The sequence below is a fragment of the Coregonus lavaretus genome, assembly GCF_964263955.1.
Source record: "Coregonus lavaretus genome assembly, contig: HAP1_SCAFFOLD_48, whole genome shotgun sequence".
NCBI lineage: Eukaryota > Metazoa > Chordata > Actinopteri > Salmoniformes > Salmonidae > Coregonus > Coregonus lavaretus.
The window spans coordinates 3,593,517-3,665,605 of record NW_028163311.1 but is presented as its reverse complement, the minus strand read 5'-3'; the positions used below and the strand labels follow the sequence as shown (position 1 = coordinate 3,665,605).

The 72,089-nt window shown below is 44.6% G+C and overlaps 1 long non-coding RNA gene across 1 annotated transcript; it reads right to left on the bottom strand.

Moving 5' to 3' along the window:
• Window positions 1-37,011: 37,011 nt before the first annotated feature.
• Window positions 37,012-37,728, bottom strand: LOC311118303. Its single transcript, XR_014611792.1, has 3 exons — window positions 37,678-37,728; window positions 37,294-37,385; window positions 37,012-37,088 (listed from the first exon to the last, which is right to left on the bottom strand). It is a non-coding gene; the product is annotated as an uncharacterized lncRNA (long non-coding RNA).
• Window positions 37,729-72,089: the final 34,361 nt, after the last annotated feature.

Below are 72,089 nucleotides of genomic sequence, written 5' to 3'. Positions count from 1 at the left end.
ATTATTATTATTATTATTATTATTATTATTATTATTATTATTATTATTATTAACTTATTAACATCCCCTCTTGACCTGGCCTAGTTGAACTGTCCTTGTGTGCAACTTGGTGCATAATCTAGGGAAACAACATCACACTACTACATTCACCCCTACTGTTTTACACTAGATTATAAACACAAAACAAAACACATTACCTCGAAGGTAATAAAGCAAAGAAAGAAAAAAAACATTTCACACCCACAGGGCGACAGAGTAACCCAGTGTAGTCCCTTAATTCTAGACCCACAAATGGTCGATCAGCTGGAAAGCTATCCCGTGAAGGATTAGGAAAAATAAGAGGTAGCTAATCCCTTATTCAACCCTATTCAAAAAATGCCAAATACATTTTATGCTGATGAACTACACACAAAGTTACATGAATTGTCAAAAATATTAGACAAACCCACAAATCACTCTAAGACCCACTTAGATTACCACATACACACAACAAAGAAAAGGTAGGCAATATCCTACCGTCACTGAGAAACCAAGAATTGTTTCATTTCCTGTGTAGACATAGTTTGGATTAGCCTATTCACTGGATTAATGAATCTACCTAGTCTTGTCCGAACACCCTCACCCAAAAACCTAGCAGGAATGTCACGGACAGCACCAACCGTGCTCAAAGGTCTAACCTCAGGTTGGGGAGTACTACAGATCAGCATATCCGGAGCCAGCACACTTTCAATTTCCGACTCAACACTAGTAGTGTCAGACGACTGATCAGAATCCTGGTAGATTGTCACAGACCAGACTGACAAAGCATCTTCAACCAAGTTAACAACATCAGGCACAACACCATCCCAGCTGAGTGGAGTTTCACTATCAGAATTCTTGTAGGCTTTGGGGATCTCAGCCCCGAAACCTGAAGGATCTGGAGAAGGTCTGTATGGAGGAGCGGGCCAAAATCCCTGCTGCAGTGTGTGCAAACCTGGTCAAGGCCTACAGGAAACGTATGATCTCTGTAATTGTAAACAAAGGTTTCTGTACCAAATAATAAGTTCTGCTTTTCTGATGTATCAAATACTTATGTCATGCAATAAAATGCAAATTAATTACTTAAAAATCATACAATGTGATTTTCTGGATTTTTGTTTTACATTCCGTCTCTCACAGTTGAAGTGTACGTATGATAAAAATTACAGACCTCTACATGCTTTGTAAGTAGGAAAACCTACAAAATCGGCAGTGTATCAAATACTTGTTCTCCCCACTGTATGTACTGGATATAATTTTTATTTTACATTTTTAGTCATTTAGCAGACGCTCTTATCCAGAGCGACTTACAGTTAGTGAGTGCATACATCATTTTTATTTTTCATACTGGCCCCCCGTGGGAATCGAACCCACAACCCTGGCGTTGCAAACGCCATGCTCTACCAACTGAGCAACATCCCTGCCGGCCATTCCCTCCCCTACCCGGGACAACGCTGGGCCAATTGTGCGGCGCCCCATGGGTCTCCCGGTCGCGGCCGGCTACGACAGAGCCTGGATTTGAACCAGAATCTCTAGTGGCACAGCTAGCACTGCGATGCAGTGCCTTAGACCACTGCGCCACTCAAAGGGTGCCAGCTTTGCAACCCATCTCTGCTCGCATGCATCGTCTCGGCTTTGTAAGAATATATTTGAGTGGATTGTTGTCGGTCCACACAGTAAACTTATGCCCTCGCAGCCAATGGCTGAATTTATCATGAATGGCCCATTTCATGGCTAGAAATTCCAGCCGGTGAGCAGGATACTTGGATTGTGCATGATTAAGAGATTTACTAGCAAAAGCTATCGGCCTGGCTATGTCCTTCCCATCTTGCACTTGTGATAGTACAGCTCCCAAACCACTAGTAGATGCATCCACGGACAGTAGAAATGGCTGAGAAAAATCTGGATGAACCAGCAGTGCCTGGTCAACTAGTGCTGATTTCAATGCTTCAAAAGCGAGTCGACATTCGGCAGTCCAGTCTGCAGCAGTGAGCCTGCGAGGGGGACCAGGCCTCTTCCTACCCTTGCCTCTCCTAGGCTTCTTCTGACCTGTAGTTAGCTGAAACAATGGCCTAGCAACCATGGAACAATTCTCAATGTAGTGCTGATAGTATACTACCATACCAAGGAAAGAACCTATTTTGATAGGAGACGGTGTGACACCATCAGCTTCCATTATCTCACTCTCAGTCACATTCAAAATGGTTTGAACTTTAGCAGGGTCAGTGGCTACACCCTCCTGAGAAATGATGTGGCCCAAAAACTTTACAGACCTCCTCAGAAACTTGCACTTAGACGGAGACAATTTAAGGTTGTGCTCCTGCAACCGCTGAAAAACCATCTCAAGTCTCTGCAGACTCTCTTCCTCCGTCTTAGCAAAAACCATCAGATCATCCAAGTAACAAAGGAGACTTAGAACGTTTTGGTCACCAAAGATGGTCAGCATCATTCTCATAAAAGTAGCCGGGCTGTTGCAGAGGCCCTGAGGTAACCGATTGTACTCATGCAGACCTAAAGGGGAGGAAAAGGCAGTGTATTTCTTGTCCTCTTCATGCAGTGGCACGTTATAATACCCTGACGTCAAATTCATTGTGCTGAAGAAGGCATTACCTCCCAGCGCGGCCAGTACATCAGCCTGATGAGGCAGGGGATGAGCATCCTTTACTGTGCGGGCATTTAACCACCTGAAGTCAGTACATAGGCGCAAGTCCCCATTCTTTTTCCATACCAGCACCAATGGTGAGGCATACTCGCTGCTGGATTTTCTGACGATTTCCTTTTCCTCCATATCATCCAGTGTTTCCCTGAGTTTTTGGTAATGAGCTGGAGACAGCCTACGATAAGGTCATCGAAATGGGCGGTCATCAGTCAGCCGTATGCGAAGGCAGAACTCCTTTGCCTCGCCACAATCTAGGCTATGTCTAGAGAACACTGTGTCATACTTCCCAATTAAGTTGACAAGTTTATCTTTCCAGAACTGTGAAACTGGACACTCCTCAACAGACAGGCCTTGAAGTCCAAGATTCCTCAGTGTACTGTTGCCATTATCTACACTGCCACCAACTGAACTCTTAGCTGTCAGACTGCCATGTTATCTGTCACATTGAGCCTTTGCCACATTCTGATGAGCTGCTTGCTGCTTGACATTATTAAAATACTCCAATGCAATGCAAGGGTACACATCCACCACTTTAACATTTCGTCTCAGGGTAACTGCCGATGTTGTTAGATTCACAATCTTCACAGGGAGCCATCCATCCCCCCACAGAGGCGTAACTACTCTCCCCACTAGTATGTGTCGATTCACACAACGAGACGTGCTGGGCTCGACAACAACAGTACTGCCCACAGAGAGTTTTGTCTTTGGGGTTAGGCGGCCCCACACCAGATGCTCACTCATGGGTTGGAGCGTTACTGCTCTCTTCAACTTAATGGTGCCCACTTTATCTGGGATGGAGTCTCCTCTCCATCTCTCCAGATTTGACATCACACTGGCTAGAGGAACCTGGTGTACCCGCCACCCGCCAGTACCTGTCATTTGATTTGAACTGTCTAATCAGAGACTTCAACACATTAGTGCCCACAATGAGTTCATCAACCTGCCCATCAACAATAAGCACTGGGACTACATAACAGAAGCCATAAAGTTGAATTTTTAAGTCACACATGCCCACTGGGCTAGTTTGTTCCCACCACAACCCACCAGGATGATGTCTGAAGGAGCTAAAAAGTTCCCCTCTACCACTCCTGCCTCCCTCAACCGAGGTACAATATCTGCGCGCAGAGTAGTAGCCATGGACCCACTATCTAACATCCCCTTCAGCTCAACTTTATCCTGTACTAGCACAGTGGTGTAAAACAAACTGTCATTCTGAGTAATTCTCATTGTGTTCTGAAAAATGACTGTGTTGTTCTTGGGTACTGACTCACAAAAGTAAGAATAAACAGATTGGATATCATCATCAGTGGTGGAAAAACAAGAATGCCCCACATTGCCCTCCTCAGAACGGAGGCTTTCTAGTTTTCCTGAGACCTGCCAGTCTGTCCACATCCAGGGTTCTGTCGCTGCCCAGCCTCACTACAGTCAAAGCTCATGTGGCCCGGAGAAAAGCACTTGACGCACAGCTGGTGCATCTGACAGTGAGCTTTGGTCCAGTGATTAGTGCTTCCACAGTCAGCGCACTCATGCTGACGTTTGTGGAACTGTTTACGGGGCCCTCTACATTTAACATGTTTAAGTCATTTAGCAGACGCTCTTATCCAGAGCGACTTACAGTTAGTGCATACGTTACTTTTTTTTTTTCATACCCCCTGTGGGAATCGAACCCACAACCCTGGTGTTGCAAACACCATGCTCTACGAACTGAGCCGGCCATTCCCTCCACTACCCTAGGCGACGCTGGTCCAATTGTGCGCCGCCCCATGGGTCTCCCGGTCGCGGCCGGCTACGACAGAGCCTGGATTCAAACCAGGATCTCCAGTCCCCCAGGACTGTGTTGTGTTACCTGCTTGACAACAGTATTGATGTCCCCCAGGAGAGCAGCAGCAGGTTGCACGTTGTTCCCCATCTCCTCAGCACACAGATCAACCTTGACATTGACCTTGACATAAATAACGTATGTGGAACGTTACTACAACATACCAGCAACGACACGACAGGAAGAGCGCCGTGCGTGACACATGTAACAGCAGCTGGAGGAGTGGCCAAACCTCAAGCTAAACACAACAGAAATAACCAGGCACCACCACATAATGCTAAGGCTGACACACACACGTTCCCTTTTATAAACCGGGTGACTCGAGCCCTGAATGCTGATTGGCTGAAAGCTGTGGTATATCTGACCGTATAACATGGGTCACGTTGAGGGAGGAGGTCAGAGACCTGGCCGTGTGGTGCCAGGATAACAACCTCTCCCTCAACGTGACCAAGACAAAGGAGATGATTGTGGACTACAGGAAAAAAAAGAGGACTGAGCACGCCCCCATTCTCATCGACGGGGCTGTAGTGGAACAGGTTGAGAGCTTCAAGTTCCTTGGTGTCCACATCACCAACGAACTATCATGGTCCAAACACACCAAGACAGTCGTGAAGAGGGCACGACAAAGCCTATTCCCCCTCAGGAGATTGAAAAGATTTGGCATGGGTCCTCAGATCCTCAAATAATTATACAGCTGCACCATCGAGAGCATCCTGACTGGTTGCATCACCGCCTGGTATGGCAACTGCTTGGCCTCCGACCGCAAGGCACTACAGAGGGTAGTGCATACGGCCCAGTACATCACTGGGGCCAAGTTTCCTGCCATCCAGGACCTCTATACCAGGCGGTGTCAGAGGAAGGCCCTCAAAATTGTCAAAGACTCCAGCCTCCCTAGTCATAGACTGTTCTCTCTGCTACCGCACGGCAAGCGGTACCGGAGTGCCAAGTCTAGGTCCAAAAGACTTCTCAACAGCTTCTACCCCCAAGCCTTAAGACTCCTGAACAGCTAATCATGGCTACCCGGACTATTTGCACTGCCCCCCCACCCCATCCTTTTACGCTGCTGCTACTCTGTTAATTATTTATGCATAGTCACTTTAACTCTACCCACATGTAGATATTACTTCAACTACCTCAACTAGCCGGTGCCCCCGCACATTGACTCTGCACCGGTACCCCCCTGTATATATAGCCTCCCTACTGTTATTTTATTTTACTTCTGCTCTTTTTTTCTCAACACTTTTTTTGTTGTTGTTTTATTTTTACTTTTTTGTTAAAAATAAATGCACTGTTGGTTAAGGGCTGTAAGTAAGCATTTCACTGTAATGTCTGCACCTGTTGTATTTCGGCGCATGTGGCCAATCAAATGTATTTTGACTGTTCGAATTACGTTGGTAACCAGTTTATAATAGCAATAAGGCACCTCTGGGGTTTGTGGTATAGGGCCAATATACCACAGCTAAGGGCTGTATCGAGGCACTCCGCGTTGCATCGTGCTTAAGAACAGCCCCTAGACGTGGTATATTGGCCATATACCACACCCCCTCGGGCCTTATTGCTTAAATATAGATGTACTGTACAGCACTAAGACAGCCATGACATTATTTGGAGAGACCACAAAGACTTATAGAGAAGCTATATAATTGATAGACTAAATCCAATAGACTGAGTCAAATACCTTTATACCTGGTTACAATGAACTGTAGTTCACTATGAAATGACCTGTGACTAGGGTTGCAAAATTACAGTTACTTTCCCAAAATTCCCAGAAATCCCTGTTGGAAGATTCCAGAAATCAGAACGGAATAAGCAGAAAATCTGGAATCAGAAAAAAAAAGAAACCCTACTGGTGACCTTTGACCTAGCTGGATGACCTTTACTTGGGTGTCAAACCTGGGGGGAAGGCCAAAGTTCAGGATCCAGTTGAGTCTGGCACCAAGTAGGACCACAACATCAGACTGGAGCAGAGCTCTGCAGTCCCCACCAAGACCATAGAACCAGTAGGATAGGAAGAGGAGGAGGAGGAGGAGGAAGAGAGGAGGAGGAGGATAGGAAGAGAGGAGGAGGAGGATAGGAAGAGAGGAGGAGGAGAGCAGGGACAAAACAAAATGTAATGAAAAGAGGCTAGTTATAGGAGTAGTGTAGTTGTTTGATTGACACCAGTTTACATTGACATGACCTGGCCAGGAGAGACTAGTTATAGATAGGGATTTCAGGAGTTTCCTGGTCCGTTCAAATGGTCAGGGAAATTCTTGGTCCTACTTATACAGTCAATGGTCTGTACATGAATATGATGCCAGCTGAGAGAAGGAGAGGCTGACCTGGAGCGGGCAGCAGCAACACAGTTGGGGTGATTGTCAGGCAGCACCCCTTTACCCATGGGGGTGGGCAGGAAGGTCAGGTCACACCCCTCCACCAGCTCCTTCAGAGCCCCCTCTGCTCTTCAATGGGCTGCACCTGCAGAGGGACACAGACAGAGGGCACTGCCACACGGATTTCAACAGACTGGCCTTCACAACTGGGATACATTCAGCTGAGCAAAACGTTGTGCAACGTTCAGATAGAAATACAGCATGTAGAACGAACGTGCCTCTCGGACAGGTAGAATGAGAAATCATGTCAACAACATTTGTCGACTGAACGTGGCCCAGTTTTCAACTGAACCGTGGTACAGTGCTATATGTGTTACAGTGCGTCTCAGCTGGCTATTGATCTCTCTTGGACAGACGCACGTAACATAACTGGAAGTAGCGTCTGTCAACAGACTGGGATGTGACAACTTTGTTCCGGTACGCTGATTTTTCACCACTAATCATTTGGACAAATCCCGATTTCGCAGGTGCTCGCATCTTTTCAATTTCAGAACGGGAGGGGACATTTGGCCCATAAACTTGCCTGAAACTTGCAGAGAGTTTCCGTTTAGGGGGGTGGAGAGTTCGCAAGTGGCGTTAGTATCTTTCTCTTAACATCTCCCCAGACCTTATCCAAGTATCTGACGCAATTATGCAAGATTTTAGTTCTGTTTCCCCCAGATTATCTGGCTATTAAAAAAGCAATCCCTACCTTTGCCAATGATGAGTAAAGGCCGTTTGGCTCCTTTCAGGACCGCCAGTGCTTCTGTGATCGCCATATGGTCAGCCATACTCACAGGAGGAGGTGGACTACAGGGCACCTCTCTGACAAAGGAAATAATAAATAATAGGTCAAACATTAAACATGTTACCTAGCAACTTTATTGCATATGTAAATAAACCATGAAGGTCTATCGAGGCTTATTGCTATTCCCGGATGATAATATTTTGATATAGTGCTATATTTTCTAAGTAATTTAATTTCTGGTTCACTTCAGACGTTAAAAGGTATAACAAGATAAAATAAAAATGACTACGGTGATGTGAATTCAGAGGTATACATATTCAACAGTAACACATTAGTATACATTTTAAATGGATGAAAGACAGTGATGGCCACTAACCTGGCTCTGCTCCTGTCCAATTTAGCATTGACCATGTCCCCAGATATGTCTACGTATACAGCACCTGGACGTCCATACATGCTAGTGCGTGCTGCCTTAGACAGACCAAACACCCTTCCATTCAGATCAATTAAGGCTGTGCTGTGCTCTTATGAAGCAGTTAAGGTACCTTGCTAAGCTGGAAAATTAGAGGTCAGAAAACAGACAATTGCAGGTGATACCAAATGATATGAAGAGGACTACACAGAGGGAGTCAGAGTAGACTGTATACCTTCTCTACCACTGAGGAGATCATATCCAGACTGCTAGACCTAGCAGAGAACTTACTGTACAATCTGCATGCCTCCACCTGACAGAGAAAGAGGACCACAAATAACAAATGATTTCCTCTTTCAGCAATTAAACTGCTAGGGCCAGTTTCGCAGACAGAGATTCTCTATTGAGTTTGCTTTTTAGTCCATGACTAGGCTTAATCTGTGTCCCGGGATACCATCCCCTAATGTTCAATAGTCAGAAATGTCATGGTTGAATCAGTACCTGTGGAAACTCTTGAAACGCCCCAGTGGTCTCTTGGTTTTGATCAGAGGAGCCTCCAATAACAATCACAGGCCTACAGAGAGAGAGGTATCACACAATGACATCAACTGACAAGCTGAGATAATTTGCATCAACAAGGGTGTTAACACAGAGCTGCCAACTCTCACGCTTTCGCCGTGTGACACACGTTTTTGCCTGTTTTCACACGCACTCACGCCACACATCCAATTTCTCACGCAAAAAAAATTGGCCGAGACTCGTTCGTTCCTTTTTTCAATCTCCCCGACGGTAGATGGCGCTGGTGAGCGCCACTGAACCATATGTGCTGCACCCCGAAGTTAGCGACAGAAGAGATACCACTGCCGCGAAAGTCAACATGAGATGAAACGGTCACTACCTCAAGAAGTCTGATAAGAAGCTGAGCTGAGACTAGGTATGTAACAATGAAATGTCGTCCAATTGAATACTCACTCTCTTAAACTTTAAATCTTGAAATAAATTATTTGTTTGTGCGTGTGAACATGATTTAGTGTGGTGAATGTAAACTCAGCTGATTTCGAACAGGTAAGATGTATTCCAAAGAATTTAACATAAAAACAGGAAATGTGTGCAAAAGAAGTAGGTATGTTTTTGTAACTGAGAGTAGAGTTATTAAACCAACATGACCATTTGAATTGTTTAAGGTTTCAAAGATGTCCCGTAAGAGACCTTTGCCAGGACAAAAGCGAAAACCTTTTATTTTAGTTAAAGAACCAGCCAAGTGAGAAAAGACAGACAAACACACTGACAGAACAGCCAGAACGATTGATAGAAACGACAGGACAACAGACAGAGGAGCAACACAAAGGACAGAGAGAGCAGGAGACAGGACAGACTGACAAACAAGCAGAGGAGCAACAGACAGGACAGATTGACGCCCATGCAGAGGAGCAACAGACAGGACAAATAGAACAACCAACAGGGCAGATGGAAGGAGACACAGAGGGACAGAAAGAAGAGACCCCCCCCAATCCAACAGCAGGGCCAGAAGAGTCGTGCTCTGGCTGGAGCAGCAACATATAGATCCATTTTCAAAAATGAGTGGACCTCTTCATGGCCATGTATTACCAGAGGGAGCCTCAACACGCACTACTGGTGTGCAGTCTGCCGTATTGAAAACTCATGTTGCCACCAGGGTGTGACAGATGTAGTGCGCCATATAAAAAGCAAAGGTCACCAAGATAAGCAACGAGCTCTCCAGTCCACAGCCACAATATCCCAATATGCAATGGCCGTTCCATCTGTAGGGGGTATGTCTGCACAAGAGGTTAAGGTATGATATGTGTAATGATTCTGTCAAGGTTCAGTCAAGAGTTTTGTGTTCTAGTTGATCACGGTAAAGTCATGGTTGATAGTTTTGACTAATTTGTGGTTTGTATTTCAGTGTAGTACAGTCCAGTTTTCTTAATTTGAGATCTTAGTTGCTGAATGTGTTTTTTACCTGTGCCCTATTATCGCAGGCGTCTATTTTAAATAAACTATGGTCTTTTGGGAGGATTAATAATTTTTAATTTCTTACAGACGAGAAGGGCTGAGGTCAAAATGACAGCTGGGTTGGTAGTTCACAACGTCCCCCTAGCCTTTGCGGACCACCTGGGGCCTCTCCTACAATAATGTTTCGGAGATTCGAAGACAGCGCAGGAGTACAGGTGTGCCAGGACTAAGTCATCCTGCATTACCAATGAAGCACTCGCACCATATTTCACACAGGAGCTTGTGAAGGAGATGAAAAAAGCCCCGTATACCCTTGTTACGGATGGGTCGAATGACACTGGTATTTCACAAACTATTTGAGATTTTTCTCCTCTGCAAAACATGTGCTTTGTGTATTTTTAAACATCTAATAACATGAACATCTGTATGATTCTAACTTGTCATTATAGGAGTGGAAAAGATGAACCCGCTTACTGTCCGGGTCTTCATGGGCAGCAAAGTTGTCCACCAGTTCTTAAATATGTGCACAACAAGTGGGACAAGCTGTGGGCCAGCAAGTGAGATCTTCACCAAAATTAACTCCACCATAGAGGAGCATGGCATCCCTTGGGAGAACTGCATTGGTCTCTCAGTTTACAATGCAGCTGTGAACATTGGACCACGTAATTCCATTGCCTCTAGGGTGCTCCAGAAGCATCCCAACACCTATATTCATGGTTGTCCTTGTCATGTGGCACATAACACCGCCAAAGCTGCAGGAGTGGGATTTTTTAAAGATTTTTTAAAGTGAGTTAAGGCCTGATTTATCTTTACATGTACCTTTTTATTTGTATCCTAATTACGTGCATTGACTGAATGTGTTATGATTGATTTATGCATTGCAGGTGTCCGGTTTTGATTTGGAGGATATGGTAGTGGACATCGGTTACTGGTTCAAGGGTAGCACAAATCGGAAAGGATACCTGTCAGGTATGCATGTTTGATACTATTAAGTGTAATACTGAAATGCTGAGCTGTAGAAAATATATGATATGGATTTAATGTCTAAAACAGAGTTTTGTGAGCTCCATGAAGCGGAGTACATGGAGGTCCTCCTGCGTATCTCGGTCCGTTGGCTAAGCCTTGAATGTTGTGTGACCAGGATCCTGAGGCTGTATGAACCTCTGGCCAGCTACTACAAATCTGCTAGTATGGTCATCAATTTTCAATTTCATTATGCAGCAACTACATGGATTGTTAGTCACATACTTGTATTAATGACAACCTCTTGTTTTGTGTTATTTATTGATTGATTCAAGATGAAAATCAGGCCAGGTTCAAGAGACTTGTGCAGACATTCACTGACCCCATGACAGAAGTGTACCTGCTGTTCTTCCAAGCCACCGTACCAACTTTCACTTCTTTCAACTTGCTGCTTCAGAGAGAGCAGTCATCAATATTTTTGTTACATGATGAGGTGGGATTGGATTTTGCTGTTTTTTTTCCATTCTGTGTTTCTTGCTGATATCTGCAGGGGTCCTCTAAAACAGGTTTCACCTACTATTTTTGTAAATGTCTGTTATAGATGGTGAAATTCGTACGCAAGCTATGTTCCAAGTTTATGGTTCCAGCAGCTCTGCAGTGCCATGAGGAGCCTTGTGAAATTGCCTTTGAAGAAAAGGCAAACCATTTACCAGGTTAGTATTTGACTATTATTATGATCAAACACTGTGATATGAGATATTTAGCCTTGCACCTTATACCGATATGCTGTATTGGGTTCACAACCAGGGCTAAACTTAACAGATTACTCCACGAGGGTGACATCACACCACAGCAGGTGGATTCATTCCATGAAGCTGTGTTGTGTTTCCTGACAAGTGCTGTGGACTATGCACTTAAGAAGCTGCCACTGGAAGAGCCACTGATCAAGCACGCACAATTTGTAGATGTACGGCAGAGGGCTGAAAGTGACATCGAAGATGTCCTGTACTTTGTTGAAAGGTTAGTTTTTTTTCTCTAATTATTGTCTATCATCTTAGCTAAAATACCCTGTGTTTTATGATGAGGTGTGTTCACTCCTAAACTGCACATGATATATTCTTATGTGGCTTCTCCTCAAAGATGTGTATGAACTGCTGCTGGTTGATGACTATATACCTAAAACGTAACAACTTGTAACTCTACTTTCATAAATAGGTTTCCCCATCTCCTCCCATACCATTGGCCAGAGGAGCATGACCTTCTGGGTGATGAGTTTCTAAATTATCAGACCATGCCAATGATATCCCTGCAGGACTAAACTGAAATGGAAAGCTTCTGGGCTGAAATGGCAACCCGGAAGCATATGTCAGGTTTTGGCCATGACTGTTCGGGTTTTGGTCACTAGATGTCCCCATTGCACCTTTTTTGTACCTTTAGTTTTTTCTTGATCTAATTATTGTTTGCACCTGTAGGTCATTCCCTTGTTAGTATTTAAACCCTGTGTGTTCCTCAGTTCCTTGCTCAGTGTTTGTAAGTTAGCACCCAGCCCCAGCCCAAGCCTTGTGTTATATGGATATTTCTCTGGTGGGATTTTTACCACTTTGTGGAGTTTCTTTGTTTTTTGGAGGTTTTCCTCTTTGTGCCTCTTGGCTTTATTTTTGGACATTGTGGATTTAGTTTCTTTGCCTGAGGATTTTTGTTCTTTATTAAACCACCATCTCTAGTACTGCTGTGTCTGCCTCATCTTCTGGGTTCTGACAATTATTAGTGACTGTTTCTCGCACCGGGTCCTGACAGAAACACTGAGCCATTATTATGAACCCAGAGGCAGCCAGTACCCAGGATTTTTTTTCCATGCTGTCCCACCATGAGGGGACTGTCCAACGCCACGAAGCTGCTCTGGTTCAGCAAGAGGCCTTAATGGCTAGACATTCTCAACTTCTGTCAGAGATGCTGACTTCCATAAAGCAGATTTCGGATCGACTTTCCCCGGCAACCGCTTCTGCTCCAGTTCATCCGATTCAAGGGCTCCTGGCAGTTAATCCCCTGGCGGAACCTCGTCTGCCGCCTCCTCAACGGTTCTCAGGGGACCCAAGTGTTTGTAAGGGGTTTTTCACCCAATGTTCTCTCTCCTTTGAGCTGCAACCATCGTCGTTTCCCACCGACCGGTCCAAGATAGCATATATCATCACCCTGCTGTCGGAAAAGGCTCTAGCCTGGGCTACTGCTGTGTGGGATGCCCAAAGTCCCTGCTGTGCCAGCTACTCTACCTTTGCTGAAGAATTCAAGCGAGTGTTTCAAGGTCCTACCAATGGCCCTGACTCAGCCAAACAGCTCCTGACTCTCCGCCAAGGTCGGCGCAGCGTGACGGACTATGCCATCCAGTTCCGCACTGTGGCAGCAGCAAGTGGCTGGAACGACGAGGCGCTCACAGTGTGTTTTTTGAAGGGTCTTTCTGACACCATCCAAGATGAACTGGCCACTCGGGAACCACCGGACAACCTCGAGTCCCTTATCAAGTTGGCTTCACGCATAGACCAGCGTCTGAGAGAGAGAGAACAAAACCATGGACCGCTCACCCTAGTTCCTATCGGTTCCAACTCCGAGTCTCCACCTTTATCCTCGCTGGCTCCACCAGAACCCATGCAGGTTGGACGCATCTCCCAGGCTGAGAGAGACCGCCGAATGAGGGAGCGATGCTGTCTATATTGCGGCAAACCGGGCCATTTCCGCTCCACGTGTCCCGGGCTCCAGGGAAACGCACTCTCCCGTGCAGGCCTGGGAGGACTGTAACGGGAAACATAACCTCCTCCCATCTATCCAACTCCCGCCTGCTCATTCCTGTTACCCTTTCCTGGGACGACCACGAGGTTTCTCTTCAAGCCTTGGTAGACTCTGGAGCCGCAGGTAACTTCATGGATGGGATCTGGGCGAAGGAGAATGGCGTTCCTTCTGAACCTCTAAGTGACCCCATAAGGGTTGCTACGTTGGATGGAAGTCCTTTGGGATCTGGACTTGTCACTCGTGCCACTACCCCCTTACGACTTTCAGTTTCCCAACACAAGGAAGTGATGAACTTTCATCTGATCGCCTGTTCCGAGTTTCCTCTCGTCCTTGGCTATCCCTGGCTTCACAGCCATAACCCTCACATCGACTGGTCTGTGGGCACTATCAAGCAGTGGGGTCCCACGTGCCAAGCCACTTGTATCTTCCCGAGTTCCCAGAGTTCTCCTTCCGAGTCTCTAGAATCCATCGACTTGTCCCGAGTTCCCGAGTGTTACCATGACCTCAAACTGGTATTTAGCAAACAGAGGGCCACCAAACTACCACCCCATAGACCTTACGATTGCACCATCGACCTGTTGCCGGGGACCTGCCCTCCCAGGGGTCGGATCTTTTCCCTTTCTCCTCCCGAACGAGCTGCTATGGATACCTACATCAAGGACGCTCTGACAGCAGGCCTCATGCGTTCATCTACCTCGCCGGCAGGAGCAGGGTTTTTCTTTGTGGCCAAGAAAGACGGCGGATTACGACCTTGCATCGACTACCGGGGACTCAATGCCATAACCGTCCGTAACCGCTACCCGCTACCTCTTATGGCCACAGCCTTTGAGCTGCTCCAGGAAGCAGTTGTCTTCACTAAGCTTGACCTGCGGAACGCATACCATCTTGTGCGGATCAAACCCGGGGACGAGTGGAAGACCGCTTTCAACACGCCTACTGGTCACTACGAATACTCGGTGATGCCCTTCGGCCTGACCAACGCTCCGGCTGTGTTCCAAGCGCTCATAAACGATGTGCTTAGGGATATGCTTAACATCTTCGTGTTTGTGTACTTGGATGACATCCTCATCTTTTCGAGCTCCCTTCAAGAACACACTAAGCATGTCAGACAAGTGCTCAAACGCCTCCTAGACAGCCATTTGTACGTTAAGCCGGAGAAGTGTGAATTCCATTCCTCTCGAGTACAATTCCTGGGATTTATAGTGGAACCCGGACGAGTCCAGATGGACCCCAAGAAGGTAGAGGCGGTAGCGGATTGGCCCACCCCCAAGTCCGTTAAGGAGGTTCAACGTTTCCTGGGCTTCACCAACTTTTACCGCAAGTTCATCAAGAACTTCAGCTCGGTGGCAGCCCCTCTCTCGGCGGTAACCAAGGGTGGCAACACAAGGTTTCTGTGGGGAAGAGAAGCTGAGACGGCCTTCCAAGGACTCAAGCAGCGCATCCTCTCTGCTCCCATCCTGACACTACCAACGGCGGAGGAACCTTTTGTGGTGGAGGTAGACGCATCAGAGGTTGGGGTTGGAGCTGTCCTGTCTCAGAGGGGTGAAGACAAGAAGCTTCATCCTTGCGCCTTCTTCTCTCACCGGCTTACCCCGGCCGAGAGGAATTACGATGTGGGGGACCGTGAACTCCTAGCGGTTAAGATAGCATTGAAGGAATGGAGACACTGGCTCGAGGGGGCTTCTCAACCGTTTCAAGTGCTTACGGACCACAAGAATCTGGAGTATATCCAGCAGGCGAAGCGGTTGAACGCCAGACAAGCTCGATGGTCTCTGTTCTTCAGCCGATTTCAGTTTATCCTCACCTATAGACCCGGGTCGAAGAATCTCAAACCGGACGCCTTGTCACGAATCTACTCTCCTGCCATTCGAGAAAATACTGACATGACTGTCCTTCCGGCCGCTAAGATCGTGGCTCCGATCTCGTGGCAAGTGGAGGATACCGTGAAACAAGCTCAAGCCATCGAACCGGGCCCTGGTGGAGGTCCTGCTAATCGGTTGTTTGTTCCCAAGGCAGCAAGGTCCCAAGTCCTTCGGTGGGGGCACTCCTCTCGCCTCACCTGTCACCCGGGCATAGGCCGCACCTTGGAGTTCATCCAGCGTAAGTTCTGGTGGCCCACCATGAAGGAGGACGTTGCCACTTTCATCAAGGCCTGTTCCGTGTGCTGCCAGGGCAAATCTTCTCACCTTCGCCCTCAAGGACTCCTTCACCCTCTATCTATTCCCCACCGACCCTGGTCCCATATCTCATTGGACTTTATTACTGGCCTTCCTCCGTCCCATGGTTTGTTCCTTTGACCAAATTACCTTCTGCCAAGGAAACAGCTGAGTTGGTGATTAACCATGTGTTCCGAGTCTTTGGGATCCCGCAAGATATGGTTTCCGACAGAGGTCCCCAGTTCGCCTCTAGGTTTTGGAAGGCCTTCTGCCAACTCATAGGGGCCACGGCCAGTTTATCTTCCGGGTACCATCCGGAGTCCAATGGCCAAACTGAGAGGATGAATCAGGAGCTGGAAACCACCCTCAGATGCATGGTTTCCAACAACCCGTCCACTTGGTCATCCTTCATTGTTTGGGCCGAGTACGCGCACAACACCTTGTGCTCCTCCTCCACTGGTATGTCCCCGCATGAGTGCCAGTTTGGCTATGCACCTCTATTGTTCCCGGACCAGGAGGCAGAAGTCAGAGTGCCTTCAGCCTCGAGGTTCATCAGACGCTGTCGGCTTACGTGGAAGAAGGCACGTCTTAATCTTCTGCGTTCCTCTCAGCAGTACCAACGACAAGCCAACAGAGGTCGCCGTCCCGGTCCTACCCTGTACCCCGGCCAGAGAGTATGGCTCTCAACTAAGAACCTACCGCTACGGGTGGAGTCTCGCAAGCTGTCCCAGAGGTTCATCGGTCCCTTTAAGATTGCCAGGAGAGTCAATCCCGTTACTTTTCGCCTGCACTTACCCAGATCCCTTAAGATCAATCCAACATTTCACATTTCTTTATTAAAACCTGTTGTTTTTTCTCCCCTTATTCCGGCAGGCAGACCTCCCCCTCCGCCCCGTGTCATCGGTGGCCAGTCGGCTTATACCGTCCACCGGATACTGGATTCCCGCCGGGTGCAGCGGTCCTGGCAGTATCTGGTGGACTGGGAAGGCTACGGTCCCGAGGAGCGCTCCTGGGTTCCTGCCAAGGACATACTGGACCCTGACCTCATTCGTCAGTTCAGGGCCCTCCACCCTGAGAAGGCTGGTAGGAACGTCAGGAGCCGTTCCTAGGAGGGGGATTCTGTCAGGTTTTGGCCATGACTGTTCGGGTTTTGGTCACTAGATGTCCCCATTGCACCTTTTTTGTACCTTTAGTTTTTTCTTGATCTAATTATTGTTTGCACCTGTAGGTCATTCCCTTGTTAGTATTTAAACCCTGTGTGTTCCTCAGTTCCTTGCTCAGTGTTTGTAAGTTAGCACCCAGCCCCAGCCCAAGCCTTGTGTTATATGGATATTTCTCTGGTGGGATTTTTACCACTTTGTGGAGTTTCTTTGTTTTTTGGAGGTTTTCCTCTTTGTGCCTCTTGGCTTTATTTTTGGACATTGTGGATTTAGTTTCTTTGCCTGAGGATTTTTGTTCTTTATTAAACCACCATCTCTAGTACTGCTGTGTCTGCCTCATCTTCTGGGTTCTGACAATTATTAGTGACTGTTTCTCGCACCGGGTCCTGACAGCATAAGGTAATTTTTTTTTCCTTTTTTGTCTTTCCTTTTGGCAGGTGTGGCTTGGCTACATCTGTTGCTTAAAATTGTTGCATGCATATATGTGTCATGCATGTTTCAAATTATGCATGTTTTTATCTGAACTTTGTTAATGGATCAACCTACAGTATACTCACAGTATTAATCAATCAAAAATCAAGGTATGTTTTTCCATTGTGTTTTGGTGCATTTTCCATAGGTGACAGGAGCCAAAGAATTCGAGAGGCTTGCTGCCGTCGCCAAGCTTGTCCTGGTGTTGCCCCATGCAAACGCAGATGCTGAGAGGGTGTTTTCAGTTGTGGGACTGAACAAAACCAAGAGAAGAAACAGCCTAGCATTGGATGGCACCCTGTCCTCAATAATGACCATAAAGATGGCCAATCTGGAGCCCTGCTTCAAATGGGAGCCCCCCTCCGATATCATCAAGGCCTCCAAGAAGGCCACAGGCCAGTATAACCATGCCGACAGATCCTAGACAAGAGGCCCATTTGAGATGAGCCAGGTCTGCGCAGAATCGATCACCGGCGATCACCGCCCAATGCATGCTGTTTAGATTTGTGTCCGACTTGATCCCGACTTTCTCTGACGTCATGCACACGCGGGCAACGATAACCTCATGAGATCAAGGCGGCCGCAGTTCTGAGATGCTTTCTTGGACTTGTTGTTCAGTAGCTTATAAATCGTGTTTAGATCTCTTGCAAATCATTAGTTTTTGTCTGCTTTCCAGCATGCATTACATGAGTAGCTTTTTCTTCTTCAGTGGGGTTTATAGGCAGTTGGCATCCAACGTTATGGTGCATTACTGCCCCCTATTGTACAGAAGTGTGGACATGAGCCGTGCAATAGCAGTCATGAATATTTAATAAACTAGTAGCATTTTTCTTTTTTTATTGCAAGAAATACATAATAAGCCCTCATTATGTGTTTATAACTGCACTTTACTTAACACTTAACTCAATTAAGTCATTATGAGTGTATGACAGTATGAAAAAAATCTAAAATGTATGCACTCACTAACTGTAAGTCGCTCTGGATAAGAGCTTCTACTAAATGACTAAAATGTAAAATGTAAATGACTTGAGTGTATGCATTATAGATATAGGCTTCATAGAAAGTGTTACAAATGTTCTCCTGTCATCTTATAGGAGATCCATTCATGGATTTAGTTATGGCTTGAGAATGTGACTGGTCTACGGAGTTCTCCTTTATGTCTGTCTTTATATGTGACAACAACTTTTCTGTATTATGTGTATTTCCACAATCAATAATCATAAACGGTACTTCACTATGAATACTTTTGACTATGTGGTTTGAAGTACTTTACCGTTATCTTGCACATACATGAAGACTACTATAGACAGAAATCAATGCAGTAATGTTTTATTAAATAAAGGCTCTGATTAAAATATCATATTAATAAAATCAGGCATTTGGCTAATTCTTCTTCCCAGAAGCTCCTCTGAATGGTTTGGAGATGGCTCTGGAGAGAGCGTGTAACACCCTGACTATGAGTGGGCGTTTACAGGACTGGGACTCCTGGGGAGCAGGGGCCGGTGTGGTTGTCAGGTCCTCCTTGGGAGGGGGAGGGGATGGAACCTCTGGAACCTCACACTCAGCATCTGTCATAAGAACATTTCATAATCAGAAAATGAATGTGTGTGTTTGTATCTGTCCGTCTGCCTGCCTGCCTGTCCGTCTGCCTGCCTGCCTGCCTGTCTGTCTGTCTGTCTGTCTGCCCGTCCGTCTGCCTGTCCGTCTGCCTGTCCGTCTGTCTGCCTGTCTGCCCGTCCGTCTGCCTGTCTGTCCGTCTGCCTGCCTGTCCGTCCGTCCGTCTGTCTGCCTGCCTGCCTGCCTGTCCGTCTGCCTGTCTGTCCGTCGGTCTGCCTGTATCTGTTGTCACTGTTTTAACAAGCTTGTCATAGGGTGATACATCAATATGACATTATCGATGCTTATCACTTACCCTGTGAAATATGAGTCTCTCTGAGACGTTTGGTAGGCAGTGCATCCTGTTTAGGGTGGCTCTTCGGTTCCCCTTTTGTCTTGAACAGCTGTTGACAAAACACATCAGGACAACTGAGCCTGTGTAAAATACAGAGTGTGCATCCCAAAAGGCACCCTATTCGCTACGTAAGGCACAACTTTTGAAAAGGGCCCATAGAGCGCTGGTAAAAAGTAGTGCACTATATAGGGAATAGGGTGCCATTAGGGACATAGCCATTGACTCTCTCCCATGTGTATTAGGATTGCATTACAGCGTCCTCACTCAACCTCCTAAAGACAATGACAACAGTATTGTTCTAATGCTGAGAGACAATAGGGGTGTAGTGAATCTGTAGGGTAAATTTCAGCCCTGCCTTACAGATGTAATCTCAAAACACAGAGCACCCTACCTTAATCATGATCTTTGGAAACTTATGCATTTTCGGTAGGAAACGCCACTTCCTGTTCTTCTTAGTCTCTTCCCCTCTGGCAGAGGGAAGGCGGGCCATGCCGTCAGCCTTTACATCAGCCGGGCTAAGGCTCCTGGCAGGGAATTCCTCAGTAGCATTAAGGTCAGCTACAACACCATGAGTGATGTCACTTGTGGCATTGCTGGTGTCTGAGTGAGAAGAGCACGCTAGTGGGACCTACCTGTGTACAATAACTGGGAGAAGAGGACGCAGCCATTGAAGTCAGTCACTGCATCCCAAATGGCATTCTCTTCACTTTATAGTGCACTACTTTTGACCAGGACCCATAGGGTCTGGTCAAAAGTAGTGCACTAAATATGGAAGAAGGTGCCATTTTGGACACACCCAGTGAATTTTACATCATAAAACGCAATGTATTGAGCATGTTACAATTAAGTCCTATGCAGATGAAAAGAGGTACTTTCACTTACCATCCTCCATTGTAGACTTGGACACATAAGTCAGGCTGTCCATCACCACGTCTGTCATCAACTTGATGACCTGATCCAAAACCATTTCAGCCGATGGTGGCATAGGCCTTCCCATACACTGCCCCAGGAGTCTCCTAACAGAAGTCTGGGCAAAGTTGTAAATGAGCTCTGAGGCATCGTCCTTTGACAGCTTCCTCAGGGCTGGTTTAGGCAGCGCTGGTTGAGAGAGGCTTCTGTGGCCAACCATGGATTGAAGCTGGCGGTTTATGGTTATCTCCTGAATGAGACCATGGACCTTTGTGATCAGGTTGCCAGATGCACCTTGAAGGGCTTCAACTGACAGGAGCCTATCCAGATGTTCTTCTGCTGAAGTCATCTCTGGGTCGTCCGTCTTCAATGTGTCCATTATAGTTTTCACTATGATATTGGTGTCAGATATGTTTATTTCTTGTTGGCTCACAAGCGTTGACCGTGAACCTGTCTCGTCCATTGCGATAGAGGTATGGGATTCTGTCCTTGTGATCTCATCGGCAGCGCTCATGTCAGGCAACTGGTCAAGGCTCTCCAGTACAGAGTCTAACATGTTAGTGGCTATCAGACACTCCTCACTTGCAATCTGCCCAACAGATGAACTCTCAGAGTTGGCCACTCTACACTTGATCACATTTAGGATCAAGCTGAGCGTCTTCTTTGCAGTTTTGCTAAAGCCTTCTTGGCTGACTGCCACTGTTACGTATTTTAGAGCCACAAGAGGTTTGCAACTTTCACTCAATCCACTGCCGTGGAGAGGAGAGGCTCTCTTCAAACTGTTGTTGCTCACAACTGACATACTCCTGGTGGGCAGAGTGACATCCTCACTGCATGTGTCAATTACATGGTGGTCTGTTGAAGAGCCACTCGAAGACAGAAGGGTTTTAGACCTTTTAGCCAAACAGACTTTTGACAAAGGCTTCTCACTTCTCACAGACGGAGGGCGGCTCCTGTCCTCAACAAGAGCAGTGTCAGCGGACTTAGAACGTCTGAGTGTCTCCACAGGGGTGGAGTCCAGCACATATTTGGCTGTGGTGACTGACACTGGTGGAAAAGAGAAAAAGATGTTCAGTCTATCCTTTACTCTGTGGTACATGGTTTGAGCAGCATCCAATAAGTTGTCAAAGACAACTCTGGGTTTGAGCTGGAACTCCAGCTTTTTCTCTCCTAGTGGGAAGGAGTCTGCGTCGTCCACAGTGTTCTGGGATACACTTTCAAGGTCTTGCATGATAATATTTACTATATCTTCGGCTGTAGAAACCGCATGGTGTGAGAAGGTGGTGCTAGGCATGCTCTGTAGCAAAGAATGGCTGGCTTTGCTAGCAGCTCTGAGAATGGTCTCACTCACAATGTGTTTGGCCTTAGCTCGGAATTCAGCACTGTGAAAGCTCTGGATGGAAATGTTAGAGGTTCTGCTGGCTGCACAAAGAGATCGCGTGAGTGTGGCAATCTCGGCTGAAGTCACGTCACTCGAAATGGTGAGGTCCTCCAATTTCGAAATTATCGAGTCCAACTTCTGGTTGAAGTCGAAGGATGAATTTGACGTGCTCTCCCCAACGGAAGCGGAGCAGTCTTCCTTTGAAGTGTCCACCCTCAGCACCGAGATCACCTGTTTGATTACAGGTGTCGAGGGTGAGCTGGTGGGCTGAGGCTGAGAACTTAGAAGGGGTCTTACTGTCTGTCTTCTGTACAGGAGATTCCTCCACAGTGGCCTCAGTTACAAGTAGTCCAGTTGCAGAGAGCTCGATTTGCACAGGAGTATTTTTTCCCTCAGTGAGATGGTGGGAGGTGAACAGCTTCCTTAGTTTGTCCAGGGTTTTGGTATAAATCATCTGGGAACCTGAACTCACTTCCACCCAAAACATTTCGCGACCTAATTTGGTACGCATGGAGGCCTTATTGACCTCAGATACCTCATGCAGGTCGGAAATAATTCCACCAAAGAGATCAGAGGATGCCTCCTCAATATTCTCTGAGGAAACATGGACAGATAGGATTTCCGACAGTTTCCCACAAGAGTCGGTTCTATCCAGCGCAGCAGTATATGTCACAGCTGCATCCTGAATGACCTGAATGATGCATTGCTCAGCTTTGACAATATACTCCTCCACTGGTTGACCATGGAGGATGTTAACTTTATCAGCAGGGAGCTCCTTTTGAATACTCACATTCTCCTCTGATGGACATGGGTTGTTGAAGATAATGCTCTCAGTGACCATCTTAGAGGAGGCGAGAGATGAGTCGAGAAGCAGAGATCTGTATATTGTCGAGGTGGACATCTCTGGGTGCTTTATCACAGCAGCCTCCTCCAAAATGGCCGACGGGCCCTGGAGGATGTCAGAGATATCCATGTCCTCAATGGTCTCTACCAGAGACGATAGTAGGTCTCTGGCTGCCAGGTTGGTAGGTCTCTGGTTCTCGAGCTCTGTTTTGATTGCTTGACAGGCAGTTGCCAGAGCAACACAACTGCTTCAAGGTGGAGTCAGAAAAAGATGATGACAGATCTGTCATGGACATGGTGGAGAGTTGACTCTCAGAGACAAACGGGCTGAGTTTGACAGACACCTGTCTGACCAGGTCCCCAGCAAGAGCTCTCATATCTATTGCTCCACTAGCTGAGTTGTGGGAGCAGGCACTCTGTGGCCTTGACGGGTTCCTGTTATTCAAAAATCCTGTTATCCAAAAAACCTCAAGTACAAGATCCACAACATCGGATGACACTTCTGTCATTCTGTTGTCGGACAGAAATGTACTTGGATGAATGGTGGCTGCATTCACAGTCCAGTCGCAAATGGAGTTGTTGGACTGACTCTGGACTAGTGGATCTAGACAGGTTTCACTTGGACCTTGGCCAAAGAGCTCTGCCATTTTGAGCAGAACTGATCTTAAGACCTTTGACTTGGAAATGTTCAGCAGTGGGTCGTTGTTGGACAGTCTGGTGGATGGTCTGCTAGCCGATCTGTGAACCACTAGGCTTTGTATTTCTGCCGAAATGGCAGTTAGAAAATAGGTCAAGGGGCTGGTCGCTCTCCCCTCATTTCCTCCGTTGGCTTTAGCCTTGATGATGCTATCTATGATGATGACTATGACCTGTCCAGCCAGAGGACCCAAGATGGCCTCAAGCTCCCTCTCTAACTCAAGGGGAGACTTGTGGCCGAGCGCAATATGCTCTATGGCATGGGAATACATCTTAGAAGTCGCCATGCTTAGCATCTCTTGGGCAAACTGTTGACTTGCTGAGATACTTCCAGTCAGCAGAACTAGAGTTCCCTGACTGACACTTCGCATTAGCTCAGCCAATCTGGAGTTGAGAAGGTTTATAACCAACTCGACAATACCCATCATAAACTTGCCATTCGTTGACATTTTGCTAGGTCTGTATTTCTCCTGTCTACTCCGTTTGGGCAGCGGTACGATGTCACCCTGCGACTGGCCGCTCTGGACCATGTCGAAGACAGAGTCCTCAGAGATGCCAAACACAGATCTCAGTGGTGCTGAGTGTGGTCTGTGTCTCATCTCTCTATCGCCACCCTCAGGTGAGGAGACATATCGCTCTTTGTCCTCACTCAGCAAAGAGGTCATGGCCCTGCAGAATGCACAACATAAATTAATAGTACATGGTAACAAAATAAAAAAATATGATCCAAGAATGTGGGACACAAACTCAACCTTGTTATTGTTATTCAAAGGAAGCATTGTGAAACATCTCAAACCACACTCAGTCCAAACATTAACATTTAGAGTAAACTTGTTAGAGTGGTTGTGTAGTATCTAAGTAGTATTTCTCACTAAGTGGATCTGGAATGGATATTTGTACCTATAACAGGAAAGACCTGCAAAAAGAGGAGGGGATAGAGCTAGGTATCTGTGAGAGGAGGGGATAGGGCTAGGCACCTGTGAGAGGCATGGATAGGGCTAGGTACCTGTGAGAGGCATGGATAGAGCTAGGTACCTGTGAGAGGAGGGGATAGGGCTAGGTACCTGTGAGAGGAGGGGAAAGGCGTGGGAGTGCGTGTGCTGCAGGCGGTTCTGGCGCTGGTGCACCTGCTGGCTCCTCCACTACAGCTGAATCTGACGCTGCGGCCAAGAGAGGTCACCTCTCCTGCCTCATTACTTCCTGATCCAGAAGAGCTTGGCGAATCAGAGAGCTCTATCTGCATGGTGAGGTCAAGGGCGGGAACAACCACAGTGGATGTAGACTCCATCACCCATGCTACAATATCCATGCACTTGGCACTAAACTCATGTCTGCTCATCTGCAATGTTAAAAGACCATACAGAGTTAGTTTGTTAAAAGGGCTGCACTGATATAAAACGTAGAACCATTTACTCAAGCTAGTCAATTAAAGCAGTGGTTCAGGATTAAAGGTCTTGCAGGATTTCCACAAATGAATGCTTGGTCCATTTTACCAACATTAACTACTTTAGAGGTGACTATAACTCACCCCGGCACGCATATTCTCACTCAGCAGATTCCAATGGCTGAAAAGTAAATAAATGCAAGTACACAATGAACTACATGACATTACCTCTATTATCTTAGACTACGTTATGGATGGACATTACCTCTATGATTTTAGATTACGTTATGGATGGACATTACCTCTATTATCTTAGACTACGTTATGGATGGACATTACCTCTATTATCTTAGATTACGTTATGGATGGACATTACCTCTATTATCTTAGACTACGTTATGGATGGACCTCTATGGAACTAGGCCACACCCAGACATCCCTGATTGGTTATTTGGTCCGTTGAGTCCTTTGTATTGGCCCGAGACTATGGGAGACTCTCAATCTCCTCGCCTCCTTCTCAAAACCCATTGGGTGAGAAGGTCAGAAGGGCGGGACCTCTGGCTTTCTCATCCAATGGGTTTTGAGAAGAGAGGACACGAGGAGTATGCAATTGAGATAGGGAACATATCTAGGGGATGCATGGGGAAGCCAAAGAGCAACTTACTCGTCCTTTATGTCCTGCACAAAGGTGTGTAGGTCTGGGTAGCTTCTCTTTCCCCTGCTGAGGGTGAGGCTGGTCTGGGAAGTTTCATCCTTGTGGGTCACGGTAGTGAATGTCACCACTGCAGCCTGATGGCGACAACAGAAAGCAGAGTTAGGCTGGAATTCAATTATGCGTCATTAAAACACAAAATATCTCAATGAAATGTCATACATGTAATAGAAAAATACATCAAATACATCAACTTGTCCGAGAGAGATTTACATGGTTACAAAAACGTCACGGCAGGGTAAGCCTACACGAAATACAGCCCTTATTTTATGTGTTTCTAAAATCGCCTATGGGAAAAATTAATGGTGGAAAAACGATTGGAACCATTTCCCTGTTTGACCACTAGGTTTTATGGGTATTATCACACCTCCACTGTGGGACTCTATAGAGGGGTTGGTTGTTAAGCAACAAAACTGGCATGCAACTATGGGGCAAAATAGACAGGGTTTGACTTAGACTGTTGACAACATGTAAACTATATTTAGTCTCTAAATGTTTAATGCAAACATAAATACATTTGAACAATGAACTCGTCTCAAATACATTGTTACAGTTGTTGTTGGTTAGCTAGGTAGCGAATTTTCGTCATTGCATAGACATGATATCAGTCAAAACACCTCAAAACAAGACTTGGTATCAATAACACCATACAACGAGCTGAAACATGCCACAGAGCTACGATTCCCCACATGGCAGCTTGTTGTTAGCTGAGGTTCAGAATCATAACAAGATACACGACTTCCGGCCATCGATGCGCGAGCATCATTTTCGTCAGCCAACCCTTCTATGGCTCCTGGTCAAAAGTAGTACACTAGCCTACATAGGGAATAGGGTGCCATTTTGGACGAATTTATGAAGGTCCTGTCATAACCTTTGACCCCCATTTGACCCTACTGTACCTTTAGCCAACTCTCATGACTCCCCGGCCATATACTTTCTAGTTTGATATTACAGCATGAATAGCACATTATTTCATTTGTTAAACAATATTTAATCCACAGTAATTAATATAATTGAAGATTTAAAAATAAATAACATGTCTACCTTGAATTCTTTATTCTCCATCTCCTTGCAAAATCAGCACATTTCCTTGCCAAAATGAACGCGCATCCAGAGCGAAAACAAACGCAATCCTCCAGCACTAGGGAGGATTAGACTGAACTGCTCCAGCGGTTTTTGATCAGTTTCAACGTTTATCAGTGATGACGTAACAATGACCTGTACAGATTTGACGCACTTTCGATCTCGTGCTGATGCAACTCTCTGTGTTGTTGAAAGCTCATGTATGGAAATCCTGCGAGTTGTAAACAAATGTAGGCTATTGTTGCCCTTAAAACTGTAATGTTGAGGACGCCATGAAAAATAAAATACATAACCCACACCGTTAGGCCAAGGTACATGCAATATTATAATAATATATATCTCACTGGTCATTCCCAAAGCCAACACCTCCTTTGGCCGCCATTCCTTCCAGTTCTCTGCTGCCAATGACTGGAACGAATTGCAAAAATCTCTGAAGCTGGAGACTCTTATCTCCCTCACTAACTTTAAGCATCAGTTGTCAGAGCACCTTACCGATCAATGCACCTGTACACAGCCCATCTGAAATTAGCCCACCCAACTACCTCATCCCTATATTGTTATTTATTTTGCTCTTTTGCACCCCAGTATCTCTATTTGCACATAATCTCTTTCACATCTAGCATTCCAGTGTTAATACTATTGTAATTATTTTGCACTATAGCCTATTTATTGCCTTACCTCCATAACTTGCTACATTTGCACACACTGTATATATATTTTTTGTTGTATTTTTGACTTTATGTTTTTTACCCCTGTGGTATCACGTCGAATGCTGGTGGGTATTGCTGTCGATCAAAGAATCCACTTAGGCTGCATCGTGTTTTAGAGGCTTTTATTAATACCACGAGGTTACAGCATAAGTTCACAGACCCGCGAAGATCCGGAGAAGCAGTCCCAAATAAATCTTAATGCGTTCTGCCCCTCCGTCGTTGTTCCCCCCTTATATATAACCTTCCAAGATGTGGGTGGCTCCCTCTACTGTCCAATCCCCGTGTCTACAACACACTTCCTGTCTGTTATATGTGACGTTACACTAAAAACATTCCCTCTTGATACTAACATAAACAACATTCCATTTCTTCATGAAAAACATTTAACAAAGACATAATCTTAATACACTACATATTCCCCCCTTCGAGACAAACTAAAAGTCTCGAAAACAAACAGAATAGGATTATGACTAGTAACAATTTATCTTATTGAGTATCTTTAACATTAAACCAAAAACATTCTCCTCTAGAGTGTAAATACCTTTCTATGAAATATGAACAACTGTTTATGAAGTGTAAGAGCGAAAAACTGTCCGGCAGCCATCTTTTCAGATATCCATCCATCAATCAAGACAGTAAAATTATCTCACGGTCCCTCTGCCCCAGGCAACCACCTTCGGTACTCCAGATAAACTCATAAACCATGTAACTGCATTTAAACTATGATGCAATTAAATACACATGTAAGCCCCTGCAAACAAAATCCTATCCAAAAACATCCATTGTAAGGCTGGTCAACCCATTGGACCTTACAGTGAACCTCTCCCTGCCTAGACTTTCATGTCCCTACACATTCACGAAATAAACAAAAACATCTAAGTTCCTCACATGTATTCAATAACATCAAACATCATTCTACAAAAATTAATCCCTAAGAATATGACACAATTATGTATTACACATGTCTATATTTCATTGCAGACACTGGAATGTAGTCCACTACACTTCCTCTCCCTGTAGTCTCCTCTTCCAATGGATTGTTGATGATGGAATCGGCCACACCCTCCTTGTTTCATCTCCTCCAGTCATATTGTCCCTTCCCATGTTCCTGTTTGAGTATTTCAATCTCCACATGTTCCCCCAAATGCTTCTGGAAGAAAAGAAAAAGAACCCAACAGTATCTTTTGCAAAACAACATTTTGAAATTAAACATCAACATCCACTAATAATATAAAAATGATATATAAATGATGCATGAATCACATAAACCTATTCCCCCCTTTGATTCATAAATCATACCAACATCACCCTAATATTGAAATTTTTTTTGAAAAATCATCAAATAATCAAAAATGATATTTATCCATTCAGTTCCACTTGTCCATCTTTATCCAGATCAGGAACAGTCAACACCGGCATCTGAGTGTTGTCTCCAGGAATCACTCTCCAACCTATCTCAATATCATAGCTTTCTCAAAGGTCAGTAACAAATTACAAACATCACACACAGTGCTATCAAAGCTGAAACTAAAATCTGACCCATCACTGCCCCTACTGGGCCTAACTGATCTTGCAACCAAGTCTTCTCAGATCTCCCAAATGCATCCCTTATATTCTTCAATGCATATATAACTATCTGAACTATCTGGACTCAACGTATAACTATTATCATCAATAGGATCTTCCCAAATGTTACACCATACCATGGAAAAAATCCCCCCTTCTCCCTTAGATTTATCCTTCAATGATAGGCTTGAAGACTATGACATGTCGCCATGTCACCCTTTTAACCCTAGATTTAGCTGTGTCCGGTGGTATCCCTCTTATAATGATAGAAACCTCATATGGAAGCTTCAACGTTGACATGTAACAACATCCTGTCTATCCATAGTGTCAGAATATATATGCTTTATCACCACAAACCCTCTAAATATCTCTAAAATTCCCCATAGTCACATTGTCAGGCAAAAGCTAATCTTTTAACCATCAAAGTCCTGCTGTTCCTACTAACTGGTCCATAAAAATTACATTATATTTGTCATCTCTAACCTTATGTTCAGGCTTATCCAAAGTCATCATATAATCATCACAATCTGATATTCCCATAAACATACCCCTTACCTCATATGTTTTATTAGAACAAACAACTTTTAGCCCTCAATGGTTACACCTCAAATGCTTCAGTTACGCTGTTACCTGATTTTCTTTACCATCCAACAAATTCACACAAGTCAATTCACTTAACCCAATAACACCTAACCCTAGGCTTAAACAAATGTTTTGACAACGACATTATTTTATCTGTTACTGACTGTTGCTGATACCACAGTCATGACAACGCATAAGATTGACACATACTTGATAGAGGTCGAACGACCGTCTCTAACATGTTTGACTGGAATTCTAACCAGACATGGACCCTCAAGATTCCTCACTGATATTACAGAATGAGCTGCTGGAACCTGCCCATCTATCTCTAATTTTCACAACAGAAGAATCAAACCACTCCCTTTAGTTTCTCTCTTCCCTAACGAGCGGTACTGATCAGATACCTCTCCTTGTCTGTCATTAAAATCAAAGACCTCATCCTGTCCTCCATGATGAATCTATATTCTCTCTACTGCTATCTGTTCTCCTATTTTAACCCTATTCGTACTATAATTGACAGCACTCTCCATCCGTAACATAAACCCTGAGTCCTTCTTGCGACCCCCTTTAATTTCAGAAAAGTTGTTGTCGGTGTCATACTCCCTACCTTTGCTATTGCCATCGTATCATTAATCCCTTCCAAAGTTACCATTAAAGTAGTTGATGTATCAACCCTAATTATTTCTAGTGGCAAAGTTACCAATATCCTCTGTGTATTATCTACTGTTGGAGTGGCTACTGTAATCTACTCCTCCTGAACTCCTTCGGTGACTGCGGAAGCTTCAACAGATTTCAAATCTTCCATTATAGGCATCACTTTACGAATTACATAGCCTTTTAACCAATAATTCTTAACCTGAACAAATTTTAATGCTTGCACTAGATAAGTACACATATATTCTCCCTGACCTTTCTCTGTAACATTACGCCAAATAAGTGAACAGTCACTCCTAACCTCTTCCAAACTATACCTCCTTTGACTAGGTGCAACAGCTTCTACTCCTGGTCCTGATAACAATACTTATTCTCCATAATTATCTCTCCATATGGGAGGAACGTCCCCATCCTAACCCTAATAAGTATTTTTCCCCTAAAATTGGTGCTGGAGCTATTGGTTCCCTTATAATCAAATGCGATATATTTATGGCTTTAATAACTATCAATGTTGAAAGAGTTAAATTGCTTCTCACTGTTGTTATAATAGACTGAAGTGTTAATGTCCTTATTGTTGCTTCATCCATTTTCCCCAAAGAAAAGTTGTCTCTGCTTGTACTTCCATCTATCACCACTAGTGTCACTTTTTCCCAACTTTTCAGTCCTATCTCTAATCCCTGACTTTCAAACTTTTGATTATAAACAATACACCTATAATTACCTTGATCTCCCTGCTGGGAACTGTAACTATAGATACTCAATCACCCTCAATCTTCTCTTATCATTCAGCAACACATACTTTCTCAATGCATCTGCCCCTAACAGATCTAACCTCCTACCATATCTTCCCACTAAACTCTAAAATGTCCTTCATCACTGTTCTCTCTCTGTCTTACTACTAACTTTGAAACTTAGCTTACTGTCTTAAGAGTTCCTTCAACCTAGTCCTCCTAACTTATTTTAATCTAATCTTTTCTCTCATAACATTTAAAACCCCTTTTCACTGATTTATTCACAAAATCCCTTTACCACCAAATTTTTAGAGTATGTGATTGGAAAAGTTCCCCACCTGCCTTTGACTCATTACACACAGACTTGGCAAACGTCTAAACACCTTTTAGCCTAGCCTGAAATCCCTTGGTGTAAGAATGTACCCCAGACTCTTTAAAATCCTCTACCAGACACCATGCATCTCTTCCCAACACTGCAACAGCCTAATATTAGTATGTCTATTTTAAATTCTCCTTGATTTTTTATAGCAGAGCTCCATTGGTTCCCTAAGAGTACTTAACTGTTTACTACCTCAAATCCCTATCCTAATTACTTAATTTTACATAGTGATATGTTTAACCTCTTTAGGCTGAACACAGATAAGTTTTTCCACTATTCACCATCACATCTAATGGTCGGTTGTTTTACTTCAATTGTTAGCTATTTTCTCTTCTTCTCTAATCGATGCTATCAGCTAACAACCCCCTTCCGGATCTTCTAAGCACTCTAGAATTCTTAGGGTTCACCTGGAGAACAGGTGATCTTGAATTGCCCCTGTATCTTCCTTAAAAATGTTCTCTGTTTTTCCTCCTGACTGGTTGCAGTCACAGGTAAAGTAACCAATCTGTCCATAATTATAACAGTCTTCTGAAAGTTGCTGGAAGTGTAGCTGAAATCTTCCTCCTCCTAAGTCTTCTCGTCCTCTTCCTCTCCAATTCTGTGTCTGTCCAGAAACTGGCTGTGGATATGGAACCGTTGGTACCCCCCTTGGCTGGTACAATTGCATTTGATATTGTTCAGTTGAAGCTGTAACAGTGATTGTTGATTTGGTTCACTCTGATTCTTCATAACCAAAACGTATCTTCTCCACCAGTTGTATGATTGAGTTTTCTCAGAGCTTCTTCGTCCTGTTCTTTCTTCTTCTCCAATTCTTGGGATCCTTTTCTCAGCAGTTTCTCCTCTTCTGTATCTTCAGCTGTGTTACTTCTTCTAAACTATTTGCTTTATCCAGGCATGATAAACATCGGTCTATATCTCCATTTCTTCTTTGCTAGTCATTGTAGGATAAAATCCTCTTGAACATAAAGCACCTTTAATCTCCAAATCTTCATCGCTTTCTTCCTTCAACTTCCATCAGAGATCAAATCTCTAGTATCCTTCTTCTTTCCTCTCTTGCCAACTTCCTTCTGATCACAGAGTCATATCCACCCATGCATGACCTCTTCATCATCACTCATCTTCATCATCCTCATCTTCTTTAAGTTCCATCCTCCTTAACCTCACTCTTCTCTTCCAGACATCACATTTTCTTCCTTCTGGAGTTTTGATTCATCTTCATTGTCGTTTCTGCTTGTCCTCTATCTATTATTCATCTTCATCTCTGATGCAACAATCACGCTGCTGGATGATCACTGAAAGCTGAGGATAAACATCCCTAAGCTCTACTTTTTGCTGAATCCGTATGTGAGAAAGGTGTACTAACTTCTGCCATTAGTTTTTCTAACACTACTTTCTAACACTACTTTAGTTAAAGGATTACTATTTTTTCCATATATCAATCGGTGTAATCACCTTCATCTAGCCTTGCTGTCCTTTCTCCCCATTGTAACAACCCTTTTATATTCCTTTATCGTGAATTATTTTATTTTAGACTGTATAGCCTATGGCTTCCCCCCCTGTAATTATTAATATAACACTAACAACTCCCAATTTTTTTTTTTTAAATCCTGAATAATTAAAACCAATTTTTATTCCTATATCCTATGTCACCAATTTATCCATTAGTGTTGGCTATCTTACCACAACCCATCAAATGCAAGTAAATGCAAGTTAGTCAACTTCAGACTAAAATACCCATAAACAAAGCCTCTAACCCTTCAATACTACAATTCCCATAACCCCTTGCTCTATCAGCACCTAATTATCTTAAATTTACAGAATAATGTCAGTCCTTGATTCCCAACACAATTCCAATCAAACCCCAGTGATACACAGAGCAATTTTTTAATGAATCATTTGCCAAGCCTATGTGAAATTGTCATCAAATATTTTGTAAGGGCTGATTTTGTGAACTAGCCTGATATCTGATCCTCTGCCTCGTCACACCTTGTCACGTGACGCACGTCAGTCACACGTTAGCCCCTCCTCTCTCCTGTCGTATCGTATTGCTCCTCTCATGACAGAAGAACAGAAACACAGAAACAGCTTTTAGTAGTTAATGCAATCACTGAGTTATTTCAACCATATTCAATATTCCTTCGTTCACCCATTATTCACTCTAAGACTAACCTCAGAACTAAATAGATCGCTCAAAAACATTTTTATTTTATTTTAATCCGTCATTTAATTCAATTCATTATACTCCGTCAACATATATTTAATTTATAAATTCAATAGGTCACAAAACAAGTTTAATCTTTAACCATCGCCGATGTAACAACTAGAATACTCGTGTTAAAATTTCTCCTCTGTCTGTCTATTTCTGTCTCCCCCTGTAGGGTAACCCCAGATGGGACCTATAACCTTTACCCATAATGCAGTGTTTTGTAGGCTTAGCACAACCGCATGTCGTAGTTTTAGCCCCGTAAAATCAAGCGCATGCGCACATCCCCTTAACCCCATGCTTACCACACAATAGAACGCCAGCGTCCTACCTCAGTTTCTCTATTTTACACTTACAATCAGACAATTACACATAACAGACCTTACATTTGCGTAGAACTCTGAATTCCACCCAAATGCAAACATGTTTAAGAGGCTTTAACCCATCGCAATGGACCTCTAAGGATACGTTAGCATGTAGCACGCAACACAATTAGCATTAGCATTTAGCATTAGCCTTAGGTACACTGTGACACAAAACACATTTAGCATTAGCCTTAGGTACACTGTGACACAAAACACATTTAGCATTCAGCATTAGCCTTAGCCACGATATACCACGTGGCCTGAAACATATAATCAAGCATTTAGAATTAGCCTTAGCCTTTAGCTAACTGCGGCCTACTACACAAAGACATACCCTGCACTGCCCTAGTTATTTTGAACCTATTTCTCCTACCGTTTTTGTTGCCGTGGATTAATGACCATTACACCGAGAAATCAGACCCAATCAAACATCCCGTCGAACGAGAGTCAAATCATAATCACAATCAGATAAATTCCATCAAACCGAGTTCTCTTCAAAAACTCACCTAATGCACATTCTATCGTACACGCGGAATTGCCGGCCCATTATCTAAAATGGCCCCCCCGGGGTCTTAAAGCGGTACAGTGCCCTAAAGATGAATGCATATCTGCCTTAATTGTACACTTTCAATACTTAAATCCTACCGTTTAATGCTCTAAATTTCCAATTGCCAACCGTTACCAATGGAATATATTTTAGAATATTTTTAAAGACCCGTAATCGACCGCAACACCCCACATCAACAACGATCCAAGTATTTTTAATCTGTACACCTTCAATGCCCTCTCCCCAATCAACGGAATCACTAATGCCCGAATTTTGTGAGTAATCTCACCTTTAAAGCCGGCTTGGGCAGTAGTCACCTCGCGTCTCAGGAAGGAACCAGAACAATGCAATCAGAATCTCGGTAGGACCTCCATTTGTGGTATCGCGTCGAATGCTGGTGGGTATTGCTGTCGATCAAAGAATCCACTTAGGCTGCATCGTGTTTTAGAGGCTTTTATTAATACCACGAGGTTACAGCATAAGTTCACAGACCCGCGGAGATCCGGAGAAGCAGTCCCAAATAAATCTTAATGCGTTCTGCCCCTCCGTCGTTGTTCCCCCCTTATATATAACCTTCCAAGATGTGGGTGGCTCCCTCTACTGTCCAATCCCCGTGTCTACAACACACTTCCTGTCTGTTATATGTGACGTTACACTAAAAACATTCCCTCTTGATACTAACATAAACAACATTCCATTTCTTCATGAAAAACATTTAACAAAGACATAATCTTAATACACTACACCCCATATGTAACTCTGTGTTGTTTTTATTGCACTGCTTTGCTTTATCTTGGCCAGGTAGCAGTTGTAAATGAGAACCTGTTCTCAGCTGGCTTACCTGGTTAAATAAAGGTGAAATAAAATAAATAAAAATAAATAAATAAAAAATATTCATCACCTTGCCAATAGACTTCTTGTTCCTTGTTGTATGTAGCCTTTCTTTTGGGATTAGCACCACTGTCACCTAGAAATTGATACTGCGGTTGTCACATAAAACAGATAACCCATAGTTCATTATTAAATAACATAACTCATTTCTTTATTTTATTACTCATAAAATATACAGCAATCTTCAGATACTGAAAGAATTCATGGGAGTTTCGAATTCAGTCACCATTTCATATGTACATGCTAGTTTCATCCTTTTAAAGAAAAAAAAGGACACGAAAAAACCTGTGAACCTCCTGATCCTGATTTGACGAACATAGCATATGTATTGTACATATTTCCAGTTAAAATGATTTTCAAAAAGAGACAAAAACGGGGGTTTGAACAAGCAATCACATAAAAGGATTGAGTGGTTTCATTTTTTTGAAGAAGTTAAAGCAAGCAAAACCTGTCAAAATACATTGATTATAAGACCAAGACAAATAATATATATATATTTTTTTCAACAGAAGAAAATCTAAATGCTGCTGTCCTACCATTGGTTTACAGTGTTTCTCCTCTCCAAGGTAGGCATGTTTTCTGCCTCGGAATAGAATCAGTGCTTTTCACAAACGTTGTAGTACTTAGTGTGCATCATTGTTTTCGCTCATACAGCTGCCCCTACTCTCCTAACCTCCCCTCAGTAACTAAAGAAGGCACAAAATGATGACATAAATATCACAAGAAAGTAAATTATTCATTCATGTATTCTTTCTAAAATATTTTCTAGAGGGCAAAGGACAGGTAGGTATAATAACACAAATGTAAATAGTCCTGTCATACAATTGCAAAACTTTACGTCCTAAATGGCACCCTATTCTTTATAGAGTACACTACTTTTGACCAGATCTCTATGGGCCCTGGTCTTAAGTAGTGTACTATGAAGGGAATAGGGTGCCATTGGGGATGGAAATTCTTTGAAATTACTCTACGATTTTTTGGTTCCCACAGAGGGTCAGGAGCTTAAGACATGAATGATTTTATTTAAATGTTTGTTCATAAAAAATAAATGATTTCCCCTCCTCCCACATGGATTACAGCCAAGAGGCTAGGTGCGTTCTGTCTGTCTTAGTGTGCGGATAAACATGACCATCACTCTCATAAAACATAAATGAAACATCACTCCTTATGTTTTTTCTCAGCCCAAAACGCTCAATCCCATTTCTACTGTCAAAACAGGTTTTGAAAAGGCTTCTTCCACATCTTTTGGTCCATGTCTGTTTTTCACTCAGTGAAGTGCTACTATCCCCTTGGACTACAGGTTATTGCCGTCATAAGGTGTCCGTCTGTCTGTTGGCTGGACAGTTTCTACCGTTTAGGACCTTTGTGGGTAAAGGTAAAGGTGGGGTATAGCAGCAGCAGTTCCTCTGAAGTCCAGTATCTGCTGGAAGGACACCTGGTGGTACGAGAGGATGAGTGTGGCCAGCCAGCCTGTTGTGCCTCCCCCTCTCCCTCCTTCCCTCCATTTCTCTCTCTCCATCTGCGGGACTCTTAAGGCTCCTGTGCGGACTGTCTCGGCTCGTGCCCTCCCAAAGCTGGCTGTGGTGATTTAAGACACGGTGTGTATGTGTGTATTTGTTTGTGGCCTCTGCCCCACTTCACTGTCCATCCGCCTGCCCTTGGCTCCCCTCCTGGGCAGCGACCACCACCCCCCTCAGTATGTCTCTGAGTCTGAGTCGTTGAGTTCCTCATCCTTGTAGAAGCCTCCATCATGGTCGCGGTGGCCGATGTTGTTGAAGCTGCAGTAGGAGCTGTGCTCGCTGCGCAGCACGGGCAGGCTGTCGAAGGTCACACTCTTGGAGGGGCTGGTGGTGTAGTGGTTAATGGCACTGAAGGACAGGCTGGGCGCAGGGTTGCAGGGGGACACGGGCATCATGGTGGCCAGGATCAGCGCCAGGCAGTCCGCCACGTCTTTGTTGGGGGCGCAGGCCAAGGCAGGCGTGTAACCTGAGGGGTTCAAACAGAACAGCAGAGGGTCACTTCAGGAGCATCACCGTTTACTACAACACTTTTGGTGAAAAACATGAAATAACAGCAGGCTAGGAGATACAAAGTTAAGACAATAACCAAGCAGTGGACTAGAGAGAAACATTTGTGGACACATTGAGAAGAGAAGTACAGAAGAAAACGGTGTTAGCGTTATGGATCTTACCATTCTCATCGACTGCGAGCACGCTAGCACCCTTCACTAGTAGCTCCTGAACCACCACCGTCAGACCATTTCTGGCTGCAACGTGTAACGGCCTGAGGAGAAAGTATCATTAGATTAGCCAGCAGCAAATGAAGATACCTCCCAAATGCCAGACTATTCACTATATAGTGCACTTCTTCCAATTATAATAATAATAATAATATGCCATTTAGCAGACGCTTTTATCCAAAGCGACTTACAGTCATGCGTGCATACATTTTTTTGTGTATGGGTGGTCCCGGGGATCGAACCCACTACCTTGGCGTTACAAGCGCCGTGCTCTACCAGCTGAGCTACAGAGGACCAATTCTTCTGGCCCAATTAATACAGCTGAACCATACGTACGTCTGTAAGGCTGCGTTAGTCGAGTTGATGAGGTTCCTGTCTGTAATCTTCTCCAATATCAACAAAGCACTGGTTTCATGCCCCTTTAAAAACCAGAGTCAAACATGTCAGACCAAAATTTTAACCAGAGAGAGCCAACTGTTCAGATGAACGTCATCTTCATGTGGGGATGCTCACCTTACTGCAGGCCAGATGAAGAGCAGTGTTCTTGACTGCATCCTGCAGGGTGAGCTCTACTTTGGTACTGCTCACCAACAGCTCTGACACAGACAGAGAAACATAAAGAAACTCAATTAGGAAATGAAGCGACTTATTAAAATGTAAAACAGACATGTTGAACTTAAGCCGGCTGGGCGAGGCAAAGCGGAGGAGAGGGGGCTGCGTACCGACAGCGTTGGTTTGTCCGTTCTCAGCAGCCATCATGAGGGAGGTCTTCCCGGAGGCATCGGGGGAGTTGACCTGGGCGTTGTGGCCTAGCAGCAGCTGAAGACACTCCACGTGGTCCGTGAAAGCCGCCGCATGCAGGGGGGTCCTGGAGAGAGAGGAAACTTATTTCACCGACATCATGTAGGACTGTTATAAACAAGTTTGTTCAATTAACCCTGTTTATACCATAGAAATATAAAATCACTAATAGATGTATTAAAAGTAATCTACAATCCCTCATCCAACCCCAGAGGTCATTTTATTCCCAAGACAACATTATTCTCCAGAAGAAAAGGACTTTGTCATGTGCTGTAGTTACCGGTTCTTGGTGTCAGTGGCGTTGACAATGGCCGGCCCCAGAGTGTCAATCAGCATCTCTGCAGCCCCCTCGTTGTCATTGATCACAGCACAGTGGAGGGGGCTGAACGAGTTGCCCTCGGTCTTGTGGAAAACCTCCTGTTCCAGCAGCACCTCTACACACGTGTCATGGCCTAGTGGAAGATTGATTCATACAGGAAAAAGATGACGTCGCTGCAGACCACAACAATACTCTCAGAGAAAGCTACACATCTGACAATGGTGAAGTCACAAAAGATGTTTTAGCTACAACATGTGCTATGTCAATCCCTGACAAAGTCCTGTTTCAGTGTAAGGTCCTCCACTGAGAGTCATAACCCCTAATTCTGTTGTAGTCTTGTTCATTCCCCCACATGGCTCCGTCCACACCAATCGAATGCTTTTCAAGCCACAAGAGGGAGTGAATGAGTGTACACTTCATGGAGGAGAGAACAGAGCTACAGTCCAGTTAGTCAGTACGTACCGTTGGTTGGCCTGCCTAATTCAGGGACATGTTTACGGTGCTGAAGAGAGAAAATCTGAAAAGATCTAGTGTTCCGTTAGTCCAGTACGTACCGTTGTAGCAGGCCCAGTGTAGTGGCGTGTAGCCCTGGTTGTCTGTGATGACGGGGAGGATCTCCACTGACTGGGCGGCGTGTAGGAGCCCCCCCAGCACCCCGATGTGTCCGGATGCCGCCGCCAGGTGGACAGGGGTTCGCCCCTTACAGTCCCGAACCAGGAAGCTGGCGCTGTGCTGCAGCAGGGCCTCCACACACTCCTCATGACCCGTCACCGCCTGGGAGGAAGGGCGGGGAGACAAGAATGGATTTGAATAACTAATAATCAATGATATAATAATGAATCATCAATTATTACAAATGATGTCTGGAGACAGGTCCCCCTACAGGGATGAACACACCACTACCCATGGACAACTACTTTTCTGAAGATAATATGTATATTTGAGCCTCCCCGTCTCTTTCTGTGTGTGAGCGTATACAGCCAGCTCTCCTCCTCACCCCTCTGTGTAGCGCTGTTCTGCCCCACTTGTCTTTGGCTTCTACGCTGGCTCCCTTGTTGAGCAGTGAGTACAAACAGTCTGTGTGTCCGCTCAGCACCGACAGCATCAGAGGGGTTCTGATACACAAGACAACAAGGTCATATTACAAACTGGTAATAACCAGGCTGAGTCCCAAATGGCAACCTATTCCCTATATGGTACACTACTTTTGACCTGAGCCCATAGGGTTCTGGTTTAAAGTAGTGCACCAAGTAGGGCATAGGGTGCCATTTGGGACGTAGACCTAGTGGCAAAATCTCTTTATTTCAGGAATTGTATCCAAAACCCAATTGACTTACTGTCCATTCCCGTCTTGAACGTCCACTGCACTCTGGAGGTCAGCATTTCCAATCAGCAAACGCAAACACTCCGAATCACCGTTGGTAGCTAGAGGAGGATAAACAGAGAGGATATAAGAATGTGAGATGATTGACCGTTGGTAGCTAGAGGAGGATAAACAGAGAGGATATAAGAATGTGAGATGATTGACCGTTGGTAGCTAGAGGAGGCTAAACAGAGAGGATATAAGAATGTGAGATGATTGACCGTTGGTAGCTAGAGGAGGCTAAACAGAGAGGATATAAGAATGTGAGATGATTGACCGTTGGTAGCTAGAGGAGGATAAACAGAGAGGATATAAGAATGTGAGATGATTGACCGTTGGTAGCTAGAGGAGGCTAAACAGAGAGGATATGAGCTGATTGCTGGACGACTATTACCTTCACATGAACAGACAGATTTCTAGAACAGTGGTATTGGTAGATGACATCCTCATGATGTTAACACAGCAGATAATAAAACATTTTGGGGCTGAGGCCCTCGAAGCCTGTCACCTGCTAGCTGTGTACCTGGCTCTGGATAGAAGTCCCCCTGTGCACTGATCTAGGATCAGCTTACCCTCCCCAGATCCTCAGCAATAATGACAAAAAATGACCTTAGATCAGTGTGTAGTGGGCATTTTCACACTATGCTATATAATATCCCTAAAGTGGACATTGGCATCCTAGCAACATGACCAAACAAATGTCCATCTTGGTAAGGAAAACTTTTGAATGACAGAATCTCTAGGTCTTACGTGATATCCTATGCGTACCTGCAGCGTGGATGGGGGTCCTCTTCAGGGTGAAGTCTTTAACCAGGATGGAGGCTCCCTGGTTGATGAGGACGTCAACACACTCCACATGGCCTTTAAAGGCAGCCAGGTCCAGAGGGGTGCGCCCCTGGCTGTTCCTCACGTCTAGATCCAGCAGAGACTGAACCAGGACCTCCATAGCATGGTGGTGGCCGTGGTACGCCTGAATGGAAACAAACACACAGTCTGAAGCAAAGTCCAGTGGTATGCCTGAACAGATATACACTCCTAATATAATCAATGTCCTATAGTAGTCCAGTGGTATGCCAGAACAGATATACACTCCTAATATAATCAATGTCCTATAGTAGACCAGTGGTGTGCCAGAACAGATATACACTCCTAATATAATCAATGTCCTATAGTAGACCAGTGGTATGCCAGAACAGATATACACTCCTAATATAATCAATGTCCTATAGTAGACCAGTGGTATGCCTGAACAGATATACACTCCTAATATAATCAATGTCCTATAGTAGACCAGTGGTACGCCTGAACAGATATACACTCCTAATATAATCAATGTCCTATAGTAGACCAGTGGTATGCCAGAACAGATATACACTCCTAATATAATCAATGTCCTATAGTAGACCAGTGGTGTGCCAGAACAGATATACACTCCTAATATAATCAATGTCCTATAGTAGACCAGTGGTATGCCAGAACAGATATACACTCCTAATATAATCAATGTCCTATAGTAGACCAGTGGTGCGCCAGAACAGATATACACTCTTAATATAATCAATGTCCTATAGTAGACCAGTGGTATGCCTGAACAGAAACAGTCCTAGACCTCTAAAGTAGACCAGTGTCTCTCAAATCGGGTGCCCATTTTTTCTCCCGCCCAGCATCAACATCGAAGGTCCCTGCCAAGCGTGAGATTTAGAAACAAACACACTACTACTCCTCTGTTGGAGGTTGATTAACTCAAATGGCAAAATAAGGAAATCATCCTCATCATCACTGTGTCAAAATATGCATGTATTTTACACTAATCAGGAACAGATAGGAACATGGTGTGTGAGTGTCTGGACAATCAACTTTTCGTGGAAAAACAACACCATGCCTGCATCCCAGACAGCACCCTATTTCCCATGTAGTGCAGTACTTTTGATCTGGGCCCATAAGGTTCTGGTCAAAAGTAGGGCACTAAATAGGGAATAGGGTGCCATTTGTCATGTGGCGAGACCCCTACAGGAGCAGGTAGGCTTTACTCACAGCTAAGTGTAGGGGGCTGATGGGAGCTCTGACATCAGAGTCGTTCAGGATGTCTGTCCCTGAGGTTTCCATTAGCTGGGGAAAGACAAGGACGGGCCAGTTTAGACTTGTAACATATTTACTTTGAAGGTTAGTCTAGTAGCATGTTTCATGTTGTAAATCTCAGTGTCCAGCCCCTGCAGACATACTGGGGTGTTGCATTCGTATCTTAAACAAGCTAGTGTGAGGAAAAGTAACCAACTGGTACTTACCACATCTAAAGGTGTTTCACTTGCAATCTGGAAAAAGAACATCAAGAGTGACGATGCGGCCACGACAAACATGCAACCACACCTTAAAACCTACTGAATATCAACGTCTGTCCCAAATGGCACCCTATTCCCTATATAGTGCATTACTTTTGACCAGAGCCCTATGGGCCCTACATCCATTTGGGACGCAGACAAATGGTCTGTGAATGCAGGGCGTCTAGTCCCCTGTGGTTCTGACTCACCAGCTCCAGACAGAGGCGGTGTCCGTACGCAGACGCGTAATGGACTGCGTTGTAGCCCTGATTGTCCCTGATCCCTGGGTTAGCGTCGTTTCGCAGCAAATATTCCAGACACCTAGAGGTCAGAGGTCAAGAGTTCACTAATCATTATACCAACATCAAGACAGACAGATAAGCAAGCAGAGACACTTTCCCAAAGGAGACGTGGCCAAGCTTTCACACTGCAGATTTAACACTAGTATGTATTCAAACACGGCCAACAACATACTCTAGACTACAGTGAAATGTGAAAGGTCATGGCACCACAACATACTCTCCAGACTACAGTGAAATGTGAAAGGTCATGGCACCACAACATACTCTCCAGACTACAGTGAAATGTGAAAGGTCATGGCACCACAACATACTCTCCAGACTACAGTGAAATGTGAAAGGTCATGGCACCACAACATACTCTCCAGACTACAGTGAAATGTGAAAGGTCATGGCACCACAACATACTCTCCAGACTACAGTGAAATGTGAAAGGTCATGGCACCACAACATACTCTCCAGACTACAGTGAAATGTGAAAGGTCATGGCACCACAACATACTCTCCAGACTACAGTGAAATGTGAAAGGTCATGGCACCACAACATACTCTCCAGACTACAGTGAAATGTGAAAGGTCATGGCACCACAACATACTCTCCAGACTACAGTGAAATGTGAAAGGTCATGGCACCACAACACACACAACAGTAAGAGAGGTGTGAGACGTACTTTCCGTCTGTGTCGGAGGCAGCAGCGTAGTGGAGCGGGGTGCAACCCCTTTTATCCAGATCGTTCACACTGGCCCCAGACCCCACCAAGGCAAACAGACACTGGTAGTTACAATTGGCTGCCGCATAATGCAGAGGACTCCTAGAAGAACGCACAGAAACCATTCAACATCAACAACAGAAACAGCTTATTGGAGCTGTAAAACATTTACATTTTACATTTACGTCATTTAGCAGACACTCTTATCCAGTGCGACTTACAGGAGCAATTAGGGTTAAGTGCCTTGCTGCAGTGCACATAGACACATTTTTCACCTAGTCAGCTAGGGGATTTGAACCAGCAACCTTTCGGTTACTGACCCAACGCTCTTAACCGCTAGGCTACCTGCCGCCCAATATTTCCCATAATAATTCCTATATGCCCCTATACTATATTCCCCATTATCATAAAGATCACATATGAAAGTTATTTGATGCCACAGACAGACCTTCCGAAGCTGTCCTTTCTGTTGAAGTCTGCCCCTGTTTTGAGCAGCAGATTCAGACAGTCCAGGTTCCTGGTAACAAGATATCAAGTTCAGAAAGGCCCTCGTACATCTGAGCTATCAGGTGGATGGTAACAAGATATCAAGTTCAGAAAGGCCCTCGTACATCTGAGCTATCAGGTGGATGGTAACAAGATATCAAGTTCAGAAAGGCCCTCGTACATCTGAGCTATCAGGTGGATGGTAACAAGATATCAAGTTCAGAAAGGCCCTCGTACATCTGAGCTATCAGGTGAATGGTAACAAGATATCAAGTTCAGAAAGGCCCTTTCACATCTGAGCTATCAGGTGGATGGTAACAATGAGAACCTTAAAGAAAAGAGAAACCCGTACACTGCTCTTGCTAGTATCACTGTTTTTATAATGCTAATAAAAGCAATAATAAAAGTGATACTAGCAAGAGCAGTTTGCAGGTTTCTCTTCTCTTTCAAGAAGATATAAAGACAATTTAGACCAGAGCGCAAGTCAATACCACCATGGCATGGAACCACATTATACAGAAATGATACCGCACTAATGATCTATACGATTTTTTAATACTGCTAAACAATGTGAAATGTAAGAGTGTAAATATGTGTTTGTTCTTTCTGGTGGCTTTCCAGTTCATGAACTAAATATTCCTTGGTGTAAAGCCTGGACCAGTCCACTCACTCAACAGCTGCTGCAGCATGTAAACAGGTCCTTCCAAAGTCGTCAGGGGTGTCTATATCAAAGCCTGATGAGAGGAGCTTCCGACAGCAGTCAGAGAACCCACTGAGAGCAGACAGGTGGAGGGGGAACATCCCATGGACGCCTCGCCTGCAACACATTTTTACATTTCAGACTTTAAGCAGACACTCTTATCCAGAGCGACTTACAGTTGATTCAGCTAAGATTGGAAACAGCACCACATCACAGTCCTCATTAAACCCCACAGCAGATCAACACATCAGCATGCTGCAATGCCCTGTCTATCAACCCCCCACACACCACAATGTGTTGAGCATAGTCTCCAAGCGGGAATTCGGTCAATGACAGAATTGCAGATGCATGTTGCATTTTTGCTGGAAACTGTGTGTGTTCTCACTTGGCTGTGTCAGCTGCGTTGGTGATGAGTGTATTGATGAGTAACTCATGGCCGTAGCGAGCAGAGATGTGCAGAGGTGTGTTTCCATTATTTTCTTCACAGTCGATCTCAGCACCTACAGAACACACACACACACAGACACACACAGAAACACACAGACACACACACAGACACACACACAGACACACACACAGACACACACACACACACACACAGACACACACACACGTCAACCACTTGACCCTAGAGGCCTCATGAAGCTTCATGTTCAACCACATTGCAAGTAACATTGGGAAAAGAGTGGAGAGAGAGAGAGAGAGGGGGGGGGGGGGGAGAACAAAACAATACATTCCTGATCAGGTCACTTGGTTCTGAAAAACCCCTGGTCCAACCTCTCTCTCTTCATTACTTGGTTCTGAAAACCCCCTGGTCCAACCTCTCTCTCTTCATTACTTGGTTATGAAAACCCCCTGGTCCAACCTCTCTCTCTTCATTACTTGGTTATGAAAACCCCCTGGTCCAACCTCTCTCTGTTCATTACTTGGTTCTGAAAACCCCCTGGTCCAACCTATCTCTCTTCATTACTTGGTTCTGAAAAGCCCCTGGTCCAACCTCTCTCTCTTCATTACTTGGTTCTGAAAAACCCCTGGTCCAACCTCTCTCTCTTCATTACTTGGTTATGAAAACCCCCTGGTCCAACCTCTCTCTCTTCATTACTTGGTTATGAAAACCCCCTGGTCCAAATCACTGGCTCTAACCTCTCTCTCTTCATTACTATTATGAAAACCCCCTACACATTTGAATGCGTGTTGACTCACATCCACACCAAGGTCCAGGAGGTACTTGACCACACTGATCATTCCACTGGAGGCTGCAGAGTGGAGAGGGGTGTAGGCCTTCTTGTCTTTACAGGACACCTCTGATCCATGAGAGGCCATCAGTTTCACCACCTCAATGTACCCTATGGTAGAGAGAGAGGGGGAGGGATAAAGAGAGAGAGAGAGAGAGAGAGAGAGAGAGAGAGAGAGAGAGAGAGAGAGAGAGAGAGAGAGAGAGAGAGAGAGAGAGAGAGAGGGGGGGAGGGAGGGAGATAGTAAGGGGGTTAAGAGAGAAACAGAGATACAAACACAGAGAGATAGGCAGAGAGAGGGAGAGATAGATTAGTTTACAGTGGTACACAGCACCATAAGCAACACCTACATCATGTTAGTACAACTGAAAACATCTAATCAACCTACTTAGTACATGATTCTGACATAATAACACACTAGACGTGGCTCATACAGCTGAGCTGTGAGACTAACACACAGTCCATTCATTCATTCATTCATTGGTATAAAGGACATTAGTCAGAATGTAAATGATGTGGTAAACTCATCACCCATGTAAGCAGCCCAGTGGATTGCTCGGCGATCCTTCTTGTCAAAGGCATTAATGTTGGCTCCTCTGGAGAGAAGCAGCCTCACCATCTAACAGGGAGAGGAGAGAGAAAAAAAACACAGGTTGAGGAAAACTAAACAGCAAAATCCGCTAAATCTGGCTTCAAAGCCTTCCCTTTAAAATTATATATTTTGTATTCACAATGAATGAAAGATAACATGTAAAGACATGGTACATTTCTCCCCTTTTAGTCCCCCTTTGACCTCCCCCTCCCCCCAGAATGCCTCCAAACACATTTAAAAAGAAAGGGAAAGTAATTGAGTTACATGTCAGAAAACAAAACAATAGTATACAACAACGTTACTTCAAGCAAAAATGTAATAGCCTAACAATTTCAGGTGATTAAGTGATTTTATAGGCCTATATAGCAGTAATCTCAAGGTGGGGCCAAGAGTACTAATCTGGAGGAAGTGTTTGGAGCTGTTCAAAATAGGATATCATCGGGTCCCAGGAGGAATAAAATGAGTTGGTTGACCCTCGAATGGTAACTTCATTTTTTCTCATTTTAGGAACAGCTTCAGATCTTTGAGCCAAAGAGAGGCTAAGGGAGGATTGATAGATTTCCAATCCAATAAAATCCTTCTGCGGGCTAACAGGGAGGCAAAGGCTGTCTATTGGTCAGAGAAGGATTGTTGTTTGGTACTCCAAAAATAGCAATTTCTGCACTAGGCTGCAACTTTATATCAAATGCTTCAGAAAGGGTTTTAAATAGTGGACAACTAATCTGCCAGACGGGGACAGGACCAGAACATTTGATTAGTCCCATTATCACCGAGTACTGTGGATGATGGTACATCAAAAGACAGAGGTGGGATACCCTGGTCAGGTGGAACAAACAGCCTACCACTCCCAGTGCTTGCAAACTCAGGACTAGCAAACGCTCTACTCCCAGGAGCTGACTGTACAATTGGTGTAAATGGAAGGACACCCCTCCCTCTACCCACACTAAAATCCCCAGCATAACATGTTTTATGGATTTGAGAATCTTCCATGGCTCAACAGAGCACTAAAATACAATGTAATTTAGTGCATTCAAATACCAAAAAAAATAAATGCAAAAAACAAATTCATCCAAAACATACAAATAAGCACGAATACCTGTATCTAATGAATATGCTACATTCACTTTCACTGTTTACAGTATATATTCACTTACAGTAAACCATCAACAAATTCACATGCGCAGGTCGTGCACCTCATCCACATGCACAGCTCCCGCGGTCGGCTTGAGCTGACCAGTCCGCAGGTCACGTAATTAGGACACTGCCACAACTGGAATTCTGATGATTGGATCATTTTTATTCGACCTGCACACGAAGAGACAACACACAATATGTTAGCTCTTGGTGCAGCCACAGCTCTCGGGCACCTTGCTAGTTGAAGGTCAGGCAAAAGAGAACAGGTGCTGCATGCACACATTCAGTGCCTAACAACACACTATACAATACTGTACAAGTAAAATGATATACAACATAATTCTGACAAAATAAAAGACATAACTGCACACCACGAGACAACACACAATAGCTTAGCCCTTGGTGCAGCCACAGCTCTCGGGCACCTGCGTGAGCACATAGAAACTCACTCAAACACTGCCCCAAATACTCCCGAGTTACAATAGGTACCCTAATTAGCGAGCTTGGTGAAAGTTGTTAACATACATCTTTATATTGTCCACATTGTAACAAAACCTGTAGTTGCGTAACAGCACTTTGTGTAACTTTACCACAGTTTTATATTGACAAATTACGGCGCCAAGGACAACATACCTTGCTAGTTGAAGGTCAGGCAAAAGAGAACAATAAGAGGGTACATAAATACAGATAACCCGCGATGGACCAAACCAAAATATACACAACTTTTACAATTAGGTGTATTTGCAATATAGATACATAAAAATGTTTGTACACCAAAAAATAACATTAGCTATGCAGCTGTAATTAAATAAAGAAACCACATTGAATTATTATTATTATTAACTCTGGCCTACTTGAACTGTCCTTGTGTGCAATTTGGTGCATAATCTAGGGGAACAACATCACACTACTACACATATAATTCAAGTCATACCTTTATTGTCATTCATGCTCTTATTTTTAACCTAGTAGTTTTGCAAAAGTGTAACCTGCGTCAATTCTAGGAAATATTGGAATAACGTGCTTAAGAGGAGCCCTGACACGCACAACAGGATAACACAACTACCACATTTTCAATTGACAATCATTGATTTAAATGGATGTGGTCAATAGATTTGTATAGGCATATATACTAATTTAATTTAACTTGTAAGCCAAGGTTGGATTAGTAGGTCTATGCAACATGCAGCTGGATAACCGCGTCATGAATCGGAACGGGCTCCAACGTCCTCATATACACATTATGACAAAATAAAGATCTTAATATTTCACGAAATAAAGACATAGAAGAAAACAGGTTCTAGAAACTCAATTTCTCCATGGCAATAGAATGTAAACATGTAAATTGCGCCAAACATATCCAAATATCGCCTACAACTCAATTCTCAGCGCAGCATATTGGACGACTCCACAGGCATTGATCATTCGCGACTTTAAGTCATTCCTGTTATCTCTAGAGCATCCCGTATATTTATAGCGCTGCATTTCGTCCCCCTCTGACCATGGATAGGGTTGGGAGCATTCCTGAGTTCACTTATGGTCCCACTAAGGTAATCTTAGGAGATATTCATTTTGGCATACTGTAAATGCCTGTGCATAATGTACCTAATAAAGCATAATTGTTTTAATTATCTTCAAAGGAATTCTGTAGAAGCAGCCTTTATTTTCAGACTCTGCAGGCCTGCTGGGAGGAGGCATATTACAATAAACAGGTAAGATTCATCCCACAAAAACAGTAACCACAGAAAAAAAGAGATAGATTTAATCCCAAAACAATAGTTTTATTTCAAGACAGTTTAGAGAAGATGGTCATAAGAGTTTTTAATATCACTTGCAAATTGTGAGACATGAGCAGTTGTGAAATGTTGCGAGAGGCCCTTCTGAAAGCACATTATATGGTCTTTAGTGGCACGGTCTCACACCTTACCTCATCTTGCAGAAGAAGTTCATGGTCCACTATCTGCTGCTCCAGAGTCGAGGCCAGGTCTCGCCCCATGTCACCATGGAGCACATGAGCGACTGGCTGGTGTCTCAGGGCAAAAAATCCCTTAGGGAGAGGTGAGTACCACGTCAGCTCTCACCTTCACTGCCATTCTCTGTCACCAGCAGCACTCCAGGAGGTGTGGGTAAAATAAACAACAGATAAATAGGAAGCCAGGAAAGTTGAAATGCTTTGTGTTTTATTTGAAGGGTGTGGAAGGAAACCCTGGAGGAGGGGAACGAACTCGCTCGGCTGGTAAGAGAATGAGAGTTAGAGACTTAGACTATCAGTCAGTGAGCTCCTTTCTAGCCTTTCAACAACTAGTCAGTACAGCAGAATATATCTGTTGTGAAATTACACTAATGGGACTTCCTGTTTCCTACGGCAGACCTGGGAAGTAAACACCTGCCTAAAAATGATTGACATGGAGCACAAGGCTGTCTGCAAGCTCCGCCGCTCTATGCACACCACCTCTCCAGCTGGCGCTGACATGTGAGTTCCATGTACTGCCCTGCATACAGCTTGCTCCATTCATCTACACATCTGGAGCTATGCAGAAAATAACTAGGGCAGTGTTCTCTGTGTGAACATTGCACATCGTTTAGCTTTCTCTGCTGCTTTTTGTTGATTTCAGCGACCCCAAGGTCCACATCATCGTGGAGAGAGATGTGAGGAGCATTCTGGACAAGCTGTCCAATAAGCCCTGTAGCAACCTGCTCAGCCCATCCCAGGTGGTGGTGGAGCTGGTGCCCAGGATCCTCCTGGCCCTGTGGCTTCAGCCAGAGGAAGACCATTCAGATCACCCCATCCTCCTAAGCGGGATGGCTGTGAGTATGGTGGTGGCCGTAGGGGAGAAGCTCTCCAACACGTTGAAGGCCTCTTCTCCTCACACCCCTTTCTCCCGGGCTGCTGCTTTTGACTCTGTGAGGTCGATCCTCGGGAGAATCAGCCAGTCCTTCTCCCTGGATGACCTCAAGACCCCTTTTTTTATGAGCTCTGTCTGTGCCTTTGTGGCGGACGAGGTGAAAAGCTACTTCCAGCCTACTGCAGACACCCTGCGAGTTCCCCCTGTCCTAGTGTTGGCCTTCTCCGCCACACTACCAGCTGATATCCAAGCAGGTGAGTAGCACTCATAGAAAGCACTCTGACAGATGCCTTTTATCATGACATCCTGGTGCCTTGTAGTAGTAGAGCCAATCAGGATTTTAATTGTCACCCCTAACACAGATGCAGACCAGGCTTCTTCCCACCTGGAGGTTGTGGAAATCCCCCATAACACAGAGGCAGACCCAGCTTCTTCCCACCCGGAGGTTGTGGACATCACCCCTAACACAGAGAAAGACCCGGCTTCTGCCCACCTGGAGGTTGAGGGATTCACCCCTAACACAGAGTTTGACCCAGCTTCTCCCCACCTAGATGTTGTTGACATCACCCGTAGCAGAGAGGAAGACCCGGCTTCTTCCCACATAGTGGTTTTGGACATCACCCCTAACACAGAGGCACACCTGGCTTCTTCCCACCTGGAGGTTGCTGACAAAACCCGTAGCACAGAGGCAGACCCGGTATCTTACCACCTGGAAGTTGAGGACATCACCCCTAACACAGAGGCACACCTGGCTTCTTCCCATCAGGAGCTTGTGGACATCACCCCAAACACAGAGGCAGACCCGGCTTCTTCCCACCTAGAGATTGCGGTCATCAACCCTAACAAAGAGGCACACCTGGCTTCTTCCCACTTGGAGGTTGTGAACGTCACCCCTAACACAGAGGCTGAGACGGCTTTTACCCACCTGAAGTTTGTGGACATCACCCCTAACACAGAGTCAGACCCTGCTTCTTCCCACCGTATGGTTGTTGACATCACCCATAACTCAGAGGCAGACCCGGCTTCTTCTCACCTGGAGGTTGTGGACATCACCCCTAACAAAGAGGCACACCTTGCTTCTTCCCACCTGGAGGTTGTGGACATCACCCCTAACAAAGAGGCACACCTGGCTTCTTCCCACAAGGAGCTTGTGGACATCACCCTTAACACAGAGGCTGAGACGGCTTCTACCCACCTGAAGTTTGTGGTCATCACCCCTAACACAGAGTTAGACCCGGCTTCTTCCTATCAGGAGGTTGTGGAAACCACCCCTAACACAGAGACAGACCCGGCTTCTTCCCACCTGGAGCTTGTGGACATCACCCCAAACACAGAGGCAGACCCGGCTTCTTCCCACCTAGAGATTGCGGACATCAATTCTAACAAAGAGGCACACCTGGCTTCTTCCCACCTGGAGGTTGTGAACATCACCCCTAACAAAGAGGCAGACCCGGCTTCTTCCCACCTGAAGGTTGTGGACATCAACCCTAACACAGAGGCAGAGCCAGCTTCTTCCCACCTGGAGGTTGTGGACATCATCACTAACACAGAGGCAGACCCAGCATCTTCCCACCTGGAGGTTGTGGACATCACCCCTAACACAGAGGCAGACCCGGCTTCTTCCCACCTGGAGCTTGTGGACATCACCCCAAACACAGAGGCAGATCCTGCTTCTTCCCACCTGGAGTTTGTGGACATCACCCCTAACACAGATGCAGACCCGGCTTCTTCCCACCTAGAGGTTGTGGACATCACCCCAAACACAGAGGCAGATCCTGCTTCTTCCCACCTGGAGCTTGTGGACCTCACCCCTAACACAGATGCATACCCTGCTTCTTCACTCTTGGAGGTTGTGGACGTCACACCTGAAGAAAAGCCTCTCATGGTGGCCGTCTACGCCACTCTGCCACCTGACATCCAAGCAGGTGAGTGAGACTTATAGAAAGCACTCTGACAGGTGCCGTTCATCATGATAACATGTAAAGTGTTGGTCCCATGTTTCATGAGCTGAAATAAAAGATCCCATTCAACTGGCCAGTGTTTAGAACCTACGGTTTGCATTTATTTACATTCTGTCCCGCTTTTGTCCCTTTCCAGAGGATGTTGCTGTGGTCACCCTGGACATCACCCCACACGTCACCAAGGACCTGACCCTGGATGTTCCATGCAGGGCGAGGAAAGGGGCAGTCCAGCGTTTTTTTTGCAGGCTTTGGAGGGCAGTGTGCTGCTGCGCTTGCCACAAGGAAGAGGAGGAACAATATTAATTATTCATTAGACCAGAAACAGGATTGAACCATATACCATTAAATTCTTTGCATTATAGTTGCCTTCAATTCTGATTTTCTTCTGTTTAATTCTTAATTAATTTTAGAACATTTCTCTAAACTTTGTGGAGTAGGTTGTATAAATAGGTGGGAAACATCCCAATCCCAATTTTAATGCTTTTAATAATTAACTTATTACATTTTTTTTAGATGTATTATTTGACAAAAAAGTGGAGGGCGCGACAAAAAAACTTTAATCATCATAGAAAACTCTTGCTCACTATTAAAAATGCATTGTTTTATTTAAGCTGTCACGGTTTCGGCCGAGGCTGCTCCTCCTCCTGGTTCGGGCAGGCTTCGGCGTTCGTCGTCCCCGGAATACTAGCTGCCACCGTTGTATGTTTCGTGTGTTGATTGCTTTGGTCTGTCTGGTACACCTGTGTCTGTTTGTGTCCTAATTACGTGTCCTATAAGTTCCCTGTATTGTGTGAGTTAGATTGTGTGTTGTTGTTCGCCTGTCGTTGTGCTGCGTGTTTTGTTTCTTGTTTGTTGTTTTAGTGTTTTACGCAGTATGCGTAAATGCTCGCCTCATATTGTTTTTGAGGTAGTTTGTTTACCGTTTCCTTTTGGAGTATTGAGTAAACTCTGTTGGACTGAGCCTCGGTGTCCTGCGCCTGACTTCCACACCACATACACCTCACCACATGACAGAACAACACACCTTCATGGAGTCAGCAGGAACAGCGGCGGCACCCGATTCCCTGGAATACCGGATTAATTACCAGGACGCCATGATCCGGCAACTCGGGGTCGCCATGGACGAGGTGTCCAACAGACTGCGCCGTTTGATGAATCGGGAGGTGCCCACGCCTTCTCACACCATCCCAGCACCAACGGCCAGTCCTCCTCTCTCAGCACCGGAACCCAGTGGCATTCGGCTCTCGCTCCCGAGGGCATATGACGGTTCTGCAGCCGGGTGTCAGGGCTTTCTCCTACAGGTAGAACTTTACCTTGCCACTATACACCCGGCGCCCTCGGGATACGAGAGCGTCTCCGCCCTCATCTCCTGTCTCTCCGGGAAGGCGTTGGAGTGGGCCAACGCCGAATGGAGGGGAATAGACGCCGCCACCATCACCTACGCAGAGTTTTCCCGCCGCTTCAGGACTGTCTTCGATCATCCACCTGAGGGGAAAGCGGCGGGAGAGCGTCTATTCCACCTCCGACAGGGGAAGAGGAGCGCACAGTTCGCACTGGAGTTCCGGACATTAGCAGCGGATGCGGGATGGAATGAGAGGGCCCTCATTGACCACTATCAGTGTAGCCTACGAGAGGACGTTCGTCGTGAGATGGCCTGCAGGGACACCAACCTGTCGTTCGACCAGCTGGTGGACATCTCCATCAGTCTAGACACCCTGCTGGCTACCCGCGGACGTCCCGAGTGGGGGTCGTCCATTCCATCCTCCAGCACCTCCGAGCCTATTCCTATGGAGCTCGGGGGTGCTGGCGCTAGAGAGAGGAGGAGGGAGAACCCGAGGAGGGCCACCCCCTGCACCAACTGTGGCCGTGGAGGACACACCACGGCCAGGTGCTGGGGAGGGTCTTCTGAGAGAGGGGACAACAGGTCACGCACTGGGGAGTCATTTCAGGTGAGTAGGCGCCCCACTTACCCAGAGCTCTCTGTTGGTCACATGAGTATTCCTGTGCGTTTTCCACAGGTGGCACCTCATTCCCAGCATAAGGCGCTAGTAGATTCAGGCGCAGCTGGGAACTTTATTGATCGGGCATTTTGTGCTAGGTTAGGAATTCCCCTTCGGCCGGTAGAAGTTCCATTCCCTGTCCATGCATTAGACAGCCGGCCGTTGGGGTCGGGTCTGATCAGGGATGTCACAGCACCGCTGACGATGACTACGCAGGGGGGTCATGAGGAAATCATTCAGTTCTATCTGATTGACTCTCCTGCGTACCCAGTGGTGTTGGGGCTTCCCTGGTTAAGTACCCACGATCCTACCATAGCGTGGCAACAGAGGGCTCTTATGGAGTGGTCTGCCCAGTGTGTAGGGAGATGTCTAGGTGTTTCCATAGGGGCGACCTCGGTAGAGAGTCCGAACCAAGTGCCCGCACTGCGCATTCCCCCCGAGTATGAGGATTTAGCACTAGTGTTTAGTAAATCGAGGGCAGCACGGCTACCTCCTCATAGACAGGGGGACTGTGCGATAAATATCCAGACTGGAGCAGCTCTTCCCAGGAGTCATGTGTATCCCCTGTCTCAAGAGGAGACTGCGGCTATGGAGACTTACATAGCCGAGTCCTTGGCACAGGGATACATACGGCCCTCTACTTCTCCGGTCTCCTCGAGTTTCTTCTTTGTGAAGAAGAAGGACAGGGGATTGCGCCCGTGTATTGATTACCGTAGTCTCAATCAGATCACAGTAAAATACAGTTACCCACTTCCACTGATTGCGACGATGACGGAGTCATTACGCGGAGCGCGGTTCTTCACAAAGTTGGATCTCAGGAGCGCGTACAATTTGGTGCGCATTAGGGAGGGGGATGAATGGAAAACAGCATTTAGCACCACCTCGGGTCATTACGAGTATCTCGTCATGCCGTACGGGTTAATGAATGCTCCTTCAGTCTTCCAATCCTTTGTTGATGAGATTTTCCGGGACATGCATGGGCAGGGTGTAGTGGTGTACATTGACGACATTCTAGTGTACTCTTCTACACGAGCCGAGCATGTAGCCCAGGTGCGCCGAGTATTGAGACGACTGTTGGAGCATGACTTGTATGTCAAGGCAGAGAAATGCCTGTTCTTCCAGGAGTCCGTCTCCTTTTTGGGTTATCGGTTGTCCGCGTCTGGCGTGGAGATAGAGGTAGATCGGGTATCGGCTGTGCGTAATTGGCAAACTCCAACCACCGTAAAAGAGGTGCAGCGGTTCTTGGGTTTTGCTAATTACTACCGGAGGTTTATCCGGGGCTTTGGACAGGTTGCAGCTCCCATTACGTCCCTGCTAAAGGGGGGTCCGGTGCGCTTGCAGTGGTCAGCTGAGGCGGACAGGGCATTTGTCAAGCTGAAGAACCTGTTCGCCTCGGCCCCGGTGCTGGCGCATCCGGATCCCTCTTTGCCTTTCCAAGTAGAGGTGGACGCGTCCGAGACCGGTATTGGGGCAGTCCTGTCACAACGGTCCGGCACGCCACCTAAGCTCCGCCCCTGTGCGTTCTACTCCAAGAAGCTCAGCTCGGCGGAGCGCAATTATGACGTTGGGGACAGGGAGCTGTTAGCTGTAGTCCAGGCCCTAAAGGTGTGGAGGCATTGGCTTGAGGGGGCTCAACACCCTTTCCTCATTCTGACTGATCACCGTAACCTGGAGTACATCCGGGCAGCTAGGAGATTGAACCCTCGCCAGGCTAGGTGGAACATGTTCCTGACCCGGTTTGTTTTTAAGATCACATACATCCCTGGGTCCCAGAACGGTAAGGCAGACGCCCTGTCCCGGCAGTATGACACAGAGGAGAGGTCCATTGAGCCTACTTCCATACTGCTGGAGTCTTGTCTGGTGGCTCCGGTAGTATGGGAGGTCGATGCGGAGATCGAGCGGGCGCTGCGTACCGACCCTACTCCCCCCGAGTGTCCTGTGGGGCGGACGTACGTTCCGCTCGAGGTTCGTGATCGGCTTATTTCTTGGGCTCATACATCACCCTCCTCTGGACATCCTGGTATTGGTCGGACGGTGCACTGCCTTAGCGTGAAATACTGGTGGCCAACGTTAGCCAGGGATGTGAGGGTTTATGTCTCCTCCTGCTCGGTATGTGCCCAGTGTAAGGCACCTAGACATTTGCCCAGAGGTAAGTTACATCCTCTGCCCGTTCCACAACGACCATGGTCCCACCTCTCGGTAGATTTTGTGACCGATCTACCCCCTTCCCAGGGTAATACCACCATTTTGGTCGTTGTGGATCGGTTTTCTAAGGCCTGTCGTCTCCTCCCACTGCCGGGTCTCCCTACTGCCCTACAGACCGCCGAGGCCCTCTTTACCCACGTGTTCCGGCACTATGGGGTCCCCGAGGATATTGTGTCCGACCGAGGTCCCCAGTTCACCTCCAGAGTCTGGGGGGCTTTCATGGAACGCCTGGGGGTCTCGGTTAGCCTTACCTCGGGGTACCACCCAGAGAGCAATGGGCAGGTTGAACGTGTGAACCAGGATGTGGGTAGGTTTTTGAGGTCCTATTGCCGGGACCGGCCGGAGGAGTGGTCGAGGTATATCCCCTGGGCAGAGATGGCCCAGAACTCTCTCCGCCACTCCTCCACCGGATTAACACCTTTCCAGTGTATTTTAGGGTATCAGCCGGTCCTGGCACCGTGGCACGAGAGCCAGACCGAGGCCCCTGCGGTGGACGAGTGGATTCGGCGCTCAGAGGAGACGTGGGACGCTGCTCATGTCCATCTGCAGCGTGCCATCCGTCAACAAAAGGCGAGCGCCGATCGCCACCGCAGTGAGGGGCCGGTGTACGCACCGGGAGATCGAGTCTGGCTCTCGACTCGAAACCTGCCCCTCCGCCTGCCCTGCCGGAAGCTGGGTCGGCGGTTTGTGGGGCCCTTCAAAGTCCTGAGAAGATTGAACGAGGTGTGTTACAGATTACAACTACCTATTGAGTACAAAAATATTAACCCCTCGTTCCATGTGTCTCTTCTCAGGCCGGTGGTAGCTGGTCCACTCCAAGAGGAGGAGATAGGAGAGACCCCTCCACCCCCTTTGGACATCGAGGGGGCACCGGCGTACAGGGTCCGGACTATATTGGACTCGAGGCGCCGGAGGAGTGGTCTCCAGTATCTCGTGGAGTGGGAGGGGTACGGTCCGGAGGAACGGTGCTGGGTGCCTAGGAGGGACATTCTCGACCCATCCCTCCTGACAGAGTTCCACCGTGGGCATCCCACGCGCCCGGGTCCGCGTCCTCCTGGCCGTCCCCGAGACCGGGGTCGGCGCACGGCTGGAGCCGCGCGTCAAGGGGGGGGTACTGTCACGGTTTCGGCCGAGGCTGCTCCTCCTCCTGGTTCGGGCAGGCTTCGGCGTTCGTCGTCCCCGGAATACTAGCTGCCACCGTTGTATGTTTCGTGTGTTGATTGCTTTGGTCTGTCTGGTACACCTGTGTCTGTTTGTGTCCTAATTACGTGTCCTATAAGTTCCCTGTTTTGTGTGAGTTAGATTGTGTGTTGTTGTTCGCCTGTCGTTGTGCTGCGTGTTTTGTTTGTTGTTTGTTGTTTTAGTGTTTTACGCAGTATGCGTAAATGCTCGCCTCATATTGTTTTTGAGGTAGTTTGTTTACCGTTTCCTTTTGGAGTATTGAGTAAACTCTGTTGGACTGAGCCTCGGTGTCCTGCGCCTGACTTCCACACCACATACACCTCACCACATGACATAAGCAAGGTTAAAAGATTAACGTTTCGGCCTAGTCTATGACAATCTGCAAGTTGTGTTTGCCCAGTTAAAGGGGGACCCAGACTCACCCTGGTTCTTGAGGGTTGCAGACACTGAATAATTATCATTTGAAATAAATGGCACTTTTCAAGTCTTGACTAAAAATCTTTAATGAATATGAATTTAAATACAATTGACTTGAGGATCAGAGCAGGCAGGCTGACTGGCTTGCCCTGAAGGCCCTCTGCCTCTACCTCTGTGTGGTTAATCTCAGCCAAGAGGTTGTATGGGTTGTCTGTCTCTCTCTGGGTGTGAATCACTATCACTATGACCTCTCGCTCCGCCTGCCCGTTGGCCTGATTAGAAGGCTTCCCCTCTCATTCCTTGTTCACAGGAGCAGGGGTGATGGCATCCGGGGTAACCTCCTCCTCTCCTGTATCCAACCCATCTTTCTGGCTGTGAGTTCGACTGAGGTCACTCGTTCTCTCTCCCAGGGTGTTGGATAGTTTCTCCTCCTCTGTGTCTTGTGTATTTTCTACATTGTAGAATAATAGTGAAGACATCAAAACTATTAAATAACACATATGGCATCATGTAGTAACCAAAAACGTGTTACACATATCAAAATATATTTCAGATTTGAGATTCTTCAAAGTATCCACCCTTTTCTTGATCACAGCTTTGTACATACAGAATAATACGAAATGTTCTGAGACCAGGTTGCGCTTTCACCTCCCCCGGTAAGAGGGGAATAAGGCAACCTCAGAGTTACATTCAAGGATACTTTATTGACACACACGGATGAAATGGACATGGAAAGGTAGTGGAATGATAGTGGTCCTGTAATGGACAGATAACAGGGCTAATGAATATGCACAATAACTGATAGCACAAGTAGAGCAACAACGCTATTAACAAAGGAAGGGCTGTATTAATGGCATAATGCTACCTGCGGAGTATTACACAACACAGTAAAACACAGAGAGGCAACTTACAATAGGCAATGGTAGTAAATATAAAGAACAACAAGTAAGAATGATATACATGTTACAAACTCACTTTGTGCACGTACACTATCCCACGGTATATCTGTGCATTCAAATTGTCATCGATAAATGCAATTGTGTTCATTGTCTGTAGCTTATGCCTGCCCATACCATAACCCCACTGCCACCATGGAGCATTCACAACGTTGACATCAGCCAACAGCTCACCCATACGCTGCTTTCCAAGTGGTCTGAAGTCGTGAGGCCAGTTAGAAGTACTGCCAAATTCTCTAAAGCCGCCTTGGCTTATGGTTGAGAAATTAACATAAACGTATCTGTTAACAGCTCTGGTGGACATTCCTGCAGTCCGTAAGCCAATTGCACGCTGCCTCAAAACTTGAAACATCTGTGCATTGTGTTGTGTGACAAAACTGCACATTTTAGAGTGGCATTTTATTGTCCTCAGCACAAGGTGCACCTGTGTAATTATCATGCTGTTTAATCAGCTTCTTGATATGCCATATTTGTCAGGTGGATGGATTATCTTGGCAAAGGAGAAATGCTCGCTTACAGGGATGTAAACAAATTTGTGCACACAATTTGAGAAAAATAAGCTTTTTGTGCGAACGAAATATTTCACGCTTTTATTTCAGCTCATGAAACATGGGACCAACACTTTACATATTGCGTTAATATTTTTGTTCAGTGTAGTTATTAGGTTGGGAGAATGGGATCCTATCTGGGCTAGCTAAAGCCAACTTCATGGTTAGTAGTATGACAGAGAAAAAATAACAAGACAAATTTAAACATCACAAATCTGAGGGGGCAGGTGACCCTATGCCCCCTTTGGGCATGACGTCTCTGCTATCAACCACATCATTCTGTCTCCGTGAATATTCAAAACAGACACATTCATTCAGGTCTGGTACTGTTCCTACCATATAGATCAGGGATGGACAATTCCTGTCCTTGGGGGCCGGAGTGGTGTCACACTTTTTCCGCACACTCTAGGAGCTCAGATGCAATCATTTAATAACCTAATAACCAAAGTTTCGACAGACAAGCTGTCTTCATCAGGGTATCCTGACGTTGGTTATTAAGTTATTCAATTATTGCATCTGAGCTCGTAGAGTGTGCGGCTCTCCTTTTCTTTTTCAAGTGTTCTACTCCGATAGCCAGCACCTCGCCTAAATAGGTGTGCGTTTCTTTCGCCTCCATATTAATCTGGTACTGGTCCTACCATATAGATCAGGCATGGACAATTCCAGTCCTTGGGGGTCGGAGTGGTGTCACACTTTTTCCCCATCCCTAGCAAACACAGCTGATTAAACTTATTGCATTCTAAACTGAAGCCCATGAGTACTTGATTATTAGAGTCAAATGTGTTAGCTGGGGCTGGGGAACAAGTGTAACACCAATCAGGTCCCGAGGACTGGAGTTGCCCATCCCTGATATAGATGCTCTGTTTGCACACATCGAGGGATGTGGTGACAGTGGAGACAAGGGAACACACATAAACAGCTTTGTCCTTTTAGAAGGTCGTCATAATCCTTACATAAATATGATGTGTATGCAAGAAATGCAGAGCCACTTCCAAAAACATATTGACAGAGTCTAGTATCTAGTAATCTAATCAATTAGTTTTCAACCCCTTTGTTATGGCAAGCCTAAATAATCTCAGGAGTAAAAATGTGCTTAACAAGTCACATAATCAGTTAGATGGACTCACTATGTGTGCAATAATAGTGATTTTCAAACGACTACATAATCTCTGTACCCCACACATACAATTATCTATAAGGTCCCTCAGTCCAGCAGTGAATTTGAAACATAGATTCAACCACAAAGACCAGGGAGGTTTTCCAATGCCTCGCAAAGTAGGGCACCTTTTGGTAGATGGGTACAATTAAAGCAGACATTGAATATTCCTTTGAGCATGGTGAAGGTATTAATTACGCTTTGGATGGTGTATTAATACACCCAGTCACTACAAAAATACAGGCGTCCTTTTCTAACTCAGCTGCCGGAGAGGAAGGAAAACTATCAGGGATTTCACCATGAGGCCAATGGTGGCTTTAAAACAGTTAGAAAGTTTAATGGCTTTGATAGGAGAAAACTGAGGATGAATCATCAACATTGTAGTTACTCCACAATACTAACCTAATTGACAGAGTATGCACTCACTAACCGTAAGTCGCTCTGGATAAGAGCGTCTGCTAAATGACTAAAATGTAAATGTAAAAGAAGGAAACCTGTACATGCATTGTGTTTGCAATAAGGCACTAAAGTAAAACTGCAAATAATGTGGCAAAGAAATTAACTTTATGTCCTGAATACAAAGTGTAATGTTTGGGGCAAATCCAACACAACACATCACTGAGTACCACTCTTCATATTTCCAAGCATGGTGGTGGCTGCATCATGTTATGGGTATGCATGTCATTGGCAAGGACTAGAGACTTTTTTAGGATAAAAAGAAACGGAATAGAGCTAAGTACAGTCAGAATCCTAGAGGAAAACCTGGTTCAGTCTGCTTTCCAACAGACACTGGGAGACAAATTCCCTCTTCAGCAGGACAATAACCTAAAACACAAGGCCAAATATTCACTGGAGTTGCTTACCAAGATGACATTGAATGTTCCTGAGTGGCTTAGTTACAGTTTTGACTTAATTCGGCTTGAAAACCTATGGCAAAAAAAAATAATGGCTGTCTATATAATGTATATTGCATATATTTTACAATCCAGTTGTGCAAAGCTCTTGGAGACTTACCCAGAAAGACACAGCTTTAATCGACTCAGGGGTGTGAATACTTATATAAATGAGATATTTCTGTATTTCATTTCCAATACATTTGCAAAAATGTCAAAAACGTGTTTTCACTTTGTCATTATGGGGTATTGTATGTAGCTGCGTGAGAGAAAATATTATAATTGAATGCATTTTGAATTCAGGCTGTAAGAAAACAACATGTGGAATAAGTTAAGGGGTATGAATACTTTCTGAATGCACTGTATATCTGCAAGAAAATGATAAATATGTGAATGTTTGAAAGGGGGTCATATAAACATTGCCTTATTTATATTTTTACAGACAATATTAAGTGAATTCTGTCTGAAATAGTCATGCTGTAATGGGCATAGTTTCTCAGACCAAATTTCCATTCTGGCTGAAACAAAGCAATCTGATCATGCTCCAGTCAAATACAGCTATAGGGATGCCTATACATTGTCCAATCTCCTTCCACACATTGATTTCATTCTTCGCATCTTTATTCAGAAACAAACAAACTTGAAATTAAGTGCTGTTTCAGTGTCTTGTTGCAGGTTGTGCAATGTTCAAAAGTGTGTGTGATATTAGCATTAACTTGTGTGTGTGGTGTCAAGTGTGGATGGTCCTATGTATGCAAATAGCCGAGATTGGATATTTCAGCACCATGGACAGCAGCGACATTGGGATAGCGAGATCTGTAATTCAGCAACACATGACACTGGATAGCGGCTGTCTCAGGTGAACTTGGCATTGGGAAAATCCCATCTAATAGGAAACGAGGCATAGGAGGCAAAAAGACTGAAGGAGAAGACTCCCACAGGAACTCTATGCTTAACTGTTCTGCCACATTCATTTCAAATGTTACATTTTTCGATTTGTAAATAAAAGGGAACACATCTGCAAATAATGTAAATTGACTTTTCTAACTACACTGTACAGCTTTAGTGTGTCTGTGTGTCATAGGTACAACTGCAAGCAATTCGCTTCTCAAATCCTTCTCAAATGTCTGTTTAATGTGAGAAACTAAATTAAAAACAATCGTTAGACTAATACAATGCGTACTGTCACAAATTATTACTATTCCCAACAAGACAACGAAGTGATGGTCTTTACCCACCATGGAGACTTATAAAGGCTACTTCCCCCCCACCAAAAGACATAACTGCACACCACGAGACAACACACAATAGGTTAGCCCTTGGTGCAGCCACAGCTCTCGGGCACCTGCGTGAGCACATAGAAACTCACTCAAACACTGCCCCAAATACTCCCGAGTTACAATAGGTACCCAAATTAGCGAGCTTGGTGAAAGTTGTTAACATAAATCTTTATATTGTCCACATTGTAACAAAACCTATAGTTGCGTAACAGCACTTTGTGTAACTTTACCACAGTTTTATATTGACAAATTACGGCGCCAAGGACAACATACCTTGCTAGTTGAAGGACAGGCAAAAGAGAACAATAAGAGGGTACATAAATACAGATAACCCGCGATGGACCAAACCAAAATATACAAAACTTTTACAATTAGGTGTATTTACAATATATATATATATAAATGTTTGTACACCAAAAAAATACATTAGCTATGCAGCTGTAATTAAATAAAAAGCACATTGAATTATTATTATTATATTATTATTATTATTATCATTATTATTATTATTAACTTATTAACATCCCCTCTTGACCTGGCCTAGTTGAACTGTCCTTGTGTGCAACTTGGTGCATAATCTAGGGGAACAACATCCCACTACTATATTCACCCCTACTGTTTTACACTAGATTATAAACACAAAACAAAACACATTACCTCGAAGGTAACAAAGCAAAGAAAGAAAAAAAACATTTCACACCCTCAGGGCGACAGAGTAACCCAGTGTAGTCCCTTAATTCTAGACCCACAAATGGTCGATCAGCTGGAAAGCTATCCCGTGAAGGATTAGGAAAAATAAGAGGTAGCTAATCCCTTATTCAACCCTATACAAAAAATGCCAAATACATTTTATGCTGATGAACTACACACAAAGTTACATGAATTGTCAAAAATATTAGACAAACCCACAAATCACTCTAAGACCCACTTAGATTACCACATACACACAACAAAGAAAAGGTTGGGGGTTATCTGAACTTTGTTAATGGATCAACCTACAGTATACTTACAGTATTAATCAATCAAAAATCAAGGTATGTTTTTCCATTGTGGTTTGGTGCATTTTCCATAGGTGACAGGAGCCAAAGAATTTGAGAGGCTTGGTGCCGTCGCCAAGCTTGTCCTGGTGTTGCCCCATGCAAACGCAGATGCTGAGAGGGTGTTTTCAGTTGTGGGACTGAACAAAACCAAGAGAAGAAACAGCCTAGCATTGGATGGCACCCTGTCCTCAATAATGACCATAAAGATGGCCAATCTGGAGCCCTGCTTCAAATGGGAGCCCCCCTCCGATATCATCAAGGCCTCCAAGAATGCCACAGGCCAGCATAACCATGCCGACAGATCATAGACAAGAGGCTCATTTGAGATGAGCCGGGTCTGCGCAGAATCGATCACCGGCGATCACCGCCCAATGCATGCTGGTTAGATTTGTGTCCGACTTGATCCCGACTTTCTCTGACGTCATGCACACGTGGGCAACGATAACCTCATGAGATCAAGGCGGTCACAGTTCTGAGACGCACGCAGTGCAATTGTTTTTCACCGACTGCAGGACCCAGGCGGACCCAGGACAAAATCTCACTCCAAGGTTTTTTGAAAAGTTGGCAGGTATGCATCACGTCATGTTTCAGCATGATAATGCAGGGCCCAATGTCGCAAGGATCTGTATACAATTCCTGGAGGCTGAAAATGTCCCAGTTCTTCCATGTCCTGCATACTCACCAGACATGTCACGCATTGAGCATGTTTGGGAGGGCTGGATCGACGCGTACCACAGCTTGTTCCAGTTCCCGCCAATATACAGCAACTTCGCACAGCCACTGAAGAGGAATGGGACAACATTCCACAGGCCACAATCAACAGATTGATCAACTCTATGCAAAGTATAAGTGTCCCGGAGGAGGAGGAGGCAGCGGCAGATACCCTGTTCTCATGTAATGGGGTAGGGCCCAGTGATGCCAAGGGCCCAGAGCTGGAGAGAGATGCCTAGCGCACACATCATTATTTGAGTTAAGTTGCTTGTTCAATAAGATAGAATATATGCCTTGTTATTAGCTTGTACCTATAATTGTTGATCAGTTAGGTAGCATGTTAACTAACTACCAATACACTGCTTAAAAATATAATTGTTCAGAATGTGTAGGTTTATTAGTTAATAAGAAAATAAATAAAATGTAATTGTTCAATAATGTGTAATTGTTCAATAATTCAATGTGTTGTGTTTAAAACAAAAATATCTGATCATATAAAATGTGTTGTGTTTATATTACTTTTACAAATACAAATATGTGATAATAAACTAACAAATGTCAAATCATATTTGTCGCGGAGATGGCCAGTCAATTTGTGTAACGTTATTGTGTATTCTACGTAATGACGCAATTTTACGTTAACCCATAATGACTTCATCACGCAATGACAGCAACTTTTAGCAACAAATCGACCTGCCTCTTGCAACTTGCCCTGAAAATGAGTTGGCAACACTGGTAGTATGAAAATGTATGCACTCACTAACTGTAAGTCGCTCTGTATAAGAGCGTCTGCTAATTGACTAAAATTTAAAATGTAAACGGTAGGGCCAACCCAAGGATCCCGGAATGCACGGACCGAGGGTAGTTAGTCCATCAGTCCAATAGATGTCGTTGTTGCACTGTAGTAGTGGGGGAACAGGAAGTTCCGGGTTGGCGTGACCCGTTATTCACAATAAAGAAAGCGCCAGAACTGTGCAGTCAAGAAGATAACCTTTGTGTCCGTTTCTATTTATTACTACAGGTATGTAATAGCGCGTTTAAACTTTCTAATGTCGAAAGAACATGTCATACCATGTTAGTTAACACATCCGTTAAGGTATTATCACGTTTGGTAAAGGTTTGATGTGTTATTTTTGTGTCAAACCGAGTGAGTGAAAGAACGTGATAAAAACTATTTTACAAGTCACATAGCTAGAGATTTGGGGTTTGTCTGAGTTAATGTACATCATTTTCTCATGTTAGTTTAATAAATAATCAATTTATTTGAGATTTTGAGTTCGTTTTGCATGTTATTGGTTTTGTGTAAAATTCCCAAGCTGGTAAAATGGCGGCTACTCTCGGTCAGCGTCAACAGACTTCAGTGAGAACAGTGCGGGTGCATCAGAGATAATTTCACGGTCGCACTACTGTTTTGAAGCAGAATGTAATGATTATCAGTTTTCTACATGTGTACTAATATTCAGACACATTCTGTTGTTTCTGTCTTTATCAATAAATGTTGCTATGGTGTGAACAGGAAATACAATTGGTTTTTGATTGAAGTAATACAGTGAAGACAAGGTTTAAGGAAATTAGCACATAGTGCTGTCTAAAACAAACTGTAACCTTGTACTAAATGGTTTTTGAGTCATTTATGCGTTTTATGCGTCTACTATAGGTTAGGTATTAACTCCTAAGTGGCGCAGTGGTCTAAGGCATTGCATCGCAGTGCTAACTGTGCCACTAGAGATCCTGGTTCGAATCCAGGCTCTGTCGCCGCCGGCCACGACCGGGAGACTCATGGGCGGCGCACAATTGGCCCAGCGTCGTCCAGGGTAGGGGAGGGAATGGTCGGCAGGGATGTAGCTCAGTTGATAGAGCATGGCGTTTGCAACGCCAGGGTTGTGGGTTCGATTCCCACGGGGGGCCAGTATAAAAATATATATATGTGTATTCACTAACTGTAAGTCGCTCTGGATAAGAGCGTCTGCTAAATGACTAAAAATGTAAAAATGAAAAAATTTATTAGCTCAAAAGTATTGTGGAGCTCCTGCTCCTTAATATAAACAGTACCGGCACCCAAAATGAGTATTAGCACTGTAATGATGTCATGTCATAGGATTGTGAGGACAGGGAAAGAGTTAAGAGATGAGTGGTTTGGGGCCATAAAGTCTACATTCCTTATGTCAAGGTAGATTAGAGATGTTTAGAATAGCATGAGTGATGGGCAGGATACTGACTTGGGGTAAAAAGTGATGAACATCAAAGACAGGGAGTTCCCATGGAGACTTGCCAGATGTATGCCAGCAGAAGGGTAATGAAGGCTATATAAGGTAGAATGTCTTCTTTGTTAGTTAGTTCGTAGCATCAAGGGCAAAGCTCTGGTCATTGCTGTCACGAACCCCGTACCGATCATTAAATCATTGTATTAACTTTCTACAAAGTGTCTCAGTATAGCCTTGCATCCTTGCTTCTTTGAACACCCGAGAAACTCATCATAACAAGCACCTATTTCAGTCCAAGACAAGCACTGAATTAGATAATTGAACAAGAAAAAAGTGAAAATATTTTTAGAGAATAAAGAAAGTGCCAGAACTGTCAAGACAATAACTTTTGTGTCCGTTTCTCTTTATTACTACTGGCCGATTCAGATAAGTCTGAGGCCGGAAACATCAACAGTGAGGACAAACCCAGCCTGCCTCTCTCCTTCCACACTGAGTCCAAACCTACAGTCACTGGGTCCTGATTGTTACAGTGGAGCCCAGTTTACTGCAGGATCCAGAGATGGCATCAGTGAAGCTGGAAGACTGCAGTCAAACACTGGAGCTGAATGTCAACATTAAAGATGAAGAAGAGGAGGAGAAGATTGGGAAATCTGTTTGTCACGGTAAGAGCAGGTTCTATCTAACTAAGTTTGTTGGACATGATTTGGAAAGGCACACACCTGTATATATATATACAGTGCATTCGGAAAGTATTCAGACCCCTTGACTTTTTCGACATTTTATTACTTTACAGCCTTATTGTAAAATTGATTAAATGGTTTTTTTCCCTCATCAATCTACACACAATACCCCATAATGATAAAGCAAAAACTACTGGTTTTTATCAGTTGTTGCAAAAACAACAACTGAACAATCACATTTCCATAAGTATTCAGACCCTTTACTCAGTACTTTGTTTAAGCACCTTTGGCAGTGATTACAGCCAAAGTCTTAATGTGTATGACACTATAACCTTGGCACACCTGTATTTGGGGAGTTTCTCCCATTCCTCTCTGCAGATCCTCAAGCTCTGTCAGGTTGGATGGGGTGCGTTGCTGCACAGCTATTTTCAGGTCTCCAGAGATGTTCGATTGGGTTTAAGTCCCGGCTCTGGCTGGGCCACTCAAGGACATTCAGAGACTTGTCCCGAAGCCACTCCTGCATTGTCTTGGCTGTGTGCTTAGGGTCGTTGTCCTGTTGGAAGGTGAACATTCGCCCCGGTCTTGAGGTCCTGAACGCACTGGAGCAGGTTTTCATCAAGGATCTCTCTGTACTTTGCTCCAATCATCTTTCCCTCTATCCTGACTAGGCTCCCAGTCCCTGCCGCTGAACAACATCCCCGCAGCAATATGCTTCCACCACCATGCTTCACCATAAGGATGGTGCCAGGTTTCCTCCAGACGTGATGCTTGTCATTCAGGCCAAGAAGTTCAATCTTGGTTTCATCAGACCAGAGAATCTTGTTTCTCATGGTCCGAGTCCTTTAGGTGCCTTTTGGCAAAATCCAAGCGGGCTGTCATGTGCCTTTTGCTGAGGAGTGGCTTCCGTCTGGCCACTCTACCATAAAGGCCTGATTGGTGGAGTGCTGAAGAGATGGTTGTCCTTCTGGAAGGTTCTCACATTTCCATAGAGGAACTCTGGAGCTCTGTCAGAGTGGCCATCATGTTCTTGGTCACCTATATAGACAGTTGTGTGACTTTCCAAATCATCTCCAATCAATTGAATTTACCACAGTTGGACTCCAATTAAGTTTTAGAAACATCTCAAGGATGATCAATGGAAACAGGATCCACCTGAGCTCAATTTCGAGTCTCATAGCAAAGGGTCTGAATACTTATGTAAACAAGGTATTTCTGCTGTTTTTATTTTTAATACATTTTCAAAAATGTCTAAGAACCTGTTTTCACTTTGTCATTATGAGGTATTGTGTGTAGATTGATGAGGATTTTTTTTATTTAATCAATTTCAGAATAAGGCTGTAACGTAACAAATTGTGGAAAATGTCAAGGGGTCTGAATACTTTCCTAATGCACTGTACATATCCACAAGTGGACCTAGAAGTTTGTCCTTAAATATCTATTGGGAGCCCATCTGGACCTTCTGCTTTACCTCCCTTCATATCGAAAATAGCATTAGATATTTCAACACCATCCAATTCCTTTCATCAGATCCAATTTAGTGTCTTCTGAAGTAGAGGGAAAATGAAGACCTGACTAGTTCAGTTCTCAGGAGATTCAAAGTTGTAAAGTGTGTTGTAGTAGGAAGCAAATGTTTGGTTTATTTCTACAGGATTCATTGATAATTGTCCTTGTAAATTATGAATTGCATTAAAGGCTGAATTTTGCTTCTTAATGTGCCAGGCCAGCAATTTACCAGGTTTTTCACCTTGATCATAGGACTGTTTCAGCCTAGTAAAGCTGTTTGCAGCCTTTGAGTTGGGAAGTTCTTCATACTGAGCTTTAAGACCAAATCATTCCTTGTTTACTTCTACTGAGTTATCCAAAAAAGCTTCCCTCTCCAATTCTCTAATTTTGCTCTCCGTCTCTCATTTTCTGATTTATCAGATTTGAAACTGGTAAAACGTATAATTTGCCCGCAAATATGTGCTTTGAAATCCTCCCATCTGGTACTCGCTGACGTTTGGTCCTTAAATATCTATTGGGAGCCCATCTGGACCTTCTGCTTTACCTCCCTTCATATTGAAAATAGCATCAAATATTTCAACACCATCCAATTCCTTTTCCAGATCCAATTTTGGTTTATTTCTACAGGATCCATTGATAATTGTCCTTGTAAATTATGAATTGCATTAAAGGCTGAATTTTACTTCTTAATGTGCCAGGCCAGCAATTTACCAGGTTTTTCACCTTGAGCATAGAAGGACTGTTTCAGCCTAGTTAAGCTGTTTGCAGCCTTTGAGGTGGGACGTTCTTCATACTGAGCTTTAAGACCAAATCATTCCTTGTTTACTTCTACTGAGTTATCCAAAAAAGCTTCCCTCTCCAATTCTCTGATTTTGCTCTCCGTCTCTCATTTTCTGATTTTATTTTATTTGAAACTGGTAAAACGTATAATTTGCCCCCAAATATGTGCTTTGAAAGTCTCCCATCTGGTACTCGCTGACGTTTAGTCAGTGTTCAATGTCAAATAAACATCTATACGCACTCCAACGTAATGTAAGAAGTCTGGGTCCTGTAACCATCTGGGATGCAAACGCCATCTAGAGGATCCTTTTACTAGTTTTGTATCCCTATAGAATAATCACACAAGGGAATGGTCATTCAAAACAAAAGTATCATATCCACTTCCTGCTACATTGGGAAGCAATGAGCAGGAAACTAAAAAGTAGTCTACATGAGAATATTATTTAAATGTTGACGAGTAACATGAATAATCCCTTTTACTCGGGTTCTGAGTCCTCCAACGTTCACATAGATTTAAGTCCTTAATGAAATGCTGTAATTTCTTTCTACTCTGCGAGTGGGAAGTGTCTAAACCAGAGGAGCTATCTAGATGAGGATCAAGAGTGCAATTAAAGTCCCCTGCCATTAGGACCTTACCAGGAATGGAGGCTATCAATAGAAATACATTCTCAAAGAATTTGGGATTATCATCATTAGGACCATCAACATTAACCAGATTAATATGCTCATTCAAAAGAGTTCCCTGTATCTAAATGTATCTACCAGCTTTATCAGTTATAATAGTATCCACTTGAAACGGAACAGATTAGTGAATTAAAACCATAACACCATGAGAATGAGAGGAGAAACAGGATGCTACTACTTGCCCTGGCCATCTCCTGCATACTTTAAGTAGCTCATCCTTCAACACGTGAGTTTCTTGTAGGAACACAATAGATGAATGAAGTTGTTTAAGCCTAGTAATAACCTGTTTTAAGCTTGGATAGTTTACAAACTCCACAGACATTCCACTAAGTAAATTTAAGTTTAGCATTTGAAGTCATTTAATCAAAGATGTAAACATGGAATAAGCTATACCATAAAGGCATATCTAAAATATGTTTAGTAACCACAAGACCGCATTAATATTTTGTAGTGAGGAAAATATGTAAAGATCTGTTGAAACAAACATAGATATTTCCTAACAGTAACACTGTCTCCCTAACCGAGACAACCAACGCTTCCTCTCCCACCTCCCCCTAATCGTAGAGTGTAGCTTGGTGGACGACTGATCCATTAAAGAGAGCAGTCTAACCTAATTGACGCTAAACAAAACAAAGTGTCTCCTGCCTTCTCTCTGCCATTACTTCTCACAATCAAAACAAAAGGCCTATCTTGCAAGATGTTATGTGAAATATCACAACAAAAGGCCTCGCTAGCAAGATGATATGTGAAATATCACGTAGTATTTGTTTGAAAAGTAGCAAAGAATAGCTCCACCTAAAACAGTAACGCTAGTTAGTGAAGCCTGAGACTAACGTTAACGTTACAGTATGGACCGTCCAAAATAGTGGTAGATGATCCACAACACAGGGTCTGTTGCTAGTAGCTACCAAGTAACAATATGGCCCATACGTATAGCGTTAACGTAGTATACCATGATACGTTTATAAACCAGAAAAAGTATCAAAGATCAGAAATGAACAGCCTACGTGAGAAAAAGAGATATCATTGAATATGTGCTATGTTACCCAAAGGCCCTTTGCACATGATGTTAGGCTTGCACCTGAGTGTCAAACATTTTAGTCCAAGGATATGATCAAAAGGCCTCCATCATTCTTAAATGGAAGAAGTTTGGAACCACCAATACATTTTCTATACCTCACAAATGACAGGCTACTTTGACACTGAGAATCTGAGATCAATAAAAACGACCTTGTCTTGAATCCATCAATAGCCGAGGCCCCTAAGTGTGCAGAGAAACACATTGTACAATATGAGGAGGAAGATACAGTTTCACTGACTCACCCAATGATGAGCAGCTCACTCACCGGCCAAAAGCTTATCTCTCTCTTGCTTTACTTTTTTAAACAATGCTGTTCGCTCAATAGGTCTATTTGGAAGTTGATAACTTGGTAACATAGAGACATTAGTATTTTATTTTCAACAGGATCCATTTGCTTTACCAGCTATGTTTTCCAGCGATTGTATTAGAAATATTTGCGAAACGCCTGTTTTGGCTGCATGCTGTTAACTGACAGATTTGCCACACGTTAGGCATGCCTTGTGATTTGGCTACACACAATCCACAGCTAGGCTATTTTTTAAATTAGCTATGGATCCTTTGTGGCGAAATTCTAGTCTTACTCCTGGTGTAGTATTGGGAATTATTTAATTTCTTTCTGAACAGACTGCAGAGTGCTGTAGCACCTCCAGCACACTTCCCACAG